The following is a 60,948-nucleotide window of genomic DNA, read 5'->3' as shown; positions in this document are numbered from 1 at the left end:
GGGTTTGGAAGAAAAACAAGAGTCAAGCAGCTCTTTTTAAAAAGATTATATATTACAGAAACAAGGATTTAAAAAAAAATACTTACACACATTATAAAATAATACTTTTTTCTCTTTTAAGCACCATATTCTTATGTTGAAATGTTAGTCTTCAACACAATTAAAACAAATATTTGAGGTCATTCTCTCTGAAGAATTTCAAGGGCAGATTTTTATTATTTTTAGGTTTTTGGCCATCCCGCCCAGTTTCCCTGCTATATTTAAAAAAAAAAGAAAAAGAAATAAAAATAAACAAATAAATCCAGAGCCATAGAATGACATCACCCCTTAATCTAATTAATTACTTTTAATCCCACGGTGGTTGACAGAGTTCTCGCTTCCCTCTCACAACCTTTCTCCTACTCGCTGTAGTCTCAGATAGAAATTTAGAAGATCAGAGAATTATGTGTTAATATTTTTAGCACTTTAATCTAGATCATCGCAGTAAACTGTATTTCTGTGATGCATTTCAAAGCCCAGCGAAGCAATGAAACCAACACACGCCAAAGTCAAACAGTAGCAACGACAAGGAAATGTGACAAAACTGGAGAGTCACCATTTAATCATTACAGTGGAAGCAAAATTTAACAGCACAGTACAGTTGGTGAAAACACTAAAAAAGGGATATTACAAATAAAATATGGCCACAGATTCTTTGGTTGTACAAAAGGAGTTTGGACAGGGCGTGAACAGAAGCACCATAACTCAGGCTGGCAGTTGAGTTTAACATGCAAGTCACTCACTTCACTTGACCTTCAAGTGACAGCTACAGGAAATAAATACAAATGAAATATACCACATTTGACTGGAATATTTGGTGGTCGTTTTTTTTAATCTCAAAGCACCCTGTTTGTTTTAAATAAATACAATAGAATATCACTATTTCTGTACAAATGAAATGTAATGCACATTTTCCCCAGTAAAAAGCTGTATGAAATTGTAAAAGAGACTAAAGAAAATGGAGGACTCAAAGTTAATACTAAAATTTTTATGCTTTGGTATAATTAGCACCTTGCCACACAGTTTCATTTCAGTAACGCATGCATTTTATTCACCGTTTTAGGAAAAAAGGAGGAGGGAACTTTGAAACTCATATACATATTTAAACCCTGATGATGTTCTGTACTTGGATGAGAAATCAGAAAATGTGTTCTGGATGGAAAACAAAACTCAAAGTACCCAAAGAGAAAATACTGGACTGGTGTTTAGTAGGGGGCCTGGCAGCGTGATTCATGATTTAAAGAGAATCAGACCTTTTCAAAAGCACCAATAACTTGCAAGTACAATAACATGAATTTCAGCACAGTTTACAAAAATAATGGCTTTTGATTCACTGATCTAGGTATAGACACATCTTCTATCTTGCCTCACTTGCAGATTTTCTCCAACATTAACCAATGAACATTTCAAACACAGTTTATGCTGCTCTCAGGGCTGAGGAGAGTTTCTTAGACTCCATTACCCTCAATTTAAAACACCAGATAGATTTTCATCATCAGTTTGAGCTGTGTATCACATTTTTAGGTGGTTTATTACAAGGTGGTCATGAAAAGGACATGACAAAGTAGAAAATTCACTCAAAAAAAAGACAAAAACAAGAGCAAGACCCAGCTGGTTTGGTCATTTTCCCTCTTTGGATGTAAACTGGTGGCTTTCATTCTTTGGTTCCTTTTAATGTAATGAGATAAGAGCTGATAGCTACTCCGCGTTTACAGTATGAGCAACATGATCGACAAGTCACTACAAGTTTCTTACAGAACAAGACGACCAGAGAAGTTAACCGTTAAGTCGTCATCTTCCAGTTTTATTTTGATGTTTGCTGTTTATCTACTGAATCTATTTTGGTTCATGAAAAGAAGCTCTGTGCAGAAGGGATAAAAAAGTTGATTAAGACCTTCCAGTTTTCAAAAACCTTTGAACCAAAACAAATGATTGTATTCACAGATGCATACAGCTACATAGGAGCGTCTTGCACCTCTTGTCGGTCATAAAAGAGTGACCGCCAACCACGTTGCTCGCCCATAAACGTGCAATGAAAGAAATGGGAAAGATGTCAGAGTGTGACCCTTTTTTAAGAGTAGGAGGGGGGGAGGTAGAGCAGGTGAGATGAGTGGAAATAAAAGAGAGACAGCGGGGAGGAGTGAAGAGTGAGAGGGGGGATCAGAGACAGGGGGCTTCAGGCCTCAAGTTGCCGGCTTGCTCTCTTTCTTAGGCCGGCCCCTTTCAATGCTGGTAAAGAAAACACTGTTTTATTTTCCGAAGAACACTCTCTTCTGGTTTTTTCTTCCTTTTCTCGCGGTCATGCGCCCAGTCGATGGTCTCCTCTCCGCGAGTTTTTAAAAATTTCTCTCCTCTTTACTTTTTTTGACGTCCATTAATTGTCGGGAGGATGTTGCTTTCCCCAGGCACGTACTTGAGTGTGAGTGCGTGTTTGTCTCACAACAGCATCTGCGTGTGGAAGTGTGTGTCTGTCTGTGGGTATGTGTGTGTGTGTGTGTGCGTGTGTGTTTCATATCATTTACAAGTTAATTTACAAATTACCGGGCTTGTATGTTTATCATGTGTAAGTGTGTCTCTAAGTGCATGTGTGTGAGTATTTGCATGTGTTGTTCTCTGCATGGTGTGTGTATGTGTGTGTTTTAGCCTTGGAAACAGACAGGTCCCACTTCAAAACCAAACTGCTGGTTGCTCTCCCCAAAGTCTGACACCTTGATATCCAACAGAGGAAGATGCTCCACCTGTGGTGAGTTGATCTCCAGGACTGTCCTGTCAAAGCCCTTACGATACTGCAGAGACACAGAGAGATAGACACATGTCAGAAAATAGCATCAAGATAATTACAGGTGGAACACTTGTAAACAAGGTAGTTTGTTTGTGGTTGTGTAGAAGTAAAGAAGGGATTTCTGGCACAACTTCACCTACTTCCAAGGTACATGGAGAAGGTCAAAACTCCTGCATATTGGTCTCACAATAAAGTTACTTGTATTGTTTGAATTCTGTTGATATTTTTAAGCTCATTAGCGCATTAATAACTTTGGTAACACCATAGAAAGAGAGTTAGAATTCATAACTGATGAGATCAAACAGTTTATGATTTATCATTCTCATTCATTATGTACAAGTAAGCTGTGTAGCATTACTATTTCAAGACAGTATTCTATCCAATACATTTGAGATCAAAATAGGCCCTTCTCAAGTATCTTAGTATCTAGTTGAGCTAAATGCTTCATTACATCCTGTTAAAGTGTGGAACTTTTACATTTAAATGAACGTCTGTTACATTCAAGCCCTTACCAAACAAGTTCACACAATGTTGATTAAGCCTATCACCACCAAATGCGTGAATGCTTGAATGGGGCTAAATTAATTTAATCGTGTGGCTCTTCTGGACTTTCCAAATGTCATTGGACCGAATGGATCAAATTCTGATAGTGAAATGAATCATTTTGCGGGGGTTGCGTGACGCTCAAAACAATTTATCCACCATTTTACAGCTGCAACAGTAGTGATGGAGCCTATGATGTAAACACGTGTTAACAGTGTTTTTGTAATTACTCTCACTGCCAGAAGGGGGAGACAAAAGTCCTGCACTGCACTTTTAAAGTCAACAGCAACACTGGTAAAAATTAAAAGGTAGTTTCAGTGATAACAAAACAGTGAGTTTTCAAGGGTCAAAAATATCATAAAGTCAATATTAAAGATTTTAAAGCACTAAAGCACTATTTTCCAGGAGGTGTCAGTTTTCCAGAAAGACTGACAACATGGGGTCTTCAGTTCACGTGTGTTAACTCACAGAGCAGCCGTCGACCAAAGCTTTGATGTAAGGGTTGGTCTCGTAGCTCAGCTCCTCATCGTTGGCACCCTGGAGGTGCAGCGCCCTCTCGTAGTTGTTGGCGCTTCGGTCGGACCAGGCCACTGAGCGGTGGCAGTGGTAGGTGAGGTTCTGGCGGGCCTGGACGCTCAGGAGACGCAGGAAGCCCAGCTGGACCACACCCACTGGCTCGCCGTTAGAGTCCACGTAGGAGAACTGGGAGGAGGAGGTGATAGAGTGGGGTTTGGAGGGGTTTTCAAGGCAAAATGGACGAGGAGGGAAAATGAGGAGTTATAAGGAGAAAATAGAAGGTGTGAATAAAAATAGAGGGTCCTTAAGTAAAAACAAAAGATTGGAAACAACCTTCATGTCAGAGAGTGTTACTGACCTTGCTGCCAGTGGCAAACTGGCTGTACCAGGATCCTGGAGTCTCTTTGTCCCACGAACTCATCTTCACCTGCCACCAGAATTGTCCACATCAGATATTATGGTCAGATATGTTTAGTTAAGTAGGTTTATTATTGCACTATAAATAAATGCTACTGAAAAATGGTCTAAATGCCTCACAATCAGACCATTCAGAGATCTTTTATTATAAATGTGAGAGGTCTTAGTGTGCAGATGCTATTGCAAAATTAGTTTCTAGAAAGAGAGCATTTGGAGAATACAAACCTCCACTTATCCTGATTAATACTCCCATTTGTTTTTACACCCAAATGCATTCCTATGATTCCCTAACATATTTTGTTTTGTGGATTTTTTTCCAGACCATTGGCAGTTAGTGTTGGGAGAAGTTGATTTAACTGAATCTTAAGGAGCTTTTTTGGGGTTGCTGAGTCGCTGAACTGACCGTGTTGATGCTCTTGCTGGGGTACAGGCACGTCTCTGCTCCATTAGTGAAGTTACAGAAGACCTTGAAGGAGTCTCTGGAGCAGCCCTGGTTGGGGTCAATCCAGTACTCTCCTGCAGGGGGCGACAGAGAGAGGGAAATTGGAGAAAACTGGGAGAAAACTGAAGGTCTCAGTATTTTCTTGGATTTTTTCAAACATTTTTTAAATTCTTTATTGTTATATTGGCAAGGAAATATCTTTACTTTGCATAAATGCATTATTTAATTAAAAAAAAAAACTTGCATCATACACATAATGAAATGACAATGAGAGTCACTTAATAGGAGAACAAAACCAGATGGAGAAATCATGACTCATAGGGGTCAGCAAGATAACATTTTCAGGGACATTTCATTACCGTCTTTGAGGTCTGGCTGGCTGAGGTGCAGGTCCTGGCAGGTACGGGCGGGGCTGTCCTGGGTGCCCAGAGGGAAACGCATGGTCTCGATCTCCTGTCGTAGCGAGTTAAGTGAGCCAAAGATCTCCTCCATGCCTTCATTGCCCATCAGGAACTCAGTGCCAGTGGCGTCAGATGCAGGCATGTCGGGGTCGGACTCGGAGAGCAGCTGGCTGGCGTCTATGGAACGCTTGGACTTGGGACTCCTCTGGATGGGCAGGGGCTGGATGACCTCACCTGGCGGGCCCTGAAAAGCAAGTTCACATTGTAATCAATTAACTCACAATCAATTGATAAAGCCTGAAGTTCCTGAAGTTTTCACAACAAGAAGGAAAGTACTTACAGGAGGTCCAGCAGGTCCTTGTACACCCTTTTCTCCCTTCGGACCAGCTCCTCCCTAAACAAAGCCAGGAGAGAGTTCAAGAATTATTAGACCATCAGATCAATGTCAATATACTTTTCATGAACAATCGGACTCATATTGTGGTACAAGCACTCTTAAGGTATACTCACGGAAGATCCCTTAGCTCCTTTGATACCTTGAGGACCCTGAAAAAGATGCAAGACTTTAGTTTTATGATGGTCACCATCCTTCAATGTTTTACTGCTGTCATTAATTAATATGACACTCAAAAACATCTTGGGAACAAAGTGTGATAGCATTTTTAATGGGATGAAACAGTAAAGTCACTCACAGGCAGACCAGGAGGACCAGCAGGGCCGATGGGTCCCGTGCCTCCAGCCATTCCCTGTAATAACACAAGACATTTGAAAAATGAGATGAGTTTTCATATGTTATTATCAAAACCAATGAAAATAATGGCAGATGATGTGAACCTCTCCAGCACATGTGATAAAAGTCAGACTTACAGTCTCTCCTTTAGGTCCGTTGGATCCATGAGGGCCAGGCAGACCTCGATCTCCCTTCTCTCCCTGCTCTCCTGGGGGTCCAATGAGACCGATAAGACCTGGGTGTCCCTTCTCTCCCTTGGAACCGGGGTCTCCACGCAGACCGAGCAAACCAGGAGGTCCCTGCAGGAGGAGAGGAAGAGGAGAGAATGAGGACAGCAATTCATAGTCTAATGAATGTAATGTATGTCAAAGTACAGAGTAGATGTGTAAATAAAAATAAAAAGTTGTCTGACCATAGGTCCAGGTGGTCCTTTCTGTCCGGCGGGGCCTGGAGATCCTTGCTCTCCCTGAAACACAGAAACACATTCAGTGTATACAGTACACACATATTGTTACTTGTGGAATATTTATTGTTTAGTTGCCGCATTTACAAATACAAAAAATGAATCTGAATGTTTACTGACCACTGATCCTGGGAGTCCTCTGAGACCTTCCGTTCCTGGTTTTCCTGGTACACCCTGGGGGCCGACGGGGCCGGTCTTTCCAGGGGGGCCAACAGCACCTGGGTCTCCCTGAGATGGAATGAAGTATACAAGAAACATGATTGAAAACCAGCATGTTTTAAAAAGTTATTCTACGCATCATCTGATTCAGAGGAAGAGAAATACACATTCATATTGTTTCTCATAATTAAAACAGAGTTAATAATTTATCCTGGGATCATTGTCATCACCAGGAAGTGAGATAGTCATCGGATGTCCACTTTAGTATCTGATTACTCTTCGCTTTATTGTAAGCCATGGGTTTAGACTTTAAATGATCAACCCAGACCCACAGTGAGCTGATGTGGACTTAAAGACAAAATTACAATAATGAAAATGTACTCAAAATCTTCAGACTCACCTTGGTTCCTTTTTCACCCTGACGTCCCTCTGGTCCTCTTGTTCCAGCAGGGCCCTGGCAAATAAAATAATATAATTCAATCATAAATCCAATTAAATTTAATCTATAATTTGATCCTATCTATAGCAAGAAAGATGCCTTTTAACTGGATTATGTGCTGAACGTCAAATATAGACCATTCAAAGCATTTCAGGGCATTCTTCTGACGCTAGAGAGAAACCATATTGAATACAACATCACTGTTTGCGCTTATTATTGGATGCTGACTGCACCACTGCTGCACTGGTGCCCCACCACCAAGTATTTGCAAACTAAAATGTTCCTTCTTTTTTCATCTCTCAAAGCATACAATAAAGGTTGTTTGGATAAAAGATAGGTGGTGGGTTTATTCCTGTTAGATGAAGATTGTGACCTTACCCTCTTTCCTGGTGGGCCAGGTGGTCCGTTCTCACCAGAAGGTCCAGGAGAGCCCTGCAGTGGGACAGAGAGCAGACAAGATCATTATGGAGACAGACACAATTTTTAATTCACATACTTGCATTACGATAGTGTTTGACTTACAGATTCTCCTTGTTCACCATCTTCTCCTCTCTCTCCCTTGGCGCCGTCTTGACCCTGAGAGTGAAGCAGAACACGGTTGCTATAAAATCTTATCAACAGAATATATTAGTGCTGTGGTCTATAAAGAGGATGCTAATGTCTATTCTTAAAAAGAATGATACTCACTCTGGGTCCAACCTCACCAGGGGGACCGGGATCACCAGGGAAACCAACGGGACCCTGATGGTGGTGACAAAAACACAATTCAGAGATTGAGATGTCATCTGAATTTAAGGCAAAGATCATTCACTGTGCAGTGGAGTCTAAAGTCATTGATCTGTGTGGCGATGTCAGTATGTGTGTGTGTGTTTGACTGTGAGTGTCGTACAGGGTTTCCTTTAGGTCCGTCATCTCCAGGTCGTCCTCTTCCTCCAGCAGGTCCAGCAGTTCCAGGTTGTCCTGCCTCTCCCTTCTCTCCACGTTCTCCACGAGGACCCTGCCGATGGGAACATAGAACACTTTCTTATCTCGTGGATGGTATGAACCCGTCAGTAAAGGCACAGTCTCTCAATATCTTGATGCACAAGGTCTAAGGGTTAGACACTCAGCCACTCACCTTCTTTCCTGGCTCTCCTCCGATTCCAGGTGGTCCAGACTCACCGGGCTCTCCCTAGGGAGCAAACAGTATTTGTTAGTTCTCAGGACAAATTTTAAATATTTTTTTTTGTTTTTATTACTTTGAAAGCCATCACACATATGCAGAAAAACTGCGTTCATATTAGAGAAAATTCTTTATCTCTGCACCTTCTCTCCAGCAGGTCCAGGATTACCCACACCACCAGGAGGACCTTGAGGACCCTGAAAAACACACATAAAAACAACAATTCTTTGTACTGTGGCCCATATTAAATTATATAATTGTCATTTTTTAAATAAGAGCTGTAACACTTACGTCAGCACCGTTGGGTCCGGCAGGGCCACGGGGTCCAGGAGGGCCTGGAGGACCCTGAAAACAAAGACAGACTCATGTTTTTATCATTTATCTGATATCATGATAGAAGTCACTGAACCCCTCAGTGAACATTAAGACAGATAATGAACTCACTTTCAGTTTGTCTTTATAGTTGTTAGCATTATAAAGTTATAATTTCTTAAAATTTTAAAGCCAGTGAAAGACAAAATGTGCAGAAGTTTATATTGGCTTGTATTCCTGAAACTCACCAGAGGTCCAACATCTCCAGTCTCTCCCTTCTCGCCTGATGGTCCTGGCAATCCCTGCAGGACAAAGGCAAGAGTTGAACAAAGAATTAGTTTAACATCTTAACATAAGAATGTGGCTCCGAACATCATCTCAATATTTACATTGCAGTCTAAAAATAAAAACATAATAAAGAATTGAGTGAATTTGTTAATGTTACCTGCAGTCCGATGGGTCCTGGGGCTCCTGGGAATCCTCTGGATCCTTCGTCACCTTTAGCTCCAAATGGCCCCTGTTGGCCCCTAGGTCCAAGCTCTCCATCAGCACCCTACACAACAGAAAAAAAGAGAAATAAAGACTTAGCTGACAACACTGTTGCCATGATTGTAATCACTCACGGTGGTTATTAAATGTTTCCTGTCTTACTTAGTTGATTCACTTGTTAAAACATATATAGTATAGGATATTATAGTCATAACAGTCTGCTTTGCCACTACCTCTATTATATTTCTCTCACCTGTATAATACAAAAAACAGTGACTTTCCTGCTGTACAGGAAGTGATGTGTTTCATGTTCTGGTTTGTTTGAAATAAGCAGAGGAAGAACTGCAACTACTGCATCAAGCTACAAGTTCATACCCTTAGGAACAAGTACAACCAACTGTAACTGTGAACTGTGTCCTGTGTGAACTGTGTCCTCAAAGAGATAAAAGCTGTACTTACAGCAGGACCAGGCTGACCGACTGGACCCATTGGCCCGGGTGGACCAGGAGGACCCTACCAAAGAAAAAGCAAACAGCAATAATTATAATTTAATTAATATTAATAATTTAATCTGAATTAACATTTTAATTAAGATTATTTCCCATCAGAAACAAATTTTAGGATTTGATGATCTTTTTAATTTCACTCACGTGCTCTCCTTTCCCTCCCTTGGCGCCCTTCTGGCCTGGTTCTCCAACCTCACCCTGTGATGACAAAGACACAGCAAGTTACAGGAAAGAGTCTGAAAGAAACATGGATGCACAACTCAAAAACCATCAAACTATCTGAACCATTATTCTGAAGTATATCTAAGGCATTTTAGGCCTTTGTTTTACAAACTAGAACCTTGAGGATGATATGACAATGCATGTCATGATATACTGTTAAACATGACTCAAATTAATAATGCATCACATTTGGAGATTCAACATTTCTCCAACACAACTTTGGGTTGTTAAGATTGTTACTCAGTGTTACTGGCCTTGTCTCCATCCTCTCCGGGTACTCCTGGTGATCCAGCAGGTCCAGGAAGACCCACGGGACCCTGGACACCATCACGACCTGCAGGGCCAATAGGTCCTTTCTCACCCTGAGAGAGGAAAAAAGACAAGAATAACAATAAGAATATTTGACATTTATGCTTTGGTTGGATGTACAACACCTTATTTTGAATGATGAGTCAGGAGCCCTACTATACATTGGACAAACATCTACAGATACTCACAGGAACTCCTTTCTCTCCAGCGGGTCCTGGAGGCCCCTGAGGGCCTGGTCTGCCAGGAGGTCCAACAGGTCCAGCAGTACCGGCTGATCCCCTCTCACCAGGAGATCCCTAGAGAGGTACAATAGCATAAAGACAGTACTGATACAGCAGGTATACGTACATGAAGTGAGATATGCTATGATTACCAACTGGAACAATTTCATAAAGACATGTCATAATGAAATATTCAAATATTTGAAAAATGTAAACTCCATAAATTTGAATTTGGGGGATGAAAATGAACTCATGTGGTTTTAAACATACAGCAGGTCCAGGAGGTCCGGCAGGTCCTTCACTTCCCTTCAGTCCTCCACCTCCCTGGAAGAAAAGACAAGAAAGAGTTGATCAGTTCACTTTTATCCAGAGATCAATTTATTGTGATTAAAGGGATCAATATAAGCTTTAAAATTGTTTTGTAAAATCAACTGGTAGCCTATAGTTTGGCTCAAAGTATCTACCTGACAATCTACGCAATATTACTTTGAGTCATACTCACAGGGGTTCCGGGCAGTCCTCTCTCTCCAGGGAAACCTCTCAGTCCTGGGGGCCCATCTTTACCTGGGCCTCCTGGGGGTCCAGGGTCTCCCTTAGTGCCTTCCTTCCCTGAGGGACCAGAGAGTCCCTGCTCTCCAGGTGGACCTGGGGGTCCGGGGTGGCCACGCTCGCCCATGGGGCCAGTTTCTCCAGATGGACCCTGAGAGGATGGAGAGATAGATGGATATGGAGATGGAGAAGGTAAAAGGGGGGAAGATGATGTTGGGAAAAAAGACAAAAAGTTGTGTTGTTGTGAAAACTGCTGTCACTCATTTTCAAGTTAATTCAATTTTTATTTAATTTCACAAATCTCAAATTTGCCTCTGAGGGCTTTAAAAAATGTCCAGTATACAACATCCTCTATCTTTAGACCCTCAAATTGAATATTTTATCATAAGTGAGAAAATTGTGCACAACTAAGAAGAAACTCACCTGAGGTCCAACGACTCCAGGAGGCCCAGGTGGACCCATCTTACCTTGGAAACCCTGGAGAAGAGAAATTCGGTCAAGACACACTGAAAATATAAAACTTATCTGACAACCTTCCTATTGTTGAGATGCATCATAATGCGTCTAAGCCACGTCTAGATCGTCAGAACAACTCAGCCCTTCTCATCCCCTTCATCACTATCTTAGCTTCATGACTGAAGGACTGAAGTGGACAATGAAACAATCATTTTGTAGAGAGAGTTTGGCCCCAATGATTTGTCTACTCAATGAACAGAAAATGACATTCCAGTCTACATGACATAAACATGTGAAAAACTATTTAGAATGTCCATAGATAGCCAAATGCATAGCTATTCTCCGGGATGCCAGCTGCAGCAGGAACAACAAACAACAGTTCAACCTTAATAATAATCAGAGTCACTAATCACTGACATAATTTCTGAGTGTCTATATCCTTCAAGAGAGCCGTGGTGGATGTCAAGATAAAAGATAAAAGAGGAACATTTAGCCATCTGAAAGAGGAGTGAAAAACTTACAACTTCTCCTCTCTGGCCAGGGTGTCCAGGCAGTCCGTCCTTTCCTGGTGGTCCCTGTAAGGAAACATCAATTAACCATCAAATATTCATTAAATCGCCACCTTAAGAGAGCTTTCACTACAAGCATGAGGGGAAAACCAAACCCAAACTCCAGACCATGCTGGAACAATGTACAACAATTCTCTTATGAACAGCCAAGTGATACCAACTTCACTATATCTGTTTCAGTTAATAAGTAACTGGTATTAAAACATTATACTTACAGGAGGTCCCTTTGGTCCAGGGAAACCGTTGGCTCCTTGAGGTCCGGGCAATCCCTGGTGAGACAACAACATATGATATGATAAGAACATGCAGGGCCAACATGAGGTACTGATTTGAATGTAAGGCTCTGACCAAGTGCTACCCAGCAGGACATCAGCACTGGTGTTGGTGCTTTGCTGTAATGAAAAATAAGAGCTCACCCTCTCTCCGGGAGGACCAGGAGGGCCATCACTTCCTGAAGTTCCCTAATAGGCAACAATAAAAGAAAAACACACAGTAAAAAAAAAAATTTAAAAATAGGATAACAAACTATTGTTGTTCAATATCTTTTGCTTCTTGATATGGCCTCCACTGCAATTTTGAGCCAGGTTCTTTTAAGGCAAAGATATAAAGAAACATGTAAATAAATCACAGAAAACAGGTGGTAGGTGTTTCAGGCAAGACGGCAAATGCTGTATGCAGTAAGCTGAAACATTTTTCCTGACATGCCATAAAAAAAACTGCCCTGTGTCTTTATTTAAACTGTTGGTTTTGCAAATTCAAATTGAGTTATTAAATACAAAAATCTATATATCCTGTTTATGAAGTTTAGGTTCCATCAATATAAATATATAATGATAATGATATAGACAATTGTATTAACAATGTCAACATGATAATCAACACCAACTATCATCATTAAAAAAATCAACATAATGGCGCTTGCGTAGCACGTTCGCGAACAAAGATTCAAAGTGTAATCAGAATAAATCCACTGAGTAGACAAACCTTTGCTCCTGATTTCCCGGTCGCGCCCCTTGGTCCTCTCTGACCTCTGGGACCCTGATGGACAAAAATAGTAAACTTACTTAGTGAGAAGCCTCCATCAGTCAAAAACAATGCAAAAGTGATGCTATCTGTGAATCAAATCAGTGTTTAATACCACGAGCACAAAAAAGTGAGTTTATATGGGTTTACAGTACCAGTAGAAAGTTTGGACACACACAAACTTTTGACTGATACTGTATATCCATTTGTGCTCAATAGTTTAAGTGGAAGAAAGGATCAAAATAAAATAATCTTTATCCTCTGAGCAGAATAGATTTTACAAGCTGACTGAAAAATTGAATGAATATAATGTGAATTAATGCATAAATTAACAAACAGTACCGTTGGTCCTCTTTGTCCTCTTGGCCCTGATTTGCCTGACAGACCCTGAAAAAAAAAACATGATCATAAACTCAAACAGACTGAGGTGAACTGTACTTAAGTATTCTGTCCAACTTAATGTATCCAGTAATCTATTTTATCTGTGTGGACAATAAATCAGAAACATCATTTGACACAGCAACTCTCGCTCTGATCACAGCTTTGACTACAAATCATTTACAGTCTCAAGAATATTGATATTCTGATTTGTGAAGCTAAATCTTCTGCAGAACCATCAACTTACTCTTGTTCCCTTCTCGCCGTTAGATCCGGGGAATCCTGGGAATCCAAGAGATCCCTAAAAAACAAAATGATATCTCAACATCAGCACTGTTTCTCACCTGGATGAATCAATCAATCATTAGCTCAATGATGGGATATACTATGTTTGTGTCGTTCTTACCTTGGGTCCTTGTCTTCCAGGATATCCAGGAAGTCCAGGTACACCAAGTTTACCCTGAAATTACATGTTGACTCCATTAATCATTAGCCTTAAACCCAAATGGTCACAATAGCTGTAAGTTTGTTTAAATATCATCGACCTGTTACACATCAACAATGATTCTAATCTGACATGAAATATACAAGTATTGTTTGGTAAATTAACAGGAATATATGCCATAATATTGAGGAGGAAAAACGCAGCACTTCTGATACTGTGCTCAGATTTACTACAATCACATGATTATCATGCAGTGAAGTTCATGGCAAAAATGTATTGCAGCAAATTAAAATATATCCAACACTTAAGTATAATACAAAAAAAACTGCTTTATGTGAAAATTAAATGCATAATATAATTATAAAACAAATTCCATATGTCAATATTATTATTTATTTGTTTATCTATAGGTGACAATGATGTAAATGTGCAACCTGTAGTCTTGACTGACAAATGGATAAAACACTTCATTCATAGCAGAATTACAATCAAAACAGGAGGAAAAAACAGAAGAAAATGTATCACAGCTGCTTGTCTTAACAAGCTTTAACAAACAATACAATCAGACAGGTATAAAACACTACAAACAAGTTAGAGTTAATTCTACATCATACAAGAACACATGTCTGAGTAGATGCTGAGTAAAATTGCAGTATGGAGCACAGCTACAGTTACAGGCAGAGTATTCCAAAGATTTGTTTCTCTCACAGAAAAAGCTGACTGTCCAATTTTGCTAAATAGGATCATACAGTCGCCTCTGTCAGCTACTCTTGTTTTCCTAGAGGTGCTGTCCATGAGTTTAACAAAGTGGATTTCACTTAACAGCAAATACCACCACAAGAGGGCGGCATGATAACCTTTTCTCTCCTAATGTTTGAACAAGGATGGGGTTATTCACTAATCATAAAAAACTTGGGAGAATATCCCTATGTCAGCAATTAGCGAGTAAAACCTCAGTTTTAATAGAATACCCCTGTAAACATAATAATAACAGTGGATAAACCAAGAATATCTGTAACGTGTTGCATGTTACTAAGAGCCAATCATCAGGTCGTACCTTCTCTCCAACCAGTCCAAGGGGTCCGATCTCACCAGGGGGTCCTACACGACCCTTTGGCCCCTCTGGACCATCCTCTCCTCTGGGGCCTGATACTCCAAGCTCACCCTGTCAGCAGGAGAACAGACACAGTAAAACCATCAAGATAAATTAAAACAATGTATATGGAGAATGAAAATACATCAATCAATCAGTCCAGCCCTCCATTCATCCATCTTTCCATTAATGAACAAATCATCTTTCATCATCATCATTCAATCATCTCTCCATCATCCCATCTTACCCTCTCTCCTTTGGCGCCAAAATCTCCCTTAATTCCAGGAAAACCATCTTCTCCCTACAAACACAGACAAACAAAAAACATAAATACTCAACAAAAAAAATACATCAAACACGTTTTGTCTAAAAGCATTTTGCCCTAAAAATCAAAAAGACCTGAACATGTCCTGTGTTTCTTGATGAGTGATGTGTATTTTTTAAGTATTAAATATTAAACTGAAATGAATAACTTACCTTCTCTCCCTTGTGGCCCTTCAGTCCACGGATTCCTTGAGCTCCCTGCAATCAAAGCATTAAATTGATCAAATCATTGATGAGCTAAGGAATATTTGGGGCACAGTTTCTGTACACATGCAATGCAAAATCCAAAAGAGAGAAAAGTCATCCAAACTGTGCAGGTAATACAAACTGACACCATAATCAAAAAAATGTCAATAGAATAGTTTTTAAGGGTGAAAAGCTGGTTTCTGTACTAACCTTGATGCCACGAGGGCCAGGATAGCCAATAGCTCCCTGAGGACCGCTGGGGCCCTGGAAAAGGTCAAAGAGAGAGGGGGACAAGTTTACAACAAAATAAATACCATAACATAAATATGTTGACAACTACAATCACAAAGATATAAGTAACTGCACCAGCAAATTTACTATAAATGTGCCTTTCTATTGAAACTCTTTTAGATGTAATATGTTTCACTTGTCTTCATGTGTAATAGGTGAAATGAGTTTGTAAGGTGGGGATGCGGTGTGATGGGGTTATGACTGATACCCACCTGGTTTCCTTTGGTTCCGGGAGGCCCCTCCTTTCCTGGGTGACCCTGAGAAGGGAGGACAGAAAGTTCAAACCCCAGGAAGGATATCCACTGTTGGTGGATTCAACATAATTCAGTTGTAAAGATATAAACAAAGAAAAAAAGAGGAGACAAACTTACAGGAGGGCCATCGGCTCCGGGCATTCCTGGCAGACCTGGTTTTCCTGTGGGACCCTGGAGGAGAAAACAAGGTGGTCATGAGCTGAAGTGACAAACAAATTAGTGGACTGGGAGGTAAATATAAGGCTCCATTTACACTTTTCATTTCAAGTGTCTCATATCTGGGTAAACTCCAGATACAATTTAGTGGATGTCAATTTATACTTAACCATATACAGTATATGCCTGTCTGTTGGCCGAATCTCATGAGCTAGATGCAAAACTCTCTCTTGTGCTCTACTATAGTCTGGAGGTTGGTTGTAATGCACTTGAATCTATTAAGTAACTGCCACAAAACACCAGACGAAGGAAAACTTGTAAAAACAGTTTAGCTACCTAGCTAAAAGCTATTCATCAACTAACGAAAACAAATGGGTAAACTATGAGTAAAACAAAAGTTTTGCTCTGCAAATGTGGTTTCATTGCAATACTGAATCTCTAATACACCTCAAAGAACTGAATCTGCCGCAGCACAAAATTCATCTTGATTGTCCTGGTCAGTTTATCTCATGACAGTTGCTTATTGACTATTTTTCCTTGGAGAATTTAACTTCCTGTATTCCTTTTGTACTTTTGATACAGACTAGCTGTATGTATTTTTGGTCTCTTACTTTCTCTCCTGGGGGTCCGATGGCTCCCTGAGGTCCTGGCATTCCCTGCAAAAAAAGAAACAATAAAACACATGAGACATACTATGTTCACTTTATGCAATGCCTACAGACTCAACATTACTGTTTCCTTTTATTTTCATGAGCATGTTTGCGTATAATTACTGATGAGAAATTATTGGTGAGTGGAGTTAATATCGTAAGTACGTCCCCTGTCCTGACCAGTTGTCCTCTATCTCACCTGAGTTCCTGGGGTTCCCTGCTGACCTGGAGGTCCTGGCTCTCCTTGGGGACCCTGAGAGATAGAAATGGAAAAAGATGAAGTGATGACAAATGGAAAGCAAATAGAAGGAGAGGAGAGAAGAGGACAGACAAGGGACGGAGAATCACATCTTAGAAATACTCATAAGAAAGGTTACTGTAATAGGTAGTGATACTAAATATCTGTCATTTCAGAAGAACAAGGTTACGTGATAACATGTTAGAAAACATAAAGTGAAACTAACCAAATTTCCCTTGGGACCTTGGGACCCATCATTTCCACGCACACCCTGAAAAGAAGAGAAAATAAATAGAGAAAAATTCAAAATCAGGATGGAAATCTGAACAAAATTGATGTCAACCATCAACAAAATAGATATAAAAAATTCAAAAACTGTTGTACTTAGTATGATGATGTTGTATATCCTGCTAACAATAAACAGCAAAAGGAAGTGAGGTTCTGACTGCAGTACAAAACAAATTATCATTGCTAGTGCCTTGCTCTGTGCCACTGGCAGCAAGTTACAGCCTTTATTGATGATGCTAGTGTATATCTTAAGATTTGTTTGAATCAGCAGGCGCTTAAACCCTGCTGCTAAAGGGGAGAGCTTCACTTCAGCCAAACAACTCCACTATATATAAATATAATGTATGGTTTCCAAATGGATACTTGAGACTTGGCCATGTAAGAGTGTCTTGGTATAGTTTTGAGGTGATTGCGGGAACATTACATGTTCACTTTTAGATTACTGGATATCCCCATCTTTATATCAGGTCACAGGGTGTTGTTTCAGGAAGTGCTGTGGGTGTTCAGTGGCCACAGAAGGATAAAATAATGCTGCTAAAAGTTCGGCAGCACTATGTGGTTTTTAAATTGTTTTTACTCACAGGAGGTCCAGAGATTCCTGGAGGACCTTTAGGTCCGAGCAAACCACGAGGTCCCTAAAGGCAAACACACACAAAAGGACACATAAATAGAGCAACACATGTATGCAGACAGACTTTATATTGATTATTGTAATGAGTGTTATTATTTGTTTTGATAAATACAAGCTATGCATTTATAACTAATTTTTACTTTGTAACATGTTTTATATTTTAATCTTAATTGAAATGAAACTGACAGGAATTGACATCCGAAATAATAGTATGTAGAAAGAAAGAAAACTTGTGGGTGAGTGATAAGAAAAAAACTTTATGGTTGCTGTGCTTACTCTTGTGTTAATCAGGTGTCTTACTCTTGTTTATTGAGAGCTATTACTTTTCAGGAGGCTTTTCAGTCTGTACATGTGTTGGTAATTGCTGTGTAAAAACCATTACACCCTACACCTGTGATCCTGACAGCACTTGGCTGCACCTTCTACCTCTCCATCATTACCCTGCATGTAATTACAGTGAGGAAGCTCTAAAGTATCTCAGTCATTATCGATATCGTGAGAAACAACAGGTGTGGAGGTAGCAGTGGTGCTACAGATGGAAACAGATAGATTCAGAGGATCAGCTGTGTTGTCATGGAAACACTCACTGGTTCACCTGGGAGACCCCTGGGTCCAATGTCTCCGTCGTCTCCCTGAAAACGCAAACGGAAACAGTATGTCATGTATGGAAAGACGCTGATTAGAGACATGAGGACAGATGTTTTGAAAATTGCCTGGAGTAGTTTCAGATTCTTTTCTCGTATCTTCTTACCCTCTCTCCGTCCTCTCCTTGAGATCCTGGGGGTCCCATTCCTCCAGTGTCACCCTGAGGAGATGATTAGGGATTAGAATTAAGATAAATATTTATTTAGATATTTTATGTATTTAAATATCTGATAAACATTCAAGGATGATGAATAGTATTTTACTTCTACTACTATGAATACTACTACTAATAATAACAATAATAATAACAATAGTTTGTCGACTTGTGGACTTAAAATGCCACACAGTCTCTTTGCATTGGATAGTAAGTATATGTGACATTGTGATTGTTTTTTTTTTTTGACTCACCCTGTGTCCTTTCTCACCGGGCAAACCAGGAAGACCATCAAACCCACGGTCACCCTGAAAGAGAGACACAAGACATGTTAGTTATTATTAGTGGAGTTGATGCATTAATACTGAGTTTAACTTTTGATTCGATTTGTCCCAGCAAGACAAATACCAAGTAAAAGCTTGAAGCCTACCAGGTTGCACATTTCTCATTTTATAAATTCACTACTAACAAAATGCATCAAAAGATAAAATATTTACTGCTGGAATCGCAGTTACAGTCTGTATGAATTGACACTTAAATAACACTAGTATTTCTTTGTTTTATAGAAGTATGGGGATCTGTTCCAGGACTTTTGAAATGCCAGCCACAGGAAAAGGTCAGCTACAAACTAAGATTGAAAATCAGAAGCCAATATGTCCATTAAGGAATGACACCAGATAGAAATTACCTTAATTCCAGTCTCTCCTGGCATTCCCCTGGCACCATCAGCTCCAGCACGGCCCTGTGGGAGACGAGCAGAGGAAGAACATGTTTTAAATTACTACTGTATATCAGACCCAGTTCTGCCAGTTTCTGGTACCCATGTTTTGTTTTTGATAGGACATGCTTGGCTAAGATAGAGAGAATTTAAACAGGACTATAGGAGCATTGTAGCTATGGAAGAAGATGATTTCTTGTCCAAGTGTTGCAGAGGGAACTTCTGGTTTGACGTAACCCTAGCTGGAAATTTCCAAAGGTGCAGTAAGTTAACACTTTCTGATGACAGACTTGTCAACATCTATAATATTTACTACGGAATTTATGTAAACCTGTAGCAGACCATGAGCCTCTTGGAGAAACAATAGTTACCTCCTGCCTGTGTACTTTGGATTAAACAAACAATAAAAAAATTAACAAAAATGCAATGACAAGGCATGTCGGATTTTTTTTATACTCACTCTTCTTCCTGATTTTCCTGGAGGTCCCATCATACCCTGGGGTCCCCTGGGGCCCTGACAAATAAATTAGATGTCTGTGAGAAATGCCTGTCATGGATCCAAGGTTCAATTATAATATAATAATGTGCTGTAAAAGGGTCAGTTTATTACATTTGACATATAAATGGTTTAAAAAAACTTGACTCTGACTCTGAGTGATGTGAGGTCAGGTTTGGTACAGGACATGTTTTTACCTGAGGACCTGGGTCTCCACTCTCTCCCTTAAGACCAGCACTTCCTGGATTTCCCTGAAACAGACACAATCAACATCACCATCATCATCTGACCTATTTATCCTCTCATGCCCCTTAACGATGATGTCACATAAAATGAGAGACAAGAGACTCAACCAAGATCACCAGCCTACATAAAATATAGTAATAAGTGAATACAAGGGAAAATCCTTGTATAGGTCAACATTTTTGGTATAGTGTTGCGATGACAACAACAAACTTTTAATATGTTCAAGTAAGGACGGAGGTTTCACGTTACATACCAGTGGTCCAGGGCGTCCAGTGAATCCCATTGGTCCAGGTGGTCCTTTCAGTGCCATCTAGAGACAACACATCACCAGATAAACTATGATGAATGCAGATGGCTGCTTGAAATAATTAAGATGTAGACCTATGCATTAATTTTAGTTTAAGACCCATTCCATAGTCAATTAACCAGTTTTCAAGTCTCATGAAGTGTCTTTTTCAACATCTGTAGTAATAACTGACATTTACTAAGGAAGGCTGAAATCCACAAAATCATATCTGCATTTATTATAGTTATTAAACATTATTACACATCTATAAGTACTAAGTTTATAACAGACAGTGAGGATCTCAAGGAAATTGTGAGGTGAGAGTCAAAGCTATAATGATGATGGTCCTTGAAGCAAACTAACTGCACAGACGCAATGTGAAGTAATAACTCACCCTGGCCTGAGACAAGATGGCTGCTGCCTGGGCTTCCTGTGCAGAAACAGCAGGACCCTTATCTCCTCCACTCTGACCGAAACGGAACTGCAGAAAGAAAAGGAAAAAAGGATTTAGATTATGTTAGGAGATAATGTAAATCCTCAAGGTTAGAGGCTCTTTAAGATGGGGAGCCCCACTGTGCCTGTGGACAGGTAGGGGGGAACTGTAGGATAAAATGAATATAATTTATCAACAAAAAACACTGCTGAACAATTACTTGAACAAATAAAAAAGGACAAGCAAGTATGAATATGATGGCAGGTTTCTAGACTATAGCTGTGAATAGGGAGGAACCTCCATCATTTTGGTAGTGGACGTCTTTGACCGGCCAATATCCATTATTTAATGAAAAGCCAGCCTCAACCCGCTAAGGGGTATGTATGTATGTATATTGTACATGCAGAACTATACAGAAGGGGCAAATGTCACATCTTATGTTGGTGCACTAAAGACATCCATAAAACATTTGCCCAAGTTGGATTAAACGTCACTCACATTTATGACCAATTCAGACATTAGTCATGTATAGTAAGCATCACAGATTAAGAGTGACTCACAGGCAGCATGACTGAGGTTCCAGGAGGTCCAGGGACTCCATCAGCTCCAGGCAAACCAGCCCTACCAGGAGGGCCCTACAGGATGGAGAGAGGGAGCAGTGACCAGGAAGTTCAAGGGAAGAGTAGAAATGAAATGCGCTTTTTTTGCAAAGCGCATCTTCAATGACTGGTACTGATGCAGAATTGTGTCTGTGCAGAGATTTAGCATTAATGTCTTGACAAACCTGCACATCTTCAGATAAAGTAAAAGACTCACCCTCTCGCCAGGGTCACCGACAGAGCCAGGAGGTCCAGAATGGCCAGGGGGCCCAGTAGGACCCTGGAAGAGGTAGGAGGAGAGAGTGCATAAATATTCTGGTTACAGTCACAATAAGCAAAGCCTTTTCCATAAATTCTGGTGAGGTTTAATCACAGTGTTGCATAGGAAATCCATACCCTTTTTTTAATGTCATAACCTTGCAATAAAGAAGTGTACTGGCTAGAGAGCTACCTAATATTGGTACCAAAGACATTACACTACCCCCATTGACATAACTCATAGCTCACAGAAGGATAGAAGAATAACCATTATTTACTTACAGCAGGTCCCTCAGGTCCTGGGGGTCCCTCAATCAGCATACCCTGCAAAAGACCAAACAAAGTTAAAAATGTAATACAGGAGTAGAAAGCTTGTTTAAATGTTGTTTTAATGCACCTTTACTTTTTCAATTCAATTTTCTTAACTAAAAAGACATATTTGATGCAGTAGAAAGATCTGACTTTAAAATTTGAAGTTACAGGACTTATTTCAGCATTTTGGGACTGAATTATGAACTATAGGAGGGATAAAACATTCAGTAACAATTCAGTTTAGATCAAATATGAAAACATGCTCAGCTCTTCAACTTGTTTGCAGGACAAGAAGCTGAAGTTGTTCCAAGTTCCCCATTTGAAAAATTAACAGCAGGTCAATTAGGTCAAAGGCGTTGATAATGTCTCCCAAAGAATAGGGAACAGTGTAAGTTACCAGCCATAGATCAGTCGTATGATATAATAACAGAACGGGTATGGTTCTAAAATCCCAAAAGGTGAATAAGTCTTACATCTAAATCACACCTTCCTATCTATGTGGTAATTATATCTTGGATTACCTTGGATACAGAACATGAATGATGAGCAACTGCTTTATGGTGAGTTCACACATACACAGTTAGAGAAGCAATATTGTGACTAGAGAGTTGCTGGTGCAAATCCTTGGACCTTTGGAGGAAGCCTTTCCTTTCTGTTACAGAGTGAGGCAGTTTACATCTACCTGCTCAGATAAAAGCTGCTTAAAGACAATCAGTAACTCACAGGCTCTAGGACAGCAGGTTCTCCTTTCTCTCCTTTCTGGCCTCTGATGGCAGCCTGAGGAAAACACACATGTAGCCAACAACACAGCACAGTCAGTACAGAGGTACTCACACACACACACACATACAAAGCAAATTAAAGACAAACACAAACACACAAACAGAACCCATGTGACAGATAATAGTGGTTGGCTCCAAGCATTTAGATAACAGGTACAGTAGATGCACACTTACATAAAGACACCCACATACTGTATGTTTACTACATTATATTAAACACTAATATGCCAATGTAGAAAATAAAATGATAAAATTAAAACCTGTTTTGCTTGTGATAAAGGCATAAACTTTCGTCCAAATACCGTTGGTTCAATGGTTCTCCAAACTGTTGGTCCATTACTTTGAGATTTTTTAGCATTGATACAGAGAATCATCTGGGCTTAGCAGCGCTAAATGAAGCCACACACTGAGATAAATGGCATTCAAAACAAAAGATGCAGCAATTTGGTTATTTGCTGCACTTTGAAATGCCCCTTTATGCACTGTATGCATGTTTATGATAGGATCCCCATTAGCGTCTACAATGGTAGTAGCTATTCTTCCAGGGGTCCCAAGTTGCTGACTTTATACCGTATAAAATAAATCTCATTTCAACCAATGATGTAGGGACTAGGTCTTGGAAATGCATTCAAATATAGGTTCCTCTGCGATTGATTGAGCTTGCCGGCATAAAATGTAACCTATCATTAGACCTTACTAGTATGGTGGCCATTTTGAACACTTGGGTTGGGAAAATAAACAGGTTTTAACAACCAATGAATCCAGTGGAAGGATAGTCTGAAGGTTAATTTTAAAGGTCAAGACTAGGTAGCTAACTATAGCTGAAGTTGTAGCTGCTCCTCCTGAGATTTCTAAACTAATTTTATTACTTTTAGCTTTATCTAAAGCCCTCACTTATTTGAAGCAGTGGAAATTATGGCTATATTGTCTCTCGGGTAGAATTTCCTACCATGTTCAAATTAGCCACCATAGGTAAGAATGTCAATAGGTGTAGAGTGGCAAAAAACAAAACACACAGAAAAACACCAATGTCTCTCCAATATAGCCCCTGAGAGACGGCAAACTCAAACAAGTCATTTGAGAGGACATTGAATACAATTTGACTAGGATTCAGAGTTGGTTGAAATGAACTTATTTAGTTTTTTTTTTTTTTTGCCTCTGAAGCAAAATTACTTACGCCTCCCTCGTCTGTCACAGCGGACAGGGCGGGGCCCATGTTGGCATCGAGATCTCTGGTGTCTGTTAACGGCTCATTGTAGTCCCTGTAGGAATAGTCGTACTCCCTCATTCCCACGTCCCCAGTCACATACTCCTCAGTGAAGGCCTCCTCGCCCACACCGCCTGCCTTGGTGGCATCTACCTCCTCTCCCACCAGCGTTGGCGGCTCCTGGGACTGGTTTGGGTTTATCAAAGCCACGAGACAGGATAGATGAAGGGACAGGAGAGGATGAATCGAGCAAAAGAAAAGAAAAACGCAAGAGGAATAAGGAACAGTGAAAGGAGGAGGTGAGAGGTATTTATGATGAGGAAATGTTAGTAAAGGAGAGAAAATACAGGATGAAACAAGAGGGAGAGTGAAAGAGGAGGGCATATATAGAAAGAAGTGAGTCTTACCTTTTGCAAATAAACAGTGACACAGGGACAAAAAACAAAAAGGCATCTGACAGACAGACTGTGGGGACTCTATCAGTCCTTCACGCTGTAACTTCAGTCTGACTTTTTCAAGTGAATTATGACTATCAGGTTTATTCTGCTACCTTAAGTCTTCTGTTAATAATCTATTGTTGCTCATGATAATATGTGTTTCCACCAAAGCGTATCCTCATCAGCTTGTGTGTTATGCACTGTAACCAAAGGAGTTCTCCAAATTTGATGAAGCATGTTTAAAATCTGAAATACTAAAAGTTAAAGAGAGAATATTAAAACTCAGAATGCCTGCAAAATCCTTAAACACACAAGGCTGATATGAAACACTTTGTGTAAACAAGCTGCGGCAATGTGCTATGCTATGCAAAGCAATTACTACCATGTTATTTTCTAGTTTACTTACCATAGATGTTTGAAAAACAAATATGAATCCAGTGGGAATAACGCTGGACTGGTGTGTCATATAAAAAAGTAATAATAAAAAAAATATTGAATACATCTTAGATTGGATAATATTATCATTTGTTCCTAGGAAAAAAACATATAGCACATAACATATTCCTCTCAAAAACAGAAGCATAAACATTCATAGTATCAAAATTGGAAAACATAACAAAGTCATCAAAGTCAGCTAATACAGATGAAATGTTAATGATGACAATAAACATTATTGCCAAAAGAAGCAAACTATGAGAAACAGTTTAGAGCTGTTCAGTCAGTTGCAGCATTTACTGTATTCTCTAGTTCATTTAGATTTTCTCACAAAGAAGAATGCATTATATTCATCTCCCTTTGTTGCTCTGGTTATAACTGCATATCAAATATTCCTGTGTGAATCCCTTTTTCACAAGATTTTTGCTCTTATTTCAAGATCACAACCTGATCAACCAGGGATCTTGAGATGAGAACAAAACACCAATCTTGCTGTTAAGGAAAAGGGGAGCCACATAAAAATGTTTGATGATACAAGCAGATGGATGTGGTGCATTCTTCTTTGAGAGAGGTTTTTTTTCATTATGTCTTGTGTCTTGGCATCGGTGCCAACAAAACAGTGATGTGTGGTTAGAAAAGTGTAAAGAGAGACACAGTTAAAACTACTTGGTTAAACTACAAAGACTGGGCTCACCACCACATAGGCATTACACCGTCTTCTTCCTTTGGTGATGAAAGCCTCTTGTACTGAGATGATGATTTATTCTTGTTTTTGTCCCTTTATCCTAATTGTTATCCTCGAATCACTCTGATATAATATTCTAAGATTCAGAAAATCTATCGGACAATTTGGTGTTTAATTTCTGTCCTTTAAAAGGGTTATCTGATCTGCCTGTCTTCTTGGGGTTTTCATCTCTTTGATCTATGTCGCTGATCTGTGTGTTTATCTTTTTTTTTACCTGTGAAGGGATCACTTCTTGTCCAGTCATCTCACCCTCTGGCAGATGGGCTGTCTCCTCATAGTAATAATCAGTCTCTGTAGGGGTGTGGCCAGCTTCGGAATGTTCAGTGTCTACATCCTGATTGGTCAAGTTGACAGGAAGGGGAGCAGGGAGGAAGTAAGCAGATTTGATTGGAAGAGCTTGGTTAGTTCAAAGTCTGCTTGTAAGTAATGATGAGTTAAAAGAAGAGAACGAAACACATCATAAAACTGTGGTTGCCAAAGGCAAAGTCATTTTCACTGGCAACTCACATTTTTAAAGTTGTAAAGATTCATTATAGAAAAGAAATTCCAGGTAGTCTCAGAATCTTGATGACTATAAATTTTGCCAGATGCAAGATTTAGGGAGTCATTGAGACTACTTTGCTGAGATTTCTTTTTATTGTATCGTTGAGCAATTTTTGCTTTTTGAAGCTCACAAAGCCAAGATTCATGAAAGGGTTAGGTCTGCTCTTACTGGAAACAGGGCTGAGAGCCTCTATCCATCCCTTGAGATGAAAACATCATGACTTGATGCTTCGGGATGTCTAGTTTCACCCAAGACCAGAAAACCAAGCGACAACCCAATCAACAGTCTCACAGAACAGAATTCAGTTAATTCATTGTAAAAGTCAAATCATTGTATGAATTTCCCAGAACCCACTAATAAATATGAACCTCCCAATGTTTCTCTACCTTGAACCAAGTCAGCTTCATAGAAGATAACCATACACATTGAATGAAATGCAAGCTCTGATGTAAAAGCTTGCTTTTTTGGTTCTGTGAGGCTGCTTTATTCATATTTGATACAAAATATGACCGGAGACAGGTGTTGGAGAGAAAACACAGGTACTTCAAAAAAAACAAAGACAGAGAATGACAGAGTGACAGGAAAGTTTTGTTGTGTTGCATGTGTGTAGAATGTGATAGTATTTGTGTTTTCTCAGGTTAAGTTTCTGTACCATAACAATCCATGCTCATTCATTTGACTGATTCGTTAATGGTTTCCCGAAAAGAAAGAGACGGAGTGCTGGAGTATATTCAGGTTCTGAGATCCAGTTTCAGCAGCTTTAAGGTAGGAGTATGAAGTGAAGTAAAGAACAATGAAACCGTACAATTAGCCATGCTTCAATGTGCTCCGCTGTATCATATCATATAGAGAAGTTTGGATGATCATGAAGATCATATGATATACAAACAGAGGAGAAGGTGCCCAGCTTGGTATGAACCAACTTCCATTCTGAAGACCAGATTGTCCACCATCAAGGATTTACCTCAAAATTTACAGACTGCCACATATTTAAAGACCAAACTATTTGCAAAAAGAGACCCAAAAAGAAAAAAAAATCCTAGAAACAAGATTCATAAAATTTTGTTGCAGACCCTGAATGGTGGAAGGACCTGTCAACCAGATGGGATAGATGGGACATACAGCTCTGGACATTCTGACCATGGGCCTTCCTGTTGTACCTGTTGATAACTGTTGGTAATTTTCTTCGCTGGGACTGTAGTTCCACTCAGCGCAGTCTTTCCGAAGGGTGGGAAAGGTTTGTGCTGGGATTTGACATTAATGTCCACCACCACCTTGGATTTCGTGGGTCTGGGTGGAGTTGGCCGGACAGGGGCTGATGTTGAGACTACTTTCTTCAGTAGGGGAACCTTTTCGACCACATTCTTCACGACTTTGTTCACTGTTGATTTGACCAGGGGGACTTTGGTGACCACAGTTTTAACTTTGGTGACTTCTTTGACCTTCACTTGAGTTTTAGCTGCTGGAGCTTTGGTGGCCACAGCCTTTGCCACTTTTGTAGGTTCAGGTTTTGGTGCTTTTGTGGGCTTAGGTGCCTTGGTAGCTTCTACTTTAGCAGCTGATTTAGCTGCACTGACCACAGTCTTTTCTATCTTCTCTACTTTAACAACTTTCTCAGTCTTTGCTTTTGTAGTGGTTTCAATTTTTGCCTGATTTGCAGCACCATTACCAGCTTTCTTTTCTACCACAGTAATAACTTTGCTGTTGCCATTAGTCTTAGCCTCACCATTAACTTTGTTCTCTGCTTTTCCATTAACTTTGACTTTAACCTCTTTAACCTCAATGGTAGTTTTTCCATTTCCATTGGCTTTCTTCTCTACTACAGTTTTGCCATTGCCATTTCCATTAGCCTTAGACACAACGGTGACCTTTCCATTGGCTTTCTTATCTGCTGAGGATTTTCCATTACCATTGACTTTCTTCTCAGCTACAACCTTGCCATTGCCATTTCCATTTACTTTAGCCTGAGCTGTAGGTTTGGCCTCAGCTGTAGCTTTGCCATTGCCGTTAGTTTTTGCTGCAGCAGCTTTTCCATTGCCATTGCCATTGCCGTTGGCTTTACCTGTGCCATTTTCTTTCTTCTCAGCAGCTGGTTTACCATTGCCGTTCTTAGCTGAGGCAGCTGTGGGCTTAGATTTAGCTGCTGCAGTTGGCTTGATCTTAGACAAGAGGATCTCTACTGCAGTGGGCTTTGCTTTGGATTGCTTGGCAGTGGAAGACTTGGAAGCTTTGGTGGGCATAGGTGGCTTGACTACAAGTTTGCTTGCTCCAGCCTTGGCTGGCTTTACTGGAGCGGGTTTGGGTTTGACAGGGGTGGATTTAGTGGGGGCTGCCTTTCCATTGAGCGCCTTCTTCTAATATCCGTGTTTATTGTTTGGTTGAAATGTTATTTAGTGTGTAAAAGTGCATATTGACAAAGACATGGAGAGAGAATGAAGGAAGACATAGATACGTGGAGGGGTTGGGAGGGGGATGAAAAGCACAAACAAGGGATGGACAGAAGGAGAGAGAAAGACAAGAATGGATGTTTTGAGAAACAATGACATAAAGATGGCTAAGGCTTGGATGATTGACTGAGACTGTACAGGCATTACTGGATACAGCAGATGATTATTTCAAGATTTAAAATGGTGAATAAATATACAACTGAGAATACTAGTGCTCAAACAAATTGTCAAAATCAAATCCGCATAAGACATTTGAGAAATTTCATGTCTTTGACCCAAATGAGAGTAATTTTTGCTGATCTCTCCAGTAATGCCATTCTCAATATTAAATGACAAAGCAGCGTCTTTGTGCTAATAAGAACTGGAGCCTGTGGTTCGGCAGAGGCACTGAGGGTGTGACTGGTGAGGTAAAGCTGGTGCTGAACACATACAAACTGTACAGACACACAAACAAAAATACACACAACAGATGCACTGACCTGCTATGTGCACACATACACACACAAACACACAGTTTATGACTGCACTGAGACGTCAAACTACCAGTAAGAGGAGGTTGCTGCTTATCAGCCATACAAAAGCAGGAGCATTGATGCCAGGCTTGCATGCAAATGCATGTTAGTCACATAAAAACAACATGAAAATTATTCTACATGACTAATTGTCATTACACATGCTGCTATCCTGAAAATACGTGCAAATTGACAGTAAACAAAATGAAAAAAATGTCACCCAAATAATACTGGATGAAGGAAAAACAGGCCATCAAAGTGAATGTAAACTCCTCAGATATGCAATATGAAACACCAAAAAGACCTAAAAGAGACAGACTGTGGCATACATGTATGTTATGTATGCAGTGAGATGTACAACCATGAATGCATATACAAAGAAAAAAAATAAACATGTGCACTTATATTCCCATGTTGACTGAAAAGTGATATGTAAACTGATGCAGAGGTCCAGTAGGTGCATGCGGTGACATCTTCCAAGACAATCAAGAAATCATGCAAGTAACAAGACAACACAGACACATGCCCTGGTCGAATAGTGTTGCAAATCTGTCTGTTGTTTTTTGTAATCAACTTTGAAGGCAAATAGGTGGGGTTTGACTAAAAAGACCATGCAACGAGTGCCAGGAAATTCAGACATCACAGGGAAGCACTTGAAGGTCAATTATGCTATTCTGTGATTATCAACTTATCCAGCACTGTTTACATTTTCTGTCTCACCACTGTGTGACAAACCCTGCCTATCTTGTACTCAACGCAAATTAAAGCAAAGCTTATTTACAAAGACTATTTGACCGAAGTCAGATAAAGAAATAGTTGATCTGGCACACCCAGTGTTTACAATGCTAACTTGTCCTTGCATGTCTTCAGTTTATCCTCAAAGGCAAAACACTCAATCATGAGATGTACAAATTGAAACCAAAGATGATATTAATTAAATAGCATGGTTTTTAATCCCTGTTTCATCTGTCTCACTCGCTTAACTCACCATCTGGTGGCCATTTTCATGATCCTCTGCAGTTAGTCTGAACAGAACCTTTCCAAATGAACTAAAAAAAATCAAAATTATATAAAGATTTTGCCTTGTCAGGCTATTTGTCTTTTGTTTTAGCACAAAAAATCTCCAGTACACTTTCATGATGGTATCAGAGATTGTTGGGTTTGTGATACAACTTTCACCTTTTACTTGCACAGTCCATTATGTGCTGAGACAGTTTTGTGTATGTTAATCCTAAAAAGTTGATTTTTTGAGTAGAGATGCAAGGTTTTCACCATATTTGGGAAAAAGATATTTTGTCTTTGTTTATGGTGGAACAGGATGGGATGTATGAGGTAGGAGAGATGATTGGAGAAGTAAGTAGGAAAGAATAAGAGAGAATATGTGCACGTGTGTATGTCAACACAGCTGCACCTATGTCACCCTAGTGCCCCCACCATGAGAACATGGCCTTATCTAGACACACATACATATACGACATCACGTAAATGACATGAGGACAAAAAAAAATTACAAGGAGCAGTGTTAATTCAGTGTGACGATTAGATGGATGTGTAAGAGGTCAATGTGGATTAAAAAAAGGTGAGATGTAAATAAAAACGAGTGAGGCACGGAGTGATGAGGACTGAGGGATGAAGGATGAGAGGCATATAGAGTGATAAAAGTGAAAATGTGCTGTACATTTTCAAACAAAGATGCATTTTATGATAGTAAAACACACAATACAGAATGTGCATAATTTAGAAAATGTGATCTTTAAATTTTGTTGAGGATGCCTTCTCTTATTGCCTTCATACCTCTCTCTCATTCCCCTTTCCTTTTCTCAAACCCCGCTCATGTTTTTTCCCTCTTTCTTGCTCCCTCTTTACCTGTTGAGTGGGGGCCCCAGGTTGGGGAGAGGGGGACGGAGAGGAGGAGGGAACGCCTGTTGTTTCCTCATAATAATAGGGGTATTCATGGTCATCCTGCTCCTCATCAAAGTACTGAGAGCGATGGAAGGATTGAAAGATGGGAAAGATTGAGGGAGGGATGGGTTGGTAGGGGGGAGAAAGGTACATGAAAGCAAGAGGAATGGAGGGAGAAGAATGCATAATGGGAGGGAAGAGTGGATTTCCAAGGGGAGGTGAAGAAGTTTTGCAGAGGCCACAGAGAGATAAACAAAGGTAAAGCAGAAAAGGGGTGAATTTAGGGTGAAGCAGCAAAAGGGGCAAAAAATAAAACATGGTGACAGACAGCGAGAGACAGCAAAGAATTTATTTTTCCATTCATCAGAAGGAGTCTGTGCTTCTGGTTAAAAGGTATTAACATAAAAAATGTCCAAACACAGACGACCTTGATGAATGAAAAAAAACAGCAAATAATAAAGCAATGGGTGAAGCCAATGAATAAAACCACACTGATTTATATTCATTCAGAAAGCAGTCATCTCAATAGCATCAACATGACAGGGTTTGGGACGAATTGTTGGAGCTCTGTACAGTGACTGATACAATTTATAATGACTAAAGATCCAGCATGCAGGCTTGTAAAACAGAGATCATGTACTTTGGATGGATGAATGCGGATGAAAATTATTTGCTACTGTAGCTCTGTGATGCAGCTGGTGTCAGGGAACTGTCAGCTCCCAAATATCAATATGTTTTTGAGAGAAAAAGAATGAGGAAGTTGTAATGCATGTAATGTGCACAACCAGTCTCAGTAAGAAGAGAGGCTCCACCTTCAGCCATCTTCATGCCAAATCCTGATATATTTCAATTTACCCAGAAAACCAATCAAAATTTAACTTAATTTGTTTTATATACTGAACAAGTTCTCTCTCTTTCAATCCATGAGCAAATAATGGGATAAAGACGTTGATATTGGCCTGTATCATCCTCTTTCCCCTACCTTTCTGTGTTTCATTGCAGTAGAGCAAAAAAGAGCAGAAAAAGTGACAACTACCCCACTGCTGTAACAATTCAAACTTATCCTTCTTCAACGCAAAGTGTATGAAATTATGGAAATGTATCCATTTTTAGAGGTGTAGTTATGGCGGCATATGATATGAGAATGCCTCCGGTTTTATTTATTTACCTCAGGGACACACAGACTGAGGAGGTGAGGAGGAAAGTGGATGGATACAAACAGTTGCTGATGACAGTGATGAGTGAGGAAGACAGAGAGGGAGGGCAGCACTTTGATGACATTATTGGATGACCCAAACTGAACCTGAGGACTTTTCTTTCATTTTCAGAGGACTAGTGCTTTAATGTGGCTTTTGTTTTTACTTTCAGTGACCAATTTATTTAGTCTTTGGAAATAAGTTGATTTTATCATCCCTTTGTGGGAGGAAACCAGGTGGATCCAGAGGAACCTGAAGCAAACATTGGAAAAACATACAAACTCCAGACAGGGACCTTTTTACTAAAAGGCGACAGTGCTAACCACTGGACCACACTGCCTCTTCACAATTGTACCAGACTGGTAAAGTAAAAAAAATTAACTGACCCCAAAGTGTGTAGTAAGTGGAAGCAATGAAAAGAGCTGGTGGACCTCTTTAAGCACTGTAAAAAGGCCCTCAGTCCCTTTCCTATCTCTTTGACCAAAGAGTACACATGACCATCATTTACAAAGTCTTAGTCCAGGAATTGGATAATTGTCATTTTTTGACACTCTGGTTGCCTTTTCCTTTCCTTCATATTCATTCAGTCTAGATCCAGTGAATGTTTCTTTTCATTTATGATTTCTGGATATATTCTTTAAAAAAGAGCCACAGAAAAGGAAAAAAAAAGTCCTCCGATTCTGTTTGGGCCTGCTTTATCGGAGCTACAGATGAGCCTACAAAGTTATGAATGAGTCTTAGCATAGTGCTGACACTGTAATGTACACTGCTCGGTAGACTACTCAGAAGTCTTGTAAGAGCCATGGGATTTATGTGGGTGTGTATTCACTTTGTGTGAACAACTTGTGTGAAAGGCCTCTTACACTGAAATGACAACCCACAGTAAACTTTATGCGAGATGGAACAGGTTGTGTGATGTTATTGTGCCCTGCAGGAAGACGTATCAAAGATAATTCTTTACTGATAAGGTTATTTGTTTGATGAAAAGTTTGTGTGGAAGAGCAACGACTCTGTAAGAACTTGTGTTGTGGTTGTATTACTCACGTATGTGTTGGGGTCCTGAGCTTGGGTCTTGGGCAGAGGGGAGTCACAGTCGGGGCTGTAGTGTTCACAGAAGTCATAGGCAGCCTGGGGGTTGGAGGCTATCAGGAGTTGCTGGATGTCTCCCTATGGAGGAACAACAAACAAACAAAACACAGATCAACCAAATTCTGTAGAGTTGCGCTATCTATTACGGGCATTGATAAAAACATTTGAAGTATTAATCTGTTTTTAATTTCAATCAATTCTACCTCGTAAGACTACCTTGCTACCTGTGAACTTGCTACCTGTGTTAAATGACCAAAAAGAAAAGTAACTTCATGAAAAAAGTTAAACCAAAGCAGCAAAAAATACATTTTCTATTCAAACTTTGTAGTTGCAGACTGCTGCAGTGGAGGGTACTCACTGTCACTGCAAACCAACCAACAACAGCATAGTTTGTCTCCTGCATGTTATGCTTACGAAGGTCCTCACCTGGAAAACTTCCTCATCAAGCAGACGTGCACCAAACACTGTGATGCCATTGGTGTCGACCACTGCGTTGTTGCCGCGAGGCAGTGGACGGGTCATCTTCTTCTTGCAGTCCAACAGCAGTGTCACGTTTTTCTTGGAAACAGAGATAGCGATGCGATGCCACCTAGAGGCAAGAAGAGGAACCGAAGGCGAATAAATGTGTAATGTGACTACAGGCCTGATTAAAAAGGCATCAAACCATCCCCTAAATATCAAAAACATTCCAACAAACACTCACACTCATACTATTCCCAACCACTCACACCCACATGACCCCAATCGTGTCATCTCAACCAGTCACAAACTGGTTGTTGCTGGTTACTGACTTGCCATCAGCCAGGTTGATGCCTCTGAACAGCGGGTAGTCCTCAGGGGCTGGCTTGCCATTCTGGTCTTCATACAGGAAAACAGGTGAACGTCCCATTTCAATGCCCAGCTGCTGGATGCCCTGCTCACTGTAGATGGAGAGAAGGAAGGCCTGGAGACCAGCCTGGACTTTTACCAGAGCCATGATGGAGAAGTTCTCTGGGAAACGACCTGTGGATGAGGGAAGGGAAGGATAGGAGGGGGGAAACAACAAAAGAAGGTAAGGGGTAAATCATAAACATTGGTCATTACTAGACTGGCTTGTGGGCTTGTAGTAAAATAACAAGAGTAGAAGAAGGAGGCAGTAAACCTTGCACTTCTAAATTTATTTATCATGCAGAAGAAGGCAGGCAGGAGAGGGAGGAGAAAGTGAAGAAAGAAATAAGGTTCAATGGGGACAAATGAAAAAGAGTTGGCTGGGAAAGGAAGGGAGACAAGAATAGAGTAGTTTAGACTGGGAGATGAAGCAGAAAATGTGAAAATGACATGAACTTAAAGTGATTAAAGAGACGTGTCAACTGATTACGAAATATCAGAATATAGTCACATATGAAATTGGTATAAATGGTAAGGACACATAATAACAGGTGGCAACAGCTGGAGAGGGAAGCCTAAACCTCAGAAAACGAGTTGAAAATTAGATTTGACTTTTGAGTATTTCTTCACAACCACATAAATACTACTTTCTCTTTTCTCTCCTCACTCCGGGGTGTCAGACAGCATTCTTAAGTTAATTTGTTTTGGTTCTCCCACACTGTTTAACTCAGCTCTCTGCACTGCAGCACATAATTATACTTTATATCCCTTAGCAATCTGGCACAGGGCATAACAGCCACACTTAACTCCAGAGAGCTCAGTTTAAAATACACCCAAACATAAATAGCAACCTGTAATGATGATTGTAGCTTTCTGCACTCTGGAATTCATTGTAAATATTAAATATATGGGCTTAATTTTTAATGACTAAAGTGCTCTGTTGTTATGGATACAATGGCAGTTAACTGGTTCTTGCAAACTGATTTAAATCATGAACGTTTGGTATCTGGTTCAGACACCTGCAAGATAATCAGAGAGGAGTATTTTCTATCATATTTACACCAAGTGAGGAGGTAATTCAAATTGTGTTGCACATTGCAAACCATTAAAGAACTTTTTTGGTAAGGACCGAGTTCTTGACCAAAATAAAGCTCAAATACCAATAGTTTATTAAAATGATCAAACTATATGACCAAGACAAAACTCTATACTTGCTTGGGGGAAAAACTACACTGCCATAAAAACAGCAAAATATCACAAAATATGAGCACGACAGACACAGTCTGAGGAAAAAACTCTTTTACCCATCTTATCATATCCTATATATCCCTTTTTTAAAATTATTTGTTATCTTTTGATGTTCTGGATGATCATACTTACATTGTAAACCTTGTACAACATGCTTTGACACTGCTGCACTTAATTATAGTCAAAACAATAAAGCAAATTTGAGTTTGAATACTGAAAAGGAAACAAAATTTAGGAAACAAACACTTTAAAGCCTGATTGTTTCATTAGTTGTTTTACTGTTAAACCATTTTGTAAACCTAGTTTATTATGACATAAGTAATGTGAAGAAAAACAAACATGAAAGTTAGATTTCAGAAGGTCAGACTGAGTTTTTGGCATTTATAGTTAGAGAGATGAAGACTGGTCCAACACTCTTGTGGCATTTTACAGAACAGTCTCTCCAAACACTGCGACCCGTTGAAGCCTACCTGAGAAGAGCTGCTTAGTGGGGGCGGAGATCTGGGCCTTCTTGGTGATGCGGTAGGCATGATCAGGGGTGCCGGAGCGACGAGATGTGCAGAAGCCGGGGACTTTCTTCACGCCCTCGGGGAGAGAGGGAACCTGCAGAGCCCGCAACACGTCCACTGGATCTGAGGATTAGAGAAAGAGAAGCAAGACAAGAGAATTTTCATTAAACTGTCAACAACCTCTTAATTAGACTCGTTGCTCAGCATGTGACGGACAGAGCAGCTTAATTCAGTAAGTACTGAAAACAACTGAAATCAAAACAACTGACAAAAGGGAAAATGTCAAAGCTGAGACTTCAAACCGGAGACATCCTGTTATGTTACATCAGTAAATTACACACACACACAAATTACTAATCCATCTAACGTTGAGTCCTGCTTTCTCTCGAGGACTTTTCTCTCATTTCAGTCTCAGGTTTTCATTTGTAACGCTGGATGTAGAGATGTACATTCTGATTCTTCATTTGGGCAAAAAACACAAATCAGATGAAATCCTTGCTGCAGCTTTACCTCATGAGTTAAACAGATTATATCTGTATGTTTTTGCATCAACATACAATATATCAAGAAGATTAATTACACTTCTGCAGGCTCAAATATATTCTACAGTTTTCTCCAACAGCTTTTCAGAAGGCCCATCATCCTACAGGATGTGTAAGAATCACTTTAAAAGTCAAGATATTTTTTAAAGCTTACTCCTATATTTCTGTATTGTTGCCAAATATTCAAAATAGAAGACAGTTTTATTCATTGCAGCCAATCTCTGCAGCTGTAGTGAGCTAACTTTGCCCAGAGGATCAAACAAGTTCATCTTGAAAGTGTTTTTTTTTAAATGTTCTTGCAGCACTAATGTGATATAGGAGCAAGTATCGGGGATGTCCACAGTGCCTACCACTGTACATTTAGGTATAATGTCAGAAAGGAAGCACTGTGCCTGAGCAAATGGGCCACAGTCCAAGCCACATATATGTACCACTGCAGGGCAGGTACAGTAAAGCTCAGTTTAAATCAGAGTGGAGACAGTGCCTTCTATTCTGCTTACATTTATCAAGCAAATGACACAAGCGGCTGTTGATGTGATAGTGCTGAGTCAAATTAATGTTTGTCTGAGGACACACAAGCATTTCACAGTTTTACCTGACATACACAAACACACAAAAATGCAGGTATGCACGCACAGTCGCACACACACAGAAACACACTTTCCAGATCCAGTATGTAAATCCTAACATCACACACACGCACACACACACACTGTGCCACCAGTCTCACATCCTGTCTCCACTTTCACACGCTGAGGTCAACCAGTCTGTTTCTCCACCCTCAGTCTGCACTGTGGTTTAACTTGTTCACCGTCTCACATTGTTCAAGGGCACAGTTTCAATCTGTGTATCTCATATCAGATGCATCGCTCTAACCTCTGGAATTTGAAGTTTGATACCCTTAAGGGTTACGCAATGCTAAAATAAATACTGTACCTGCATCTGTGTGCGCCTACAAAACAGCTGGAAATCAACAGTAGCAATACAACATGTCAACACTTATTTCATCACTGTAAGTGTAATGTCTTAAAAAGGGTGGGTGTCTAATTACTCATCCATCCATCATCATCATCAGACATTGACTTGTACTGTCTTGTTACAGAACAATATCCTGGTAAATGCAGTGGGTACGGTATGAGATGCTTGTTAAAACAGCAGCACACTGTTAATCCTTATAGGAACACTATCAGCTTAGGTTCAGCCTTTACTTATCTTTACTGAGATAACTGGTTATTCAGAAATTGGTTGTTCAATGTGTTTCTTGTGAAATGCAAATTTTCAGTAATTCACTAATAACTATCTGCCTATCTTGTGCTACAGATCTTAACTTTTAACAGCATGACACAAATCCTGGTCTAAGGTATTGCATTCACATGTATGAATATTTCACAATATGAGAGCTCAAGTCCACCTTAGACAATTACAACACATTAAAAGGTCCCTTTGTTATTGAAGCGAAAGTTTTCAACAACACCCAGTAGTCACATTTTTCTAAACTCAATTATCCTCCCTAAGTCTTGGCTCTCCTCCCTGTGTTTGAAGTGCACCAGAGGGCTAACTTTGCTGTTAACAGCCAATTAAAATCACTTACAGCCAGCCCTACTGTGGCACTTCTCATAATAAACTTATGGTGGCAGTGATGTATCGCTCTGGTAAAAACTACAGCGCTGATGAAAAGATTACAACTGATCCCCTCCTGTGATGAAGCCTATGAAGTTACACGTTTGTTTTAATTTATCATTAACCAGCCACATAAATAGACTGTCAAAAGCAGCATGTTTATGCAAAAATTGTGTAATCATGTCCACCTCAGCATGTTTGAAAAGCACGACAGAGCACATGCAACAGCACATGGCACTAACTCTAACAACATGAGACATCTCTGCACGACTGAGGTCACCGCTGCTAAATGTGTGACCTGCTAGTACAGTAAGTTGTAATGAAGTGCAAAGCCACCAAAAGATGCAGCTTATGCACCACCTGTGTTTTTAAATAAGTAGATTGGGACTCAAGTTTCAAATCCACAGTGTTACAGAGAGAAAAAATTACAACTTCAGGGCTAAAAGACAAAAAAGTTCAGTTTTAGGTCAAAATCAAACATCCAACTAGTTTTGTACAACGTTCAAAAGTTGAAATCCATCTTATTTATTGTGTCAGCAAAATTACGAAACTTCTGATACCTAACCCATTGGACTAATACTACTTATTACTAGTGAGGGAGATATGCAGGCTTAATCTGCACCAGGCAACACTTTGGGTGATGTTGACGTTAATTCAAGTCTCTCACAATGTTTCCTGGCAAATGTATGGCCAAGTCATCAATGCCCACAGCTGTCCATCTTCATTTATGAACACCAGCTGGCACACATACTGTACATCACAGTAAGATTTAAGCTACTCTCCTAGCTCTCGTCACATTTATAGACCCCCAGTCACTGACTCATCTCACTTCCTCTACTTACGATGTTTTATAACAGCCTCAAATGAGAGACAATGTTGTAGTTTCTGTCTAAAAATCACTCTGATCCCATCTGTGGTGCTTGTGTTTAGGTGACACCCAGAGTTAACAGTTACTCACATTGGCCAACAGATGGTAATATTTATTCAGACAGAGCAAATGGTGCGTTAATATTGCCGCAGGGTGTCTAGACCGCAGTCCATTAACATCACTCTACAGCAGAGGGGAAGAGGAGTGGAGAAGGAGGAAGAGAATGGGTGTGAGAAATGAGAGAGAGAGAGAGAGAGAGAGAGTTGGGAATCAGCAATGTGTGAGGAGGAAGGAAAGTGAGAGTTAGATTGAGTGCTACTGTGATGCTACATTAACCAGCCAAAATAGAAACTTCCCTGGAAACAGCTGCTTAGAGGCGGAAATGAACAGAGGGAGATAAGTTTCTGAAAGTGGACAAATGAGAGAGATCAAAACAGAGATGAAGATATAGAAGAGGGAGAAAAAATAAGAGAGAGCAATGAATATTGAGAGCGATAGAGACAGAAATTAATGTTATACTATTTCCCATACTTTAGACTGGGTCTTTATAAGTGGTCTTGATTTGAACTTTTCCAGACCTTTTGTGCAATTTTTCAAAATTTTAAACCTTGTAATAACTGTAGAGCACTGGATTTATTTGTCATACTTTTCAAGACTTTTGCAAATCTGCACAGGAATGCTGGGAATGAGAAAGAGAGAGTGATGAGAGGAAGGTGGAGAGGGAGAGAGGTTCAGACGGAGGTGGAGTGTGTGTGTGTGTGTGTGTGTGTGTTTTGGGGGGGTCAGGCAGTGACAGTAGACAGCGTGGTTCTGTGATGGCAGGATACTGGATCAGATTGCAGCCCGTGCTCCCCCAGTACGCCCAGTACAATGTGCCGCTCTGTTCCCCCGCTGCCTGCCTAGCTCACATCTGCAGCCGGGGCCCTTCCTGCCTGGAGGACCACAATCACGACAAAAACACACCCACAAAAATAACACACAAGGCCACAGAGGTACACACTCACACGGCCCGGGCAGGGAAACCTGCACCGATACACCTCGCGAGACGAGGAGTGGCAAATATGAAACCAGACAAGGTAGGAAAACAGACAGCCGTGGGGCACAAACTCTCTCTCTTTACTTTCTTTCTTCCCCCTCTTCTCGCTCCATCGGTCTTTCTTACCATAAGCGCTCACAGATGGCAGCAGCCTTTTGATGTAAACGTCGGCCAATTACGCTGCTGTCATTAAGACAGGAAACAGGGCTCCCAGGCACGAGAGGGCAGTTACAACCGGTGCTGTAGGTAAAGATTACAGTAGCTGGTACAGTTATCCCTCCTGACAGCAGCACTGGCTCAAGTCCAAATGAAAAAGGCCATTTTGCTCAGTTTATGAAACTGTGTGTCACAATGCATTAATGGTTAAAACTTGTCTACCTGATGTTGCTAATTGCAAATTGGTAAGGATCTTTTATAAGCTCCCTCATCTTCATTTGTGAATCTTCTTTTGATTTTTATGTTATGTATTTATTTTACCACTTAACTGCAAAAGCCTCAACTAATCTAACCTAACATAACCTAAACTTTTAACTATTGGACACAGCAGGCAAATCTGAGTTTATAATCTTATCATTTACAGAGGTGACAGTGATAAGAGAAGTTCAAATATGTATAAATAAATTGCTGATCTTCAGTGAAAACCTCCCATTATTTCAGAAATGTAGAAAAAGAGACTCCATTTCACCTTGACCCCCAAATAATGTAGTTAATCAGTTCATGGATTTTCATTAGTCCAAATTTTATGAAGAGAATTTAATCCTTCAGTTGAGTTGAAGTGTAAATCACAGGTAAATTTAAGTTGCAATTATCTGATATAATGATACGCTGTTTGGTATATATATACTGTACTACGGGGGAGGATGTGTTTTTTCAACAGGTGCCCCAAGCCTGAAACAATCCTGTCACTGTTATACTCGAATCCACTCAGTTCCACAGAACCACAACTGACCAAACATGTCGACCACCACCTTATTACGACCTGATAGAAAACATATGTGACGCTCAGGTTAGCAGTCACACTGTAAAACGAGGTGCGCTGCTGTTAAAACTGCAGTATGTCTCAGCAGTGTCCGTATTACTGTAGTTCCCCTCAACCGCCACTAGATGGAGCTGAAATAGATTTAATTAACTTAGTCACAGCCGTCACTGTTAACAGTCAACGTCTGTTGTAGGGCTGAAACCACATGATGTTACACACACAAACACACACATAGGTGTTTACATGTACACACACTATGCAAACAGACACACACACTCAGAGGAGTGAGAGATAAACAATGCTAATGCTTACTGAGAGAGTAACTATTAACCTGTGTTGAAGCTTTAATACAGTGAGTCTGTAAGTTCTGTTAGCCTACACAGTAACAGAAAACACACAACTCTGCCATCTGAGCACAAAGCAGCTGGACACACAGATTAGATCCTGTATGCACACAAGACATCAGAGTGTGAATCAGTTTGCACATAAAAGGAGTTTATTGAGTTTTTCATGGAGCCAAAATGAAACATTAAACAACCCAAAAAGATTAACAAGTAGAAATAATGGTCTCCTATGAATGGTTGTATGTGAAATAGAGTAGTATATAAGTATTATAAGATGACCCCCCACTTTCTTAAATGTAATTTCTAGATTAAAATATAATCATATATTTGGGCCAATACGGTATATTCCATCCATTTTCTACACTTATTCTGTACTTGTTCAATGGTCTGAAGCCGATCCCAGTATGAATTAAGTCAGTAATGTTAAAAATGTAAAATAAAACAGTATGCAGTTTACACTAATAGGTGATATTTAAATACTCTGCATATTTTTCTGTGTTGAAACTTGTCTAATCACAGTGACAGCCCTGTATACTCACTAATCATACTGGTCATACTGGCACTGCAGACTGAGGTGACAACTGTGTGATTCTTAGCAAAACCTTTATTTCCTCCCCTGTTGAATCTGTCTTAGATGCTCTGTTTAACTGTTTCTGTGTGTGTAAATGTATATGTGAGTGTGTGTGTGTGTGTGTGTGTGTACCCTCTCCTCTACTGGTACAGCTGTGTCAAATACCAGACACACACTCCAGCTGACATGTTGACCCCTCGCCTCTCACCTTTACACAACGACCACATTGTTAGAGACACAGAGTGAAAAGGACTCGCAAAGCTGACCACAGATTAACAAACACACACACACACACACACACACACACACACACACACACACACACACACACACACACACACACACACACATCCATCTGTACGCTAATTTACTGCCTCAATATTTCAGTCTCCTTGCACTTCTAAGAATACACAAAGATGGCAGGTTTTTCGGGAAAAAAATATGATCATAAGATCTCCAATAAGTATCATAACTTACAACTTAACAGTTAAATATAAACATAATTTCAACATTGAAAACCATGAAACTAAACTCCAGTTGCTCCTCAATCACCCGCCGCCGCTCCATCCACACCGCTGACCATGATGGCTAGTTGATGGGCTAAACTCTGACTGCAGGTTATAATTTACAATATGGTGCTCTATAGTTATAATTTATTTATAATGTCTACTGTACACAGACATAAAATCCATTATGTGTAGCCACGCTGTAAAAAAGAGGTTATTAGAATTCAGATTATTTATATGATATAAAATAAGGATTTAGTCTGTCAGTGTGGTGTTAATTATCATGTAGATGTTACACAGTGTGGCAGTGCGTGACTGGCTGCCAAAGAGGGCAAAAGACTGATACAAAACTATCCTTTGTGTCACATAAATGTCAATAAATCCTCACAAATGTTTCACCGAATTCCTCTGATTACACAAGGAAACTCGACAGCAAGTTGTAAGATAGATTTAGATAAAAGTTGAAACAGTTCAGGAGGGAAACCATTCAGAGCCTGGAGGGCAGCAGCAGTTAAGAGACCGCGTTTCAACAGCGTGACGTGAATTTAAAAGTACAACTGAAAGTCAGAATCACATCAAACGTCACGTGTTGTCAAATTCAATTAAAACTTTTTGCAATTCAAACAGAAACTGACACTGGCACTGATCTCTTACCAAACAAAAGAACACAGAGAGGAGATATCCAATCCAAATCTTACAAACTTAGTAAAATAATCAAAGAACAATTCATGTATTGTCTTTAGACCTCGACTTGGAACATGGTGACGCTTTAAAGACAGAAGAGACTTAGAGAGGCTGGCTAGAAAAACTGTCAAACACACATTTTTAATAGAATATAACACCACTGTTGTTCCCTCACACACAGCAGTTTGACATGCAGGTTACAGGTGCGCTTTATACAGGAACAGTTAACTTTACAACCATTGAAGAAGTCCAAAGTTTCCGTTGAATGTCTATCAGTTGGTTTTAATGGACTGGGAAATGTTTAGCAAGGACACAGGACTAAAGGAGAACTGGAAAATTATTTGTCTCAATGTGAAATGTCTGTTACTAATACACCTGGCATATAAACACCAAAAAGTGTCCAAGAGTGGTAACAAATACTTAAGTGACATTGATTATATCTTAATGAATAACCTGCTAACCCTGCAGTGGAAGGTAACTTTTTGTCTTTTTCCATTTTTTCTCTCACTAAATGTGAGTTACACACTTTTATAAACAATCATAGTATGACATCAATAATCTCTGACACATTAAGAGTGTTTCTTTTCCTTGCTACTGAAGCTCATTCTCCTCTTTTTATAGTTTCTTACACTTGCCTCTATCACTTCTAAATTTAGAGTATTATGAATCTCACAGTCCATGTGGTTTATCCGTCACTACAGACCAGCGCCATCATTTAGTGTGTTGTAGCTTTCTGTGGTTTCATGCATATCACTCCCTTCCACAGAAGAGCTGCTGCCAGCATGTGCCCAAGTCCTCTACTGTCCCCTGTGTACCATTATGTGGTCTGTGCCTGTCTGTGTGTGCTGCACTGATGTTGCCAACGTGTATCTTACTGGAGCCACGTGCGGTTTCAGGGCCCGAGGCCACAGTCTCAGTTTGGAGCTGAGGGTGGATACTGACACCACAAGGCCTGAACGGGACAACGGGACCCTGACCAGGAGACAGTCAGTGGTTCCTTATAATATACTATCATATGGGACAGACAGTGAGCAAGGGCACAAATTAGAAACCAGACCACTGACATGTCTGTGCTGAATTTTCACAGCTCAGCTCTGACTGCATTCAACTTAGAAAACCTGAAAGTCCAAAAACACAGTCTCCATATGTTACTTTAAAAGGAAAAGCATCTGTTACACTGAACTGTTTCACCTCTGAGACTGAACAGAAGAGTCACTGCTGACAATATAATTGGTTTAAAGCTGCCAATAGTTGATATTCTGCATGTCTTAACTGGATCATTTTCACAGCAAAACTGTACAAAAAAGAAATATAATCTGCTCTACGGTGACTGGTAAATGCTAATGCAGATTATAGATAATTGTTTGAAACATGCAAAAAGACACTTTGGTCTTTTAAAGATAAGATTACTGTAAAGATGTTGATGAAAATCATACACTCACTATTTCCCAAACCTACTGCTCTCATCCTACAAGATAAACTTACATATTTATATTGAATCACACATCCTCACTAACAGCGGCATCAGAATACCTACGTTTATCCCAGAGTCTAGTCAGAGGTGACAAGTCAGACTTAAAATAAAGAGAACAGCAGCGGGCCAGCGCTGCATAATAAACTATCATCATCACTGTTTATGTCGACACCTTTTCAGCGTGGAAATCCCCACATCAGAAATCCCCACTGCATTCTGGGGATCCTTATAGGTGTAATTTTAACTGCATGGATAGATAAAGATAGATAAAGCTGCAGAGGTTGTGATGTGCTGCGTCTGGGATCCCTAAGATGCACTGCGAGTCTCCCTCAGGACTGGAACATTTCATACTTTCAGCTAATTAAAAACCCTAATTATTTGCAGACAGTGGAAGAAAATCAAATGTCTGGAAACTATGTAAATTTCGTACACAGTGTATAGTACAAATCCTGTTGTCTTTAACTTGTGCATCGGTTTTTGTTCCTGTTGTGTTTGGTTGTTAAAATGATTAATGAATTGTACATAATTTGCTTAGTATTCCTTATATTACAGGATGCAATGATTGGGTTATTTCCTCTACATAGTGGCTCTATGAAGGTGTGTTAGAAAATAATCATTGCTATTTATTTTAACCTGTTTATCTATATGTGTACTCTATCCAAGATGTTCCCCTGACTTGCTCCCAATGCATGCTGGGAAAGAAACTGGTGTGACAATGAATGAAGGAAGGCTGTATCCTCATTATATTATCAGATCATTTTGGTTTACTGCGTTAGAATAGTGCAAATAGTTAAACTGCAGGAAAGATGATATAAAATAGGCTTTCAAGTCATATCTTCTAACATACCAGAGAAGTACACTTTCCACTCAAGTCTAAATACACAAACAGCTAAAACCAACATTTAAAACTATTTTCAAATTGGATAAACTGTATAGATGTCTGGTAAAAAAGATGTACATTAACATTATATGAAAAAGCACACAGCTGGTCTCTCCACGCCCTCCTTCACTGACTTCCTAGAAGCAGCAAAATAACAGTGACTAGGAATAGCATCCTATAGTCTGTCATTATAAAGCTGGCACGCTCTCCTGCTTTCCTTGTACATCATCTGCTAAAACAGAAAACCTCTGAGGAATAACGCCTAACTATCTACACACACACAAACCACTAAATCATCACCTATGAAACTGAGGATGAAGGAATCTTCTATTCATTCTGTTCCCTTACGTCTGCTGTGTTAATGCGATTTTGTCTGAGAGGATTTTATGAGTTCACAGTTTGAGGGGTTGTCACGGTTTAGAACTGAGGTCCTTCGGTACATCACTCACATTTAGAGGCATCAGAAGTGTTGGATGTTTATGTCAGCTTTGACTTTTGTGTGCTTTAGCCAAGAACAACGACAGTCTGGGCCTTATCTGCCTGTCCATACAGTACGATACCATTTTGCAGAAGGATGGCTGAGCCACTTGACAGTCCTGAGTAGTTGCATTTTCAAGGCTTCAGCTTTTTTGTGAGAGATTTACAGAGTTATACAGAGAAGTGTGTCGAATATGAACTCCAATGTAAGTAATCTAAGTTCTCATCTGGAATGAAATCATTAGTATACTGAGCCTTAAACTGTCATGGTAACTATGTCAGTGTGCAGCTGTCCAATTTCTTGATAGTCTGTAAACTGGTGAAGATTAAAAACTAACAGGCAATAACTTTGAGTAACAGGAATGTTTTTGCTCTGAACTAGGCCTCCCAGCCAGCAGGATTATGTTCTAAAACCAATATTGCAATCTTTCATTATACATTGTTAAGTCTAGGGTTGAGTTCTGGCTGAGGTCTGTTAGTCATGGAGAAGGAGGTGGAAGTTCAATACAGAATGAGATTGAGGTCTGCCTGGGAGGCTAAACTCAGGGCAAAAAGACTCAAAACACTTAGGACATCTGTAAGTTTGGTGATACACAAGGTATTTTTAAACAAATTACATCTAATTTTGTGGCTTGTTGGTTGGTCATCTACCAACTCCTATCAACCTAATAATTAGATGATGCTCTGGGTGAGATGACAGACTACTGAAATCATAACTTTGGTGATGGCCCTGGGTGCAGTGCTGACATCTGTCGGGGATCTACCAAGATTAACTGGACACATTATCCTGAAGCGTCTAATATCTATGCGAAAGTATGACTATTAAAAAGAAAGGAGGAGAGAGGATGGATGTGGATTACCAGAACCACCAGGGCCCATATGAGAATGACGACAAGACAGAGCAAAATGAAAGGGACGAGGTTAAAGCTGCCAGAGTGAGTCACATGTGTCCAACAGAAGCCTGAAATACCACACACTTCCATACAGTCACAGGAATGAACTGTCAAAACTCTGCGCTGCCACCACATATAGTAGCTCTATTCACCAGCAGAGAGAGAGAGAGAGAGAGAGAGAGCGCAGGGTTATGTTATGTTTAGCCAAACTGAGACAGACTTCCCTTTGAGGAGTGCTCTGCTTTGAAATGAGGCTGAGGAACATCCATGTCAAGAAAATATTGCCCTCCGATTTTCTCCACCTTTGAACAAAACCCGGCTTTCATGCCTTTCTAGGCCCACTGCATTCTGGGTGATGGCTGCGCCTCATCCATCCCTCCTCCTCCTCCTCCTCCTGGTCTTTTCCAAGTCTCCATTCTCCCAGGGAAGAGAGAATAAACATGAAAGAATCTGACCACTTTCTTCTCTAAATCCGTCTTTCACAGCCTGGGTGGGGCGCTGTTATAGTTTACACTAACATCTGCTGCTGCACCACACTGTGCGCACTGGGACGCGCACAGATACGTGCACGCAATGGTCCAACGCGTCTGGCCAACTACTGGCGTGCCATGCATTGTGCGCGTGCAGGAACGCTCGTGTGCACACGCACGCAAGGGACCGGGCACGCGCTTACAGGTAAAGGGAGTGTCTTATCTTCGTCACTCAGACATTATCACACGGTCAGATCATCAAAAAATAACTTTCTTCCACACAGCGCCTCTATAAGCATCGTTTAAGATGAGAAACGCAGCCTGGTCGAGGTGTTGCACACAGAGGCACATTCACATAGATGTGGCTTACATTTCCACACCCTGAACTGAGAAAAAACATCCATAGCCTACAGACGCATATACACAAACACAACTGTACAAAGCGCACATAGACACGGAGACACTAAACGCTTTCACTCCCAAACCTCTGCGACCGAGCTGCTCCGCCGCATAATAACCTATTCATAAAAAGCAAAAATGTCTCAGGCTTCCGCCTCCAAAATACACACGGGAGACGACGGGAAGGTGCAATCGCCTCTCGCAATCTGAAATTGGAAACGGGGCCAAAGAATACACTGAAGGAGGGCAATTTATGTTACAAAAGCCCCCTTGGTCCGTAAGCTGCAGCAACTGTCCAAACGAAGAATAAAGAGGCATTGATCCGTCTGTCCAGTGAAAGTGCTAAAGTAAATTTATTTCTCCAAAGGTTTGTGTAAACTAAACCTGTTTGGAGTTTCTGTACAAAATCTGCATGATGCGTCTCAGCCAAAGCAGCCAAACTTCGCTTCTATTTCTGACAAGTTGTGTAACGATTAAAAAAAAAATAGCCAAAAGATAAAAAATATTTTCCAACCAGCTTCAGATCCACTATGGTTCAACTAAAATCTCAAGTTCAGAATTTAAACAACATATAACAGGTACTAAAGGTAATAATTTCGTGCCTCCAGAATTTTTTTGAAATGCTTTTTTCTTTCATTTTATTTCTTTCCACGCAGTACCATTCCGCATCAAACGTCCTCAATCAAGATGTGAACTGATCTGGACTCAGGTGAATCAATGGATTCTCTGTGTTAAAAATAACTCAGTGCAACTAGCGGTCCGTCAGGGAACTGCAGCACATACAGATCATTCCTTTATGATGGATAACTGATGCGGAGAGGTGAAGGGGAACTAAACTTTACAAAAACATACATACAAGTTACTAAGAATTACCAACTGGGAGAAAGTTAACAAATCCTCTGGGCTTAAAAGGTGTCAGTATTAATTAACAACTTTACTAGTCTTCTTATTGTTAGTATCATCGTCATAAAACTAATACAAATATAATATTTCGCTCTTAACAAGAGGGAAAAAACGCAAAATCAACTTTCCACAGACGTCTTGTCACATCCTGCAAACTAGATGCAGAAATCCCTCCCTGGAGGCAGTGATGGATGGACTGGTGCACAGGCTGAACTGGTAAACACCGAGCCAACTTCCCACAGTCCCTGCTGCAGCCTCTATGTGCGCAGATCAGTTTACTCACAGGCCAACATTAAGTTCCGAGAAATAATAATAATAATAATAAACCCTACAAATTTCCTAAGTGGGATTATTAGTTCGCAAATCTTCTCAAAAAGCGACTGAAGCAGCTCTACGCACCGTCCTATCCCATGGCCCCCTCCGGATGGGGGGGCTGCAGGAGCGCGTAAAATCAGCACCATCATGTCAAAAATGAACGAGATTCTTAATAGTGAAATTTAGTTAATAGGAGGAGAAATTGGGAAGGAAAATGTCAGGAAAGTTAGTAAAAAATGATGGCTGAAATAGTTGAGCTCAGCGGATAATCGCAACATTTGGTGAGGTGACACCTGTCAGCAGGGTGCAGGCACTGAGAGAGGAAGACTAAGTCCGAAAAGGCAAACTTTTATTCGAAACATAATAACGCGTCTGTGTGTTTTCCTGGAACAGAAAGTGATTGTAAAGCTTCTGTAACCTCTCAGCTTTCTCTGGTTTATGTGCGTAACATCCATTATCGGACAAAGTGTGTTAAGGCTGACGAGATTTCCCGATAACTTTTTTCCCCCAAATAGTAACAAATATCACACAGGTTAACAGTATTAGTGTCGTTATTTTCTGCGTTTGTATTTGAGGGGATGGACATTTACTGACACAGCGCTGAAAATTCCCTAAATCTCCTAGGTCCATTATCGGACACACGTCTTTCCTCAGCATCACTGCCTCAGATTTCCCGACTTATTTTTGATTAATGATCGGTAGCTTTGTTCAAGCCTTTCGGAGCCATGTCGACAATACAAGTAGTCCAGGGATGCTTTGGGAAGATGAGTCTGACGCAGTGCAGAAACTAGAGATAAACGTACAAATATGCAGAAATCACCATAACAAATAAAACAGATTTGAATACGAAGGGATGACAGTTGGTGGGGAACTGCTGACCCTATTTTCTGGGGAAAATGTAAAGAAGCATGTCAGGTGCAAGTGTCCTATAATAGATGAAGTGTATGTTTAATACACACGTTAAACAGCGAAGAAACATGGAGACGTTTTAAACAGGAAAACACTAAAGGTGGCCAAAAACATCACAACCATTTATAAGACAAAATGTCTTACCTGCCCGAACCACGGTCGTTTGGCACACGGCGAGCGCCACGGCTACCAAGGCGAAGGATGAGAAGTCCATGCGCCATGGTCTCCGTTTCCTCCGTAAGGGACAATCTCCAATATCCATAGTGTTGCAGTAGTTTGCCGGCCTGGTTGAGCTGTAAATGCAGGATAAGGTGGAAGTTATCCTCTCACAGAAAGCCAGCCGACGAGAGGGACCCGACTGAACCTTCTGCGAGGCAACAGACAAAAAAGGCACGCCTCTGGAGACGTCTCTACCTCTCTCCCGGAGACTTTCCTTGATGAGTTACCTATGTCTGTCTATGTTAATGCACAAAACCTAAACACTAAAAGGGGTTTGGGGTGAATAAATATCTTTTATTTTAACGTTTAACCCCTTAGTGCTAAAGCCCCATTGAGTCAGACTGGGTACAAGTACCCAAAGTGGAGAGAGCAGCAGAGAGAGACCTGGAATCACGCTCTCTCTCCCTTCTCTCTCTTTCCCTCTCCCCTTCTTTACTTTCTCCAAACGAAGAGTGAGAGCGTGTGTGTATGTGTGTGTGGGGAGAGAGAGGGTGAACGAGTGAATGGCTAAGGGGGAGAGGGAGAGAGAGAGGGCGTGCGTAATTGCGCGCTTGGCGCACGTCTATCTACGTGTACGGAGGAGCGCCTGAGTGGAAGCTGAACTTTTTTAATGATAGGCCTACACAAATATTTCACCTCACACTCACACTCACACTCACTCACTCACACACACACACACACACACACACACACACACACACAACAATTGCGTCTTTCTTTTCAACTGTGAGCAAGTGGCTTAATGTTGCGTGTAGGACACGCAGTCACTGTTTGTCTCTGATTCTCTCTCAACAATCCCGATTCACTGAAAACGGCCAACAGAGTATTTCTCTTCAACTTTTTCACTTCCCTCTCTCTTGTCTTCGTACCTGTGGCTCAAAAAGGTTGGTTTTTATGATGGATTGTCCAGGTAAACGGTAGATCAGACAGCAGGACAGCGCACCGCGCTGGGCAGCAGACGAGAGTGAGCGTCCGGCCAGCCAATCAGGCTTCTGTCCGCGCTATTCACCACGCCCTTTTAGCTAGATCCTTGGAGCCCTCCTCTCGTGCTGATTGGTTAGCCCCACGTGGCCTTGTTTTGCAGCTTCAGCCCAGGTGGGCAGAAAGAGGGAGACAGAGAGATGAGTAATAATTATTTGTGAATCAGTGTAGTGTGTAATGAACTTATGCCTGCCATCATCAGCTGTCTCTTTCTTTGTCTACAAAAGTTTTGCATTTTGGAGATACAATGTTTTCACCTGACAGATCATTATGTTTAAAGGGACAATCATGCTTAAGTTAACAAGACTAAAAGTCTACAGCCACACCAACAGCTCTGTGAGGCTGTACTTAAAGACATTATGGTGCTTTGAGCTTAAAGTTAATGTTAACATGCCAACATACTCACAATGAAGCTACTGCTGACAATGATAAAGACCTATGTGGGTTGCAATGCGTTGGTCATTTTAAATACATATTGCCATGTAAAATAAAGCCATTTCAATGTTGCACAAACCCTACAGTGTGCCTTGGATCGTTTTGAAGGAGACTTGCATTTTACATTTTTGACTGAGACCATATATACACCCATGTAATGAGCCCTTCACGAGATAGAATAAGCACAGTATACATGAAGTATTCAAAGAGCACTTGTATGCGACGACCACAAAGACCTAGCAGTGCTTCTACTTCATTGTCTTCTCATACTCACAGTACTTAAGTATAATGTTTTCTATGTTCACCATCTTAGTTTAACATGTTAGAATGTTAACATTTGTTAATTAGGAATAAACACAAAGTACAGATGAGGTTGACGGGAATGCCTTCAGCTCTGCAGGTATTTGGTCATAAACCAAAGTATTGGGAACATTGAAATTTTTACCTGATGATGGTGCTGCTGTCAACCTCACAGTGGCGCTGCAGAAAAAGTCAGAGGATCACTAAAGTTAGTGGGGTTCATCCTCTGGGGACGATGAAAGTCTGCACAAAATTCAATGGAGATCCATCCAGTAGTTGTGGACTGACAGCATGAACCGAGTACAGCCAAAATCATTTATTTACATGGACATGATATCTAACAAACCATGTTTTATGATGATCAAATAGATGAGGTTATACAGCTGGCCAAAAGCATAAGCTTTGGTGGTCTTGTATAGAATATAATACATAATATTTTGTTTTCTAAATATTTTCTGACCTTTAACAGCATCTTTAGGTCTCAAAATGATCATGACCAACAGTAAATTTGGTGAAACTGCTGAATCATGATGATGGGTCACTGGCTGAATACTGTAAAAATGCATTTTATATGTTTATCATATTTGTTTCATGCAAAATCTTATCTGAAAAGTAACTAGTAGTACAGTATATATCTTAAAACAAATTGCATGAAGAAGAAAGTACAATATTTCCATCTGAAATGAAGTGGAGTAGAAGAACAAAGTATCAGAAAATGGAAAAAATCAAGTAAATTACAAGTGCCTGATCACTTGTACAAAAGTCTAATAACCAAGCACCACTCGGGTTCAAATAAGGGAGAACATTCTTCCCAATGACCATTCTAACCCAACAGCAATGCATCACACTGGCTGGTTGATAGAAATTATGATATATTTGAAACCTTTCTAATATTTGGAAATTTAAAATAAATTAGACAAATAATACTGTATGTCTTAAAGATATCCTGCAACCTAATCTACATATCAAGCAACCATATGTGGTGTCCTGCCTTACAAGATAATGCACTCCAACAACACGACAAGCTATAATCTCAAAGATGACCAGTGTTGACTCAACAATAACTGAAAATTTTGAACACAACTGGTGTTTCTGACATCCTGTTTGTCATATCTGAAAAAAAACAATACTTACCTGGAAAAGAAAAAAATATGGTCACAGTAAGTTTTTAAACCAATGATTCTTATTGGTTCTGATGTCAACCCACTGGGACATAAACTTTAAACCAACTTTAGTAGTAAACTTAAAAGAGACATTCCTTTCATAATTTCAAAGCACCTTTCATATCCCTACCTGCCCCTTAACAGCTAACAGCATCTTCTATATTTCAAAGCTATCAGACGTACCCAGCCGTCTGCCTTGTAAATTTGTCTAAAGTCACACAGCCCATGGTTAGTCACTTTCTTTGAATGCAGACTCCACAACCAGAAAGCAGTAATTAACCATGATTATCCCTTGATGCTCTATACCGCTCGTTCTCTCTCACTACCTTTCATTTCATTCCCCCTGATTTCTGTCTGATTCTCTGAGGGGTAATGAAGGGGGATGTGGTATACGTATATGTTATAACCTTAATCTCATTCTCTCTGAGGGTTTTAGTAGCAAGAGAAAACATTATAAAGACAAAGAATAAAACTTTTCCTTTATATTATATCAGAAAAACAATAATTTTCAGGTGAAGGCAACTCAGAAGGCTGTTTAACCACTGCAATGTTAAATATTTTCTTTGTTCTGAAAATTTTTAACCTCAAAAATTGCAAAAAAGTCTGTATGCATGTAAAACGTATTAAAACGTATTATGCCAGGTATCATTTTTTGATGAGGTAACCAGTGTGGAGCTGCATTCAGAGTTCATGACTTGCATCAGCTACAAAATGGACTTACATCATGATCTATCTATCTACAGCTTGGGCCCCTAACAATACATTTTTTGTAACGGCTACATGAATACTTACTTTTAGATTGTCCTCTTTAAGTGATTGAGGCATCTGAACATTTTTAGGGACATACTCCAAAAAGAATAGTCTGCATGGTGTCAAAAATATAAATGGAATGAAATGTTGACATGTTTGCGTAACTTTTTCTAGTGTTTAGTGATTGTGATGAACTCAGGTGAACCCTTGTAACTTGTTGATGATGTCACTGATTATGGATGAGTACCAGGTGTGAGATGTGTATATCTGACGCTGACAAGACCAAGTGTGATTGAAATATTGATTGCATGCGGTTGTCTTCCTTTCGATATTTGCCATTACTATGACCAGCACCTAGTTACTCGTGTGCATTCACCAGACAACTCTTGATGATTCTTACATCATGATCTGTCAAACATCTGGATCTACTGTGTATGTGTAGGATGGCTCATAAAATAATCTCATCTTCTGTTAGGGCACCTCATCTCTGGAAGGACCTGCCTGATGAACTCAGATTTGCAAAATATAGATCTTCTTTTAATTCAGTTATGCATACATATTTTTATCAAATGGCTTTTTTAAAGGGGACATATTATGCACATTTCCAGCTCCTGTCTCTTTAAGTGTCCCCTCCCGATGAGCCCACTCTCTTCTGATTGTTTAGCCCCCAGAAGCTTCCCCTCAGCCGACTTACAGAAGCTACGTAAACTTACTATAGTAGTAGAATTTCACTTTTTTCTGTTCATTATTCGAAATGTCAACTTCTCAAATACATCTGTATATGTTTGAACAGAAATCCTATCCGAAATATGAGAGTGGACATGCAAACAACACATGCAAAAACCTTAGCAACAACCATAGCAACCAAGGCTACGGAACAGACAGCCATTTATGGGCATGCGCGATGAGCTGATGGTGGCTCGTTGGCTCGTTTTTGTATTATTTAGCCAATGTTCTTATCTACACCGACCTGCAGCTAGGTAAGTTTTAGTGCATTGTTTCACAGTATTCATAATGTTTCATTATGACTTCAGCATCAACAGTGTTGTGGCCAAAGCTGCTCTTTGAGTGTCCAACATATGTGAGTTACTTCTTGTGAACACATTGCAAGTCAGTCGCATACAGAGAAATAAATCAGAGAAGGACCCCACTTACAGTGGAGATAAGAGGTGAACTGTGACAGCAGACTAAACATAAACATGAAACAAGTATACATTCAAAACTAAACATTTGTGTCAGCTTAGCATCTGTGTTGTAGCTGTTGAGAGGAACAGTAAACGTCTGGTAGGACAGACATTAGTTCAGCATAATCAGAGGCTTTAACGCTATTACTCATTATAGTAAAATTAAGTGACAGGGATCTGTCAGGGTTGTGCAATCAGGCTGATAAAAATATGCATACATTACATATATGACACAATAAATAGACTGAACGGTGGCTTATATCAGTTTGATTTAGCAGATTTGGGCATTTAGATGGATGCTGGTGAAACTTTATAAAAAGTTTGTAAAATATGCTGTGACACATTCTTTTAATATCATTAATTCAACTGTTTAATCATGGTTTTGGTGAATTAAGTCATCAGTTAAAAGCCTAATCTATCCTAACATTGGCTTGGTGTGGTTGGTCTGCCTACTGTTCACTAGTTGGGCTTAAAGTGGAGAGTCCAAATGCTGTTTGGGGGGCTTTTCTACACTGATGAGGAAGGAAATTATGAATATCTTTAATATGTTAGCATGAAGATGGTCAAGCTTAAATCTAAAACTATAAGTAAATTAGCACATCCAATATCTTTACACTGGTTGAACTATAGTATATACCATAAGCCGCAGCATGGATACTCTCCAGGTTTCTGCCAGTGCCAGCCACTTTTTTTTTTTTTGATGCATTGTGAAATCCTTTTGGACCCATAATTTACCCAGAATACACATATAACTGGATGGTAAATTCCAGACGTGGGGAAAAGGGACACGCTATAAGTATCTCGGCATGTTTTAGGTTGTGTTCAGTGGTAGTGCAATGTCCATGAGTTTGCATATGAGGCTGCCAAAAGAAGAAAAGAAAGAAACGTTACCATATATATGAAAGTACAGGGGTGAGCTTTGATGTATGCGGAATGAGAAGGAGCGGCCGTCGTGTGATCATTCTCTGAAACCATTAACTAGGCAGCAATTATCCATCAGAAATCATAAAGACAGAAAGAGAAAAAAGGGCTTGGATAGCTTTTATACCTATATTTTACTATTTAGAGACCAGAAGGAAAATATAGAATTTCATGTTCTCAGATGTAGAAAAAAAAAAAACAACATAAAAGTTGTTGGGATGAAAAAAACAACAGAACCAATAGAAAACGAGGACAGAGGAGGTCAACACAACAGCAGGAAAGTGGAAAAAAACAGAAAGCAGGGAGTAGAAAACCAAATATCGGTGCATTTGATTGAATAAACAATATAAAAAAAACAGAAACAATACAAACCCCAGAATTTGTCAGTTGTGTAAATGCCTAGTTATGAGGGTTTTTTTTTGTTGCACACACTGTATATGCTTCACAACTGAGATGTTATTTTCACTGCAAGGATATTCGTCCAGGAAACGCTCCCTCAGTGTGGCATCTCTGGGTTTTATTTTGGCTTCCTGGAAACAGTGAACTGAGTGTTTTTTGAAGACAGAATGTTTGGTTCTGGCCTCCTTGTGCTCTGAAAGTAGATGCCACAGAGTGTAAAAAGAGACACCCCAAGAGACATCTGTGGTATGTGTTTGTGCTAGACTTGCACATGTGTGTGTACTGTATGCACTTTTTTAGAAAAAAAAAAATCATTTATACCAAAGGATTCATATTCAAGGATCATAACCACCTCTTTTGTTGTATCCATGGTTTTAACAGGGACACAACAGAAAGTGGTTGTCTGGCTGGGATTTGTCCCGTCTGTTGTTGTTTGTTTATTACTACAGAATCACTACAGACTGCGGTCATGTGAGTAGAGTTTATCTGAATGTATTACAGTTATTCAATAATCCATTAATGTCTTTGGTAAATTCATTTTTTTTTATTTAAAAAGGTAGTAACGCTGCCAGTTCTCTCTCTAAGAAGTGTGGTGAGTCATTCTGCCACAAAGAGCTGCTGATGCTAAAATTATTTCATCCGTCTGTTCCTCTCCTGGTTCCAGTGAATTTGAGACAGCTGGTGTTCGAGCTATTACCTCTGAGTTACAAATTTAGACCTCAAGCACCTCAAATCAGATATCCATGTGCCATGCTTTTTAAGAGGAAAATATGCAATAAAATGGTCAAACAGTCATGGGGGTCAGATTTTAATAGAATATTAAGTATGAAACGCCAACATTATTCACTGATATATTTGTTTAGCTTTCATTTTTTTCTACACGCCTTCTTTACAACCTCAGTTAACTTTGCTCTCATCCATATAAAAGCCAAGACTGCATGTGTATCCCTATCTCAGATTTGGCATTTGTACTAAGCCTGTACTATTATTATTTCTTATTAATATTATTTAATTTATTTCCTCCTTCTCTATGGTGTAAATGCAGGGACTGTTTGCATAATGGACAAGTGAAGACTGGGCCAATTCTCCTTTTTGAATGCCTGTTGGGGAGTTTAAAGTTTAAACTGTAATGGACTTGAAGTGGCCTTAATTTAACCCTCCTTTAATGTAATCTTTTTCTTTCTACTTCATTTTACTTTTTTATTTTTTGGCAGGTACACAGCTTGACCAGACGGGACTAGAAATTTCATCTATTGATTATTAACAGCTAAATCTGGGAAGAAGAGGAAGACTTTTTTGATTTGTTTGTGTTTAATAAACATGTATTATATACTTGTTTCTCATGTGAAATATGGGAAAGTAACCCTTAACATAAAATAAACCCATCCATGTTATGTAAGAACTTGTGTGTTCCCCTGGTGACGCGATCTGTTGTGTTATTTTATGATGTATTTATTTTGCAGCCTATTTTTGCAAGAACCAATATAACTATGGTTGTGTTGAGCTAAATACTGCTGCAAATACAAAAAAAAGATGCACTTTTGTTTTTGACAAACGACCAGTGGAGATGCAGCTGGTGGAACTATGGAGGGAAAACAAGTGTCTGTTGGACATTTCAAACACAAATTATCACAACCGCAGTTACAGTTGTGAAGTACAATTGTAGTGTAGTGTGAACTACTGGGCGACAGTGAGAGATTGGGTCATCTACATGTAAAAGTAGCATCTGGATGGTGTCAAATGATGCCCAGTTTTATACTATGCCTTTGGTACCATGGGTAGTTGCCTGAGTTCATTTAACTTTGCAGGTGAAATAAAGGTACTTATATATTAAATCTGTGCTAATCAACTTTATATTGTTTATTGTCCAAATGGAAAGAAAAGATAATTGTTCAGATGTAACAGTACACATACAGTATATTCACAGTTAGATGATTAAATGTTCATACGAACACTATTTGGTTAAATATGGCTACCTATGACACCATCTCAACGTTATTCTGCTGTTACAGCATGTTAGATGGAAGCATTTGGCTTTAAAATCTGACCATGTGCAGTTTTTGTATCCAATATGTCCTGAATGCCATTTTACCCGCAACCTTGACCAAATACAGTATGCAGCACCCTGCCTTAGCAACAGTATAATCCACACAATCTGCTGAGCATCTACATTGTGGAGTTGCACGTGTGCCCCCACCAGCAGCGTGACTTCATCATCTTTCAAACAAACATCCCACTGACCACTTCACCAAGAGGTGAGGCTGCAAAAACCTAAAACATCCTGACATCAAAAGGCAGGTGCTTCCACTTGTCCAGTCTAGAAGAAAATCTGTCCAAAAGGTCAATGTGAACCCTTCAATTACACATTTTAGCTTCAATGTCAACCATATTGGAATTAATAAACCCCTATAATTTTATGGGCAGTAATTTAAGGGTTATAAGAACTCTGAGCCCACAAGGTTTCCCTGCGGGGAAGCTCCATCACACGTGGCCACCCACCAAACATATTTCTGACACATCATCCAGTCAGACGGCACTGGAATCCTTACTGGCTGTAATGTCAAAGGCTGACTAATATCCAGCTGGCACTGGTGTGGCAAGATCTGGGTCAGTGCGAGCAAGGAGCCTCCAAGAGTGGATGAGACTGAGACAAGGGCGTTTGCATAAGGAAAAGCAAGAGATGGCATCGGCTCTTGAAGACAGATTCAGCAAGTGCCTGTGGGCAGCTCTCTCTGTGCACTATTTCCAAAAGGAGAACCTTGTAATTACAATAAAGCGGCCATATTATACTGCTGACTTCCTTGAAAAGTCTGTATTTTACTGGGCAGGGCCGCAAACGCACACACACCCTGCTAGCCACAACACACTGAAATAGATCAGAGCAGGGGCTGGCCTGGGAGGAAACGGAGAAAGGGAGTGGGAGCACTAACAGTGGGGTCAAAGAGTGTGTGTATGTGTATGTAATGAATACACACTCAGCTTGGCCTGGTGAAGCCGCTGGAGGTGTGCAGCGCCAGGTAAAAAAGGGAATTTAGACAGAGAATGGGTCAGTGATTTTGAATCTGGCCACCGAGCACACCCAGTTAACCACATACCTCGAAATAGGCAGGCGAGGAGGAGGGAGGACAAGGGGTGATGACGGGCAGAGAGGCAGGGAGCAAAGGAGAGGGGGGGTGGGGGGGTGGGGTAGAGCAAGGGTACACACAAGTGGGTGTGTTCTGAGCTCTGAAGTTTGCGTGCCAGCTGATGTATAACAGTGCATGTCTGTGTGAGTTTATATATGAGCACACAGTATATTTTGCCAAAGTATACTAGTCATTTGATGACATTTGATAAACTCAACTTTAAAAAAAAAAAAAAAGCAATGTGTGTGTTCCCTTCTCTCTCATTTTCAGCATTTCTCTTGTGTGCCTGTGTTTCAGTAGCAGCTTTCATCACTTAACAATTCTTTTTTGGAGTATGAAGGCAGCTTCCTTAGTCTTTGACGTTAAATATAGCAGTCGGTGAACTCCAAGATTTGCTCAATTTAGCACAATTACTCACTGTTAGAAGGTAATTTGCCCAGATGATGCATAATAGCTGTATTAATAAAAGGCTATTATAGGGACTGGTGATACAGCATGAACCAGAAAGAGGAAAAAAAAAAAAATACTGGACGATGCAGTAAATAATTTCAACATAAATGTGATGAGCATGTTTCATATAGAGTATATTAATGTGTCCACTAACAGCTTAATTGTGCTACACAGAGGCAGTGACAGAAGAGATCCATATCTAACAAGCACTGAAATACCTGAAATTGTAATAAGCGTGCCAGCATGTAATGGCCATTCATTTTTTTTTCTCATAAATGCCAATGAATATTGCCTAAGCCTTAAATAACCACATCTAGATCTGCATCTAAATACCAAAATCCCCGAAATGAAACGGAGCCAAAAGATGGAAGAGAGAGATAGGACGCATATGAAGTTTTGAGGAAACTGCAGCCTGGGAGGGGACGTTAGTGCCGTGGAAAGGTACAGGCAGGAAAAATCACAGGAATGAATAGAAATAGAGAGAGAGAGAGAGAGAGAGAGAGAGCGAGAGAAAGAGAGAGAGAGAGAGAGGAGGGAATAAGGAGGAGGGTGGGCAGAGTTGCTGGTGGTGGGTGGGGGGGGGCACACAGGCATGCAGAGGGTGAGAGGGAATGAATGAGGGCCATTGATAAAGAAGGGAGAGAGCGGACAGGAGGTGAGGGGAGGGAGAAAGAGAGAAAGAGCGAGAGGGAGAGAGGAGGGATCAAAAGGTATTTACACACGGAGACTCCAGAAGAAAATTGAGGTAGGGGAAGGAAAAGGTGGATGGACAGATGGAGGGAAGCATCTCTAACTGACCTACTGACTAAAACCCTGGGTGGGACATGGGGGACTATGACACAACTGCATATTTGTGTCTTAAGAGTCGCAGGTTTTTCCATAAATGAAGTCACCTAAACAGCTGTCAGTGCTGCAGACAGTAGACTACAGTAAAGTTTAGAGCAGAGTTTTCCTTAGAATGAGTGTGCAAAGGTCAACTCAGTTCAAAGGAGGCCCTTCAAGATCCTATAAAATCGACAAAAAGATGTCTTTTCTGTGTTGTTATCTCTGGTTATATTGTTCAAATATGGACAATATGTATGAAAATACATTTTTCTTGGTATCTTTTTCTCTTACTTTAAGAATCAAAACATTTCTAACAGCCCATCTGGCTCTTGTGGGGGCAAATCATCCGCTGCCTCCACTATAAAAAGGTGCTCACATATTTAACTTGACGCCCAAGATTTTAAAAAGTTCTTCATGTCTGTCCTGCTCCATTAAACAGGGAGGACAAGATGAGGGACCCTCCACAGCTCAGGCAAGTTTCCATGTTCCAGTCTTTGTCCAAATTTATTTTCTGAACAAGTCCCTCACAATGTTACCGCAACTTCTGCCTCATTCACCTATTTTATGTTAGAACAA

The 60,948-nt window shown here is 40.1% G+C and overlaps 1 protein-coding gene across 7 annotated transcripts; it reads right to left on the bottom strand.

Annotated features, from left to right (window-relative positions):
* Positions 1–584: 584 nt before the first annotated feature.
* On the bottom strand, positions 585–50,408 carry col11a2 (collagen, type XI, alpha 2). Of its 7 annotated transcripts, none has more exons than XM_067612114.1 (65): positions 49,765–50,408; positions 35,712–35,873; positions 33,918–34,128; positions 33,553–33,715; positions 33,082–33,204; positions 27,141–28,334; positions 25,651–25,770; positions 23,790–24,005; positions 22,554–22,607; positions 21,801–21,842; positions 21,478–21,540; positions 21,222–21,296; positions 20,623–20,709; positions 20,196–20,252; positions 19,894–19,947; positions 19,661–19,714; positions 19,171–19,224; positions 18,737–18,790; positions 18,435–18,488; positions 18,271–18,315; positions 17,634–17,687; positions 16,991–17,035; positions 16,726–16,779; positions 16,488–16,532; positions 15,838–15,891; positions 15,679–15,723; positions 15,386–15,439; positions 15,143–15,187; positions 14,913–14,966; positions 14,630–14,737; positions 13,534–13,587; positions 13,375–13,428; positions 13,092–13,136; positions 12,711–12,764; positions 12,143–12,187; positions 11,942–11,995; positions 11,679–11,732; positions 11,125–11,178; positions 10,655–10,852; positions 10,423–10,476; positions 10,120–10,227; positions 9,877–9,984; positions 9,545–9,598; positions 9,354–9,407; positions 8,851–8,958; positions 8,654–8,707; positions 8,385–8,438; positions 8,237–8,290; positions 8,049–8,102; positions 7,821–7,928; positions 7,619–7,672; positions 7,454–7,507; positions 7,310–7,363; positions 6,893–6,946; positions 6,454–6,561; positions 6,283–6,336; positions 6,008–6,169; positions 5,833–5,886; positions 5,651–5,686; positions 5,481–5,534; positions 5,099–5,384; positions 4,701–4,813; positions 4,239–4,307; positions 3,833–4,066; positions 585–2,825 (listed from the first exon to the last, which is right to left on the bottom strand). In XM_067612114.1, the coding sequence occupies exons 1-65, from the start codon at positions 49,880–49,882 to the stop codon at positions 2,679–2,681; spliced, it is 6,513 nt and encodes a 2,170-aa protein (XP_067468215.1). In that variant the 5' UTR covers positions 49,883–50,408; the 3' UTR covers positions 585–2,678. The 7 variants fall into 7 exon arrangements, with proteins under 7 accessions (XP_067468215.1, XP_067468210.1, XP_067468208.1 ...); XM_067612109.1 differs by lacking the exon at positions 27,141–28,334 and adding an exon at positions 30,806–30,919 and having other exon boundaries at positions 49,765–50,401; XM_067612107.1 differs by lacking the exon at positions 25,651–25,770 and having other exon boundaries at positions 49,765–50,407.
* Positions 50,409–60,948: the final 10,540 nt, after the last annotated feature.

Source organism: Thunnus thynnus, chromosome 15, assembly GCF_963924715.1.
Source record: "Thunnus thynnus chromosome 15, fThuThy2.1, whole genome shotgun sequence".
Lineage (NCBI taxonomy): Eukaryota > Metazoa > Chordata > Actinopteri > Scombriformes > Scombridae > Thunnus > Thunnus thynnus.
Note: the sequence above shows the minus strand (reverse complement) of the source record. Positions and strands in the feature narration are given on the sequence as shown.

Excerpts from the sequence above, each read along its gene's own strand:
- col11a2 (XM_067612114.1), bottom strand. The coding sequence starts at position 49,882 with ATGGATATTGGAGATTGTCCCTTACGGAGGAAACGGAGACCATGGCGC. Across the intron at positions 15,188-15,385 it reads CTGGCCCTCGTGGCATCAAG|GGAGCTCAAGGAATCCGTGG; the intron begins GTTAGTACAGAA and ends CTTTGATTGCAG. Across the intron at positions 10,228-10,422 it reads CCGGACCTCCTGGACCTGCT|GGATCTCCTGGTGAGAGGGG; the intron begins GTATGTTTAAAA and ends GTACCTCTCTAG.